Source organism: Carcharhinus amblyrhynchos, chromosome 24 (genome assembly GCF_965287045.1).
Source record: "Carcharhinus amblyrhynchos chromosome 24, sCarAmb.v2.hapA, whole genome shotgun sequence".
In the NCBI taxonomy this organism is placed as follows: domain Eukaryota; kingdom Metazoa; phylum Chordata; class Chondrichthyes; order Carcharhiniformes; family Carcharhinidae; genus Carcharhinus; species Carcharhinus amblyrhynchos.
This window is the reverse complement of record NC_137347.1, coordinates 22,685,343-22,757,431: the sequence shown is the minus strand read 5'-3', so window position 1 is coordinate 22,757,431 and position 72,089 is coordinate 22,685,343. Positions and strand designations below refer to the sequence as shown.

Sequence of the window (72,089 nt, the reverse complement as noted above, 5' to 3'; positions counted from 1 at the left end):
AATAAAATAAAGTGCAATTCTGTATCCTCACGTGGAACGCAGTTTGTCCTTCGTATAGATGTGATGGTAAAGAACTAACTGTCCACCACCACCTTAAGCAGTGACTGGGATTACTGCTTGCTGGCAAGCGCAAATTTCATTCTTGTCTGTTGCTAATAATGACGATGTGGATATGCCGGCGTTGGACTGGGGTAAACACAGTAAAAAGTCTGACAACACCAGGTTTAAGTCCAGGTTGGACTTAAACCTGGTGTTGTCAGACTTTTTACTCTATTAATAATGACCTAACCCTGACCTCCATGTCATTCAGCCGCTACTTAATCCGGGTTCAGGTCTCGTAGAATAAAATGACTTTCAAGAAAAAAATACATTGCTTATATTTACACGTATCTGTAGATTCCAGTCCCTTTCACTTGTTGAATTTTACTTTGAGGATTTCATACGCTGAGTGCCACCATGTGGCATGTCATTATATTACACATGGTGAAACTGATGGAGCAGTAAGAAGTTTCACAACACCAGGTTAAAATCCAACAGGTTTATTTGGTAGCAAACGCCACTAGCTTTCGGAGCGCTGTTACCTGACGAAGGAGCAGCCAGCGCTCCGAAAGCTAGTGGCATTTGCTACCAAACAAACTTGTTGGACTTTAACCTGGTGTTGTGAGACTTCTTACTGTGTTTACCCCAGTCCAACGCCAGCATCTCCACATCATGACTACTGATGGAGCAACCAGGAATGAATTGACGGAATGGTATTCAGGCAATTGTGCTGTTCAATGCCAATATGCACAGCAAACAGGAATAGTATTTCTATACTGCCTTCCATTACCTCAGGACTCGCCAAAGCACCTTATCATGAATTTTTGAAGGGCAGTCACCACTGCACAAACACAGTGGCCAAGTTGTACTCAGCAAATTCTCACAAACATCTATGCAATAATGACCAGGTAATCTGTCTTAATGATGTTTCCTCTGGGTGCCCCGTTTTTCTCCCACAGTCCAAAGATATGCAGGTTAAGTTGATTGGCCGTGCTAAATTGCCTTTTAGTGTCCTGGGTGCTAACCTTCAATCTCCCCGTGTCTGCATGGGTTTCCTCCGGGTGCTCCGGTTTTCTCCCACAGTCTAAAGATGTGCGGGTTTGGTGGATTGGCCCTTAGTGTTGGGAGTCTAGCTCGGGTAAATGAATGGCGTTATGGGGATAAGAGCCGGGTGGGGATTGTTGTTACTGCAGGCTCAGCAGGCTGAAAGGCCTCCTTCTGCACTGTGGGGATTCTATGATCAACAGAACGCCACAAACAGCAATGTCAGTTCAAGGGTAGATATTGTCCAGAACACCAGGAAAGTCTGCTCGGCTCTACTTTGAATACTGTGTCACAGGAGTTTTTAACCTTCCCCCAGAGAAGGAACACAGGCCCCAACTTAGCAGCTCATTCAAAATACAGAACCTTTGACAGTGCAGACTCCCTCAGTACCCCACTGTAACATGGGGCTGGATTTTGTCCGCAAACCTCCGGAGAGAAACATGAGCCCATCGCCTTCTGACTCAGAAACAAGGGTGCTACCAACACAGCCAAGGCTGGCACTGTCTGCAGTGTTTGTTTTTTTTTTCAAGTCAGAGATGAGGAAGAATTTCTTCTTTCAAAGGGTAGAGAACTGTAGAATTCTTTGCTGCTGAGAGACGTAGAGGCTGGGTTATTAAGTATGTTCTAGGCTGAGATGGACTGATTCTTAATCGACAAGGGAATCATAGAAAAACTACAGCACAAACAGGCCCTTCGGCCCACAAGTTGCGCTGATCTTATCTCAAGAATCAAGCGTTATGAGGACAAGGCAGGAAAGTGGAGTTGAGGATTATCACATCAGATCGGTCATGATCTCATTGCATGATAGCAGACTCGATGGGCCCAATGGCCTATTTCTCCTACATCTTATGGTTTTCTGCACAATTTACATGCATTGATATTTTCACTAATGCATTTTTTGCGAACTTCACTATTCGTTTTGAAGAGTAGTGTCGACTTTAAAACTTTGTTGTGGTGCAAGGAAGTATTTATGAAAATTCACTGGGTTCTCCAATGGGCTACAGTGAGTTATGGCACCATCTGGTGTTATACTGAGACAAAGGCCCCAGGTTCAATTTCAGGGAAGCCAGTGAATTTATTCACCTCATGCAGCGGCTGTAATGCCTCTCCCCCCTCTCCCGTACCATATCCCTCAGAAAAATTCCCAGCACTTCAAGAACAATAAATGATGTTTACACATCGTCACTGTTATTCCAAAAGGAAACACGGCAGCCATTTTAAGATGCCACATCAAAGCAGTGAGAATCACTTGATCTTGCTTGATGTTTGATTGGAGAATGCCACAACCAGGTTCTTCCCAGCTTTTTGAATAGTGAAGTCTTTACCCTCTACCCAAACAATTATTAAACAACGTTTGTGTTTAATATCTCATTCCAAGGAAAATTCCACTAACAGTGCTGCATTCCTTCCTTGTTGTGCCGAAGTGCCGTTGGTGTTCAAGTCCTGAAAAGCTGCTTGAACCTAGAACTTTCTAACACAAATGCAAGAATGCAACTAACTTAGTCAAACTGCAGCACGAGTTACAGTGGTTAGCACCGCTGCCTCACAGCTCCAGGGACCTGGTTCAATTCCCGGCTTGGGGCACTGTCTGTGCGGAGTTTGCACGTTCTCCCTGTGTCAGAGTGGGTTTCCTTTGGACGCTCCAGTTTCTTCCCACAGTTCAAAGATGTGCATGTTAGGGAGGGCCCTGTTAAATTGCTCCTTAGTCACAGGCGCTGTGAGGTGTTGTGGTTAGTTTTGCTGCATCATAACTCCAGGAATCCAATTGTGGCTTGAACTGTCTGTATGGAGTTCATCCTGTGTTCTTCCTGTGTCTTCATGAGTTTCCTCTGGATGCTCCGGTTTCCTCCCATACTCCCAAGATGTGCAGGGTCCTGTGGTTTTTAATGATCCTTTGGGATTGCTGAGTGGAGCCTGATTGATAGTTTATGTCATGTGGCGAGGGAGAGATATGCTTCACAGAAAATTCCAGTTTTTAGTTTCGCTTTTCAGTGGTGGCTTGAAGTGGAGAAAAGCAACAGTGCTCTTTCCCTCTCTCTGGGTTAGAGATTTAGTTTTGGTTCAGTTGCTATTAGCAGCTGATAGAGGAAGACAATGCCCCGCTCTCTCTCCAGAGACTTGCTGGAAGTTCCAAGACTGGAAAGCCTTAGAGATTTGTTCCAACATTCAAAGGGCAAAGTCACAGCAGGTGAAAATAAGCATCATGTGAGTATACTTGCTTCTTGTGCCACGTCTAGAGAAGGGTGTCTGTGGGATGGTGTTTGACTTGGAACAATATAGATAGCTAGCTGTTAAGGTTTACGCTATGTTATGTTTGAATATTGTAATTGGTAAAAGTTGTGCTATTTCCTATTATTATATTTTAACTGTGTTCTTAAATAAACTTTGGTTGATATAAGCTTCCTAGTGGGTCACTTGAATCAAGCTTGGAATGAAATACTTCATGCTCACCTGTGCCAAATTCAAAGGTAAAAACTTAGGGTCTAGGCTATCTTCATAAAACACCTTGGTGTTTCTGGCCTGAATCTTAACACTTCTTTCGAACTGTTAGACAGGAATTCTTTCAAGCTCACACAGTCTGCACTACGTGCACTATTAAAGCCATGTCAACTGCTCGTGATAAGTACAAACTTCAAAATGTCTAGGTCCCTTTTAGTTTCTTGTTTCCATACATTCACTCAAAAATCATGTTCACTAAGGAAATTGGTGAGAAAGGCTATACCTTTCTTGTGGCGTGAAGACCACCAATATCTCTTTGAAGAGCTGAAACAGTCATTATCAGAAACGTCAACATGAAAATTTTACCTTCCCAGTGAGATAATAACCCTAAAGATAAAAGTTCTCAGAAAGGTCTGACAGCATGCATATTATAAAAATGCCAACCAATTGCACTCAGGTCAAAATCTTATCGTAATGCAATCTAAATTCTCCAACAATGAGCAGATAGCATTAGCTACAGAGCTCGGAATCATGCATTTTCATTCCAATCTATTTGGCAAAAGATTTGTGATAGAGACCAGCCTCTGGTAAAACAACTGCACCACCAAGATTGCAACATCTCTTGATTAAAGATTCATGATTACAACTGTGAGATCAGGTACAAGCCAGGCACCTTGACGATGGGAGGTAACGTTTTGAGTCTAGATGACCCTTCATCAGAGCTGAGATTTTGAAGCACTTTCTGATTTTGTTTCAGATTCCAGCATCCTTCCAGCACCTGTATGGCTTCTTGGGTTAAGGTAGTTAAGAAGGCACATGACATCCTTGCCTTCATTGGCCAGGTATTGAGTTTAAAAATCGGCAAGTCATGTTGTAGCTTTATAGAACCTTAGTTAGGCCGCACTTGGAATATAGTGTTCAATTCTGGTCGACACACTGCCAGAAGGATATGGAGGCTTTGGAGACGGTACAGAAAAGATTTACCAGGATGTTGCCTGCTATGGAGGACATTAGTAATGAGGAGAGGTTGGATAAACTTGGTTTGTTCTCACTGGAACAACAAAGATTGAGGAGTGACCTGATAGAAGTCTACAAGATTGAGAGGGGCATGGACATGTCTGATAGTCAGAAGTTTTTTCCCACAGTGAAAGAGTCAATTACTAGGGGACACAGGTTTAAGATACAAGAGGTAAGGTTTAAAAAAAGATGTATGAGGCAAGTATTTTGAACTGGGATCTTGGGTTCATGTCACATTATGTGTAACCACCACTATTTGGCCTGGGCTTGCAAAGTCCTACTAACTGTCCTGGCTTGAGACAATTCACACCTCTTTAGTCTGTGACTATCCCTCCTTCCTCTCACGTTGTCTGTACCTGTAGAGACTTGATTACCTGTAAAGACTCACATTCCAACTATTAACTTGCAATTGAGTCTTTGCCTATATATGCCCTATTTGTGAACCCAACACTCCACTCACCTGATGAAGGAGCAGTGCTCTGAAAGCTTGTGATACCAAATAAACCTTTTGGACTTTAACTTGATATTGTGAGACTCCTTACAGGATGAGACTGACATCACCCTGGGAGTAGGTTTGAAAGGCGGGTAGGTCCTCAATCAAAATCCTTGTGATGTGATATTTTCAATAACTTCATCATTTGTACGTGGGCATAGATTGGATGCAAGGACTCATAACACAGACAGTCTATTGGTTGGGTATTAACAATGACATTGAAGTCATTGAAGTACCAGGCATATCAAGAGCAAATGTTATGTCAGCATAAAGAACTAATGAAGTCCCAACCTATCCTTCACACAAAATTGCAGCTGACATCTTTCATGTCCATGGCATTGACTTCATACTATTGTTAACTACTTTACCAAGTACCTCATTATTCAACAATTACACAATACATCACACACAACTGTTACACGTACTTTAAATGCTATTTTCAATCTATTTGGTGTGCTCATTATGGATAACTTATTGTTAAGTCATTTCAGGATGTGCGTGAGAAGTGGAATATCGACTACTTCATCTTCTCATTACCCCAGATCTAAAAGCCTCACGAAACAATTGATTTTCAAGGTGAAATTCCTACTTTTCAAATGTAAGCAGATGAAGATGATGTTACATCTGGGAGTGTCACCTTTAAATACAGCTGTACCATTACCAGCACAGCATGATGTTGACAGACCAGTGCATAGCAACTTACCTACTCCTACCCATTCTATTCTCACAGAAACTAGACAGCAACATTTAAAAAATGCAAGAGAAGATGACCAACTTCCACAATACAAATGCAGGCACAGAATTGCTAAGTTTAGAGTTGGGACAATAAGTTTACATCCAGGATGTTACAGACATTATATGGCAACCAGTCAAAGTGACAAGGATTTGTTCGAAACTAAGGTCATGTGAAGTCATTATGCCTCATTATGGCACGGCATAACTGAAGATAATTCACACCCATTCCACCTCCGCAACCAGCAGCAGTCCTATGGCATTGAGGGCAAGATCCCAAATGCAATCAGGAACAACATACAAGAATAGCAATCCTACAGATCATTGTGTACACTTAAAGAAACTTCCTGACAGAAGTACCATTACAATATCTGGGCATCCATTTCTGCATGTAAAAACTCATAGATTCATCAGTTCTAAATGCTTATTTAATGATAACTAAAAATATATACATATATTGTAAATAGTTACACTCCTCTCTCTTCCAAAGGAGCATATCTTTAAAAAGAAAGGGGAATGTCGTAATATGTCTTCAATAGGTAACAGAATGCCATTCCTGGAAGGGAAGTGTGGCATGAGATCCAGTCTCAGTTTGACTTTGGCACATGAACAGAGAACACAGCACAGTTCTGTTGTTAATGTCTCAAGCTTCTAACTTATATAGGTATGTTCTCACCTGTCTAGTCTCAATAAATGAATCCATGTGTTTACTTTGAGTGATTGGTTTCTTTATATCATTGTAAAAATTCAACACTATTAGTGATAATTTAAGTGAAAGATTGAAGGGAGTTTTAACACATCGCAGTCTTGCTACATGCTCTTCAGCAGATTTACTGGGCATGGTGGCACGGTGGTTAGCACTGCTGCCTCTCAGAGCCAGGGACCCAGATTCAATTCCCGGCTTTGGTCATTGTGTGGAGTCTACACGTTCTACCCGTGTCTACATGGGTTTCCTCCGGGTGTTCCGGTTTCCTCCCACAATTCGAAAGACGTGCTGGTTAGGTATATTGGCCATGTTAAATTCTCCCCCAGTGTACCTGAACAGGTGCTGGAGTGTGGTGACTAGGGGATTGTCACAGTAACTTCATTGCATTGTTAATGTAAGCCTGTGACACTAGTAAATAAACTTAAACTTAACCATATTAGAATGTGTTATCTCACAAAAAGCTGGCAGGACCTGTTGCACTGTTAGAAAGACTGCCCTCTGCTGGCTGACCAGTCAATAACATTGACAACAGCCATGAAGCTTGGAGTTCAAATTGATCAGCACAGGGCAGCTAATCGCAGGGCAGAGATTAAACTGGGTGGAGTGGCTTTGAAGTTGACATGTCTGGTTCTGGCAGGGAGCTGTGCTGGTTGAATTTAATCAGGAGAACTCAGAACCTCAGTTGACACAAATACAATCCATGTGAAATACTGTGTAGCTATTGCATCGATCACTTTTGTGGAGTGCTTTTGAAAAACTGAATCCATGCAGTGTATTTATTCCCACTACTGGAATTTACACTCAGTTAGGTTGCAACAACCTATCAATGTATTAAAAAATGCTTGCATTTGCCAATCAATAGCACTTACAACTGAGAAACTGCTCGCACAGATCAGTGTCACACTGACATCCAGAGACACAAACGTTTCATTATTTCATGGTGTCCTTGTCACGAGCAAGAAATTAAAGATTTCTTGCAAACCCATCTGTGTAAAACCGAGAGAACAAGCCAAAAAGAGTCAATATGCTACAAATAAGCCAATTCAAAATCCAGTGTAATTTCCAGTCATTGAATCCCTACATTGCAGAAGGACACCATTCAGCCCATCAGGTCTGCACCGACCCTCCAACAAAGCTTCTTACCCGGGCCCTGGTCCAGAAACTCCATGTATTTACCTCCCAATTCCCCCTAACCTACACATCTTGGAACACTAAGGACTGATTTAGCATGGCCAATCTACCTAACCTGCACATCTCTGGAGTGTGGGAGGAAACCGGAGCACCTAGAGGTGCTCCAGTTCTTGGAGCACCCAGAATTGAACTTGGATCTCTGTCGCCATGAGGCCGCAGTGCAGACTGCGTTGTTAACCCCTTTGCCAACCAGCTTTCTGTCTTTCTGGTCTACTTTACTAATGATGATTTTTTTTTAATTCCACTAGCAGTAAATGCGTATTTTTTTATCGTTTTAGTTTTAATTTTAAACAGCAAATGGTAGTTTTAAGGAGACAGTTAAGTCTGGCAGGTAGAAAGAGTATCAGTGGGAAAACATTTCTATGATATTGATCATAATTTAGTTAAAATTTAATGTGGCCCGGGGGAAAAAAAGATAAATAGGAGGAAAGGTACTAAATTGGTGGATGGCCAATTTTGCTTCTCTAAGTGATTCAGCAAAGATGAACTGGAAACAGCTGTTCAAAGGTTTCAGAGCAACATGGGGTAAGCAAGAAGGAGAATCAAGGAGTTCAGCATAAACATCTTCCCACAAAGAGTGAGACATCCAAATCTACAGCCCCCTTGATGACAAGGTCCATAGGGAGCAAGATAAGGCAAAGCAGGAAGCTTGTATAAGACACTGAGGGTGAAATTTCCCATCCTTGTTCACAGTTGGGATTTTCCAGTGCTGCTGAAAGTGATTGGAATTTTGACCGGAACGCCAAATTTTCCTTTCTCGCTCACAACGGGTTCCGCCACAAACGAGACCGGACAATCCCCAGCCCATGGGTTTAATAGTGCAGAAAGCCTCGATGGGTGTGAAAAATGTTGGGGTAAAGATCCTGAAAAGTAACTGGACCGGTCAATGGACAAAAGGCATGGTTTCCTTTGTTAGCTGAAGCACAGAATTCAAACGCAGGGAAGTTATGTTAGAACTGTATACAACACTATTTAGACCACAACATGAGTTCTGGTCACCACATTTCAGGAAAAGTATGAATGCAGTGGGGTAAATGCAAAGGAAATTGTTAAGAACGTTGCTAGGACGGGAAGATTTTAGCTGTAGGAAAAGATTAGATAGACTGGGGTGGTTTTTCTTGGAATGAAGGAAGCTGAGGGATGGCTTAATTGACGTCTATTAAATTATGAAGGGATCAGATAGAGTAAATAGGAATGAACTATTTATCTTAGGAGAGGAGTCAAAAACCAAATGGCATAAATTTAATGGCATAATTTGTGGAAAGATGAGAGGGGAGATAACAGAACATTTTTTCACCCAAAAGGTGGTAGGGATCTGGTACTCACTGCCTGAAGGGGTGATAGACCAGTTAGCTTAACATCTGTCATAGGGATAACATTAGACACTATTACTAAATACACTATGGTAGGGCACTATTGGGAAGATTTAAGGTAGTCAGGTAGAGTCAACACGGTTTTGTGAAAGGGATGTCATGTTTAACCATTTTAGAGTTCTTTGAAGAAGTAACATGAGTTGTAGTAAAGGGTAACAGGTGGGTATACTGTACTTTCATGTTCAGAAAGCATCTGATCAGGTGCCACATCAAAGATTATAACAGAACATAAAAGTTCATGGCTTATGTGGTAACACATTGGCATGGATAGAAGATTGTTAGTGAACAGAAAATAGTGTAAACACAAAGTGGTCTTTTTCTGGTTGGTAAGATGCAATGAGTGGTGTGCCTCAGGGAATGATGCTGGGGCCTTAACTTCTTATAACTTAGAGAAATGACTTGGATGAACAGACCAAAGGTATGTTTGCAAAATTTGCTGATGACCCAAAAATAGGTAGGAAAGGTTGAAAAAAGGACAGAAGGAAGCCAACAAAGGTATGTACATTAGTTAAAAGATCTGGCAAATTGATAGAATGTAGGAAAATGTGAAATTCTCCATTTTGGCAGGAAGAACGAGAGAAAACCATATTATCTAAATAGTGAGAGACTGCAGAGCTCTGAGATGCAACGGTTGTCCTAGTGCATGAATCACAAAAGGTTAGTGTGCCAGTACAGCTAATAGGAAAACCAATAGTATGTTTTTGGTTGTTGTGAAGGGAATTTAATATAAAATTAAGGAGGTTATGTTTCAATTATACAGGGCATCGGTGAGACCACATCTGGAATACTGTGTATAATATTGGTCTCTTTTTTTTTGGAAGGATGTAAATGTATTGGAAGCAGTACCCAGAGCAGATCTGCATAATTGGATAGTGGTCACAAGTCAATTAGACATTTAATGATTGATGGCCGTTCCTGTTTATAAATATCCAGGGTTGGCCTGCTGTTGTCTCTATGGAGATGTGAGTGTAGTCAATTGCTCCCCAAATCCTAGGGAAATCTTCCATTGTAGCAAAGCCTCTGTCTCATTCAAGTTAATTGTGGCTGTCCATGGAAAATGCAACATACTGACCCGTCCTTCAGAACATTGCATCTGTAAAAACCTTAATGTAGACAGGTAAGATGGGTAAGACAGTCCAAAAAAGGGGAAAACCCAAGAAAAGCAGGATATGGTGAAATATGCTGCACAGTACAAAATGGTGGGCCTGGATGACGAAGAGTAGAATATATCCATAAGGGAATGGCTCGTGCAGCTTAGGGAATTCAATCACATGACCATGAAAGCGAACAGTCAGCAGTGACCTAGGAGAAGGACCCTCTTTATAGATCCGGACAACCACACAGTGTGATCACAAGGCATAGCTTAGAACAAATGGGGAACAGGTAGACAGGCCTTAAAATTAACACAAAAACAGAAGGTCTGAGAAAATTACAGGTGACAGAACAAACCTCAGAGAGAGACTGAGAGGCCCAGGAGTGACAAGATATGAAACTACCACCTAAGTTTGACCTAAGCTTGCAATACGGAGAAAAGGGGAAGAGTGACTCTTGATTGGTTATATGCAACATCACTTCAGAATAAACCATTGTGACGTGAAAATGTACAAATATATTGCTTTGAGCTGTAAATGGCAGCGTGTATCTGAACTTGATTTGGAAGGCCTCTCCCATCTGCATGGAGTGAAAGCTTGAATAAATTCACTTGTTGTGCCCCACTGCAGTCTGAAGGCTCACTCTTTAGTATACTCTCCAATATAATGGTATGCAGCAGACTGTGTAATACCCCTGAGGTATACACAGGAGGTTCCTGCCTGAAAAGATTTAATGGCAAAGAAATTCTCTGGCATGGTGACCTTAATAACTACTGGCATTGGGTGACCACCCTCACAGTTGGAAGCTATCTCCCCTGTCAACATCTCAGAGAGAACAGTTACTGTGGCTCAAAAGCCTGAGTCTCCTCTGGCACTGTGTCTCAGACATTTGAAGGTAACCCATTCTCTGTCAAGATACTCAGTACAAGACCTCACTCTGCATCTCCATGATTGCAGCTTCCTGCCTTCTGCAGCTACTTGATTTCAGAGCAGGGCTGCCATATTCCTGCATCTCCAGTGCATCCTATCCCTGACCATCAGGTCTTCTCCCTCTCAATCTCCTCCTCACTGGAAGACATGTCTCCCTCAGAGACCACTATTCCCACCTTCTTAAAACCAAGCAACCTGAGATGTAATGAGGTGCCAACTGCACTATTTTGCAGGCTCCTTCCAGCCTTAAAGCAGTGAAGGTGACCCCCGAAATCATACCTACCAAAACTGAGTGATAACAACACCCGCAGCAGCCGGAACTACTGAGGTTAAACAAAGAATTTAAATTGCCCTTACAATCATAGAGTGCAAAAAAATCCAGTTTGCTACATAGCGTGCTTCACACACTCTGACCATTTTATTCCTATTTTGGGTATATCAAATAACCAATTAAATGCGATCAAATAAACTGGGGAGAGAAATTAAAGGGGCAATGCCTTAAAGGGATACTGCCTGGCACAAAAAAGTAAACCACAGTGAAACTTAAAACTGACCATTTTATTGCCCCCAGCACATATTATTGCAATCAGTTACACCCGTAATAACATTAATTACCAAATTTTAAGCAATTAGAACATGGTGGGCAGACTATCAATATCTAGAGCTGCCTGCCTAGTCCAGTATTGTGTTCCAGCATTATAATTTTGGGAACGAGATCCAATGACATTGTACCTAATAAGACATCAGCATGGGCACAGTATAGGCCCATTTTCACCATTTAATATTTGGCCAAAAATGAATTTACTTTGTTTGTAGGCAGTAGACTACTAAAGACATTGAAGCAGCTGGCAAATGTCACAGAACTTACGTTTGTGACTTATTTCATTGAAAAGATGTGACAAATGAAGTGGCACAGTGGTTAGCACTGGATAGGCAACGGCACCTCCTCCATGATCATCCTCAACACAAGTGCCCCATAAGGCTGTGTCCTCAGCCCCCTACTATACTCCTTATACACTTGTGACTGTGTGGCCAAATTCCCCTAAATTTAATTTTCAAGTTTGCTGATGACACCACCGTGGTGGGTCAGATCTCAAACAATGACACAACAGAGTACAGGAATGGTGAACTGGTGCAACAACAATAATCTCTCCTTCAATGTCAACAAAATGAAAGAAATTGTCATTGACTTCAGGAAGCGTAGAGGAGAACATCCCCCTGTCTATATCAATGGGGATGAAGTAGAAAGGGTCGACAGCTTCATATCTTCAGGTGGTCAAATCACCAACAACCTGTCCTGATACCCCCATTGCCAATACTATATTTCAGAAAACCCACCAACACCTCTACTTTCTCAGAAGATTAAGAAAATTTGGCATGTCACCTACGACTGTCATCAACTTTTACTGATGCACCAAAGAAAACATTCTTTCTGGTTGTATCACAGCTTGGTATCGTTTCTTCTCTGTCCAAGACCACAAGAAACTACAAAAGGTCATTAATACTTCTTGCTACTTCTGTCTACACTTCTTGCTGCCTTGAAAAGCAGTCAGGATAATTAAGGACCCCAGGCACCCCGGACACACTCCCTTCCGCCTTCTTCCTTCAGGAAAAAGATACAAAAGCCTGAGATCACATACCAACCGACTCAAGAACAGTTTCTTCCCTGCTGCCAACAGACTTTTGAATGGACATACCTCGCATTAAGTTGATCTTTCCGTACACCCCAAGTATAACTGTAACACTACATCCTGCATTCTTTCATGTCATTCTCTATGAACAGTATGCTTTGTCTGTATAGCATGCAAGCAACAACATTTTTCACCATATGCTAATACACGTGACAATAATAAATCAAATCACAGTGCCAGAGACCTGGGTTCAATTCCTAGCTTGGGTCACACTGTGCAGAGTTTGCACGTTCTCCATCTGTGTGGGTTTCCTCTGGGGGCTCTGGTTTCCTCCCAGTCTGAAAGACATACTGGTTAGGTGCATTGACCATGCTAAGATTCTCCCTCAGTGTACCCGGATAGGCGTTGGAGTGTGGCGACTAAGGGATTTTCACAATAACTTCATTGTAGTGTTAATTGTTTACTGTCACAAGTAAACTTACTTGTGACAATAAATAAATAAATTTATGCCATTTGCAAATCATGTTAGGAATATGTAAACCAATTTTCCTTGTGTTTATACCTTATCTTTCTTGCTGCCACTTATTGACTTTTATTTTGGCCAAGTCCATTTTCACACCAACTCTGGAAAGAAAATTCCAAAATCGCTGTCCCTTAGTCACCACAGATTTTGAGAACGGAACACTTCCTGGCGGGTGGATTTTCTTGTTTCTTCAGATAGTTTTATCTCCTGTAGGCGTTGTTAATTTTCTGATTAATTTTGCATGCAACCAAGATTAATAATATTGAAGAAAAACATCTGGTAATTGCCAACAATTTGCTTACATCAATATTTTGCTTATCGGGATTGCACAAAAGGTGAATTAATTCCGGTGTTTCAAATAATTTATGGTCTCGGTTAACGTGGCAAAAGTCTCATCTCAATTTAACAGATGGTCAAAAGGCTATAAAATGCGGACATAAATGCGAAATGGTCCCTCGTAATGACAATATGCTGGCTTCGTCCCAACAACTCTCTCAGCGGAAACAAGCAGCTGCTTTTAGAAACTGTGCCAAAGGTAGACAAAGGTTCCGAGACTTACAGGTCAGTGATAAACAGTTTGAAACCTTCAGCGGTTCAACCACTTGAACCGGAGCTGCCCACTTCCCACCCCGGATTTCGGAGCACCTCAGTGTGAATGAATCACAGGGCAAGTGATTCAGATTCCAAATCACACCTCGCCAATTAGCCACTGGATTAAGAATGATGTTCAGCTGATAGTAAATCACACGTGTGAAACTCTTAACGAGATGGTACCAGTCATACCTCAGCTTGTGTGTGTCCGTATTATAGAAAGAAAGGCAAGAGTATCTGGCATCGATATCATTGCATCTGAGAGTGCAAAATATTCTTCTTTCTCTCACCTTTACAATTTTCAGATGGGACTATAATTCATTGGAGCACCAGGCATTCATTGGAGCACCAGGCATCCCCGTTTCAGATGTGCCTATGTTCTGTTCCAATAAAAGAAAATGTTTCCTGACCTTTCTGTTTACACATTGGGCTCTTTGCTTCATCTGACAAAATCCTCAAAGCCAAAACCTGTGTTCAGGTAGCTCAAGAACTTAGAAATCAGGAGTGGGAACTCTGATTTTCTCCCCGCTCCCAAGTATAGAACACCAAAGCCATAATGGCTCCAATGATCATAGAATCCCTACAGTGCAGAAGGGTGTCATTCGACCCATTGAGCCTAGACTGACAACAATCCCATTCCCCCAACCCCACGTATTTACCATGTTAGTCCTCCTGACACTAAGGGGCAATTGCCATTTACAGGCCTGTGCACATTTTGAATCAGAGAACAATGCATGTGCGTTGAGATGGTGTGTCATGGGTATATTTGGCTTGTCTATTGCCCCTGGATTAGATTTCCTTTACATCAGCATAGAATCTTAGAATCCCTACAGTGCAGAAGAGGCTATTCTGCCCATTGAGTCTGCACTGACTTACCCAAGTCCCTCTCCCCCATCCTATTCCTGTAACCCCACATGTTTACCATAGTTAATCCCCCTAACCTACACCTTGGGACTATAAGAGGCAATTTAGCATGGCCAATCCACCTAACCTGAACATCTTTGTGGCAGAGGAGGAAACCGAATCACCCGGAGGAAACCTACGCAGACATGGGGAGAATGTGCAAACTCCACACACAGTCACCTGAGGCCAGAATTGAACTTGGGCCCTTAGAGCTGTGAGGCAGCAGTGCTGCCCTAATTGAATGAGAAAATTCATCACATTCTGGGGAGCAAATCCTGAGCTGTGTGGTTCTCTGTACCATACACCATCACGGAGTCCTCCTATTCCTACCTCTGTAATGTCACCCAACACTGCCCTGCTTCATCCATATCTTTGTTACCTTTAGACTTAATTATTCCAATGCATTTATGGGTGATCTACCACATTGTAGCCTCCATAAATCTGAGGTAATCCAAAACACTACTGCCACGTCCTAAGTCTCATTCACCCAGCATCTCTATGCTCACCGACATACATTGGCTCCCAATTAAGCGCAACTGATTGTTAAAATTTTCATCCTAATTTTCAAATTGTGCCCCCCATCCCTATCTTGCAGCCCTACAATCCTCCAAGGTATCTGTGCTCCACTAAATCTGGTCTCTTCGAAATTCCCAGTTAGAACTGTTCCAGCATTAAACCGAAGCTTTGGAATCTCTCCTTTAAACATTTCTGCCTTTTGTAATCTTCTTCCTCCTTTAAGACACTCTTTAAAACCTACCTCTTTGACCAAGATTTTGGTCATCTATCCCACTACATCCTTATGTGATTCAGTGTCAATGATTCTTGTGAAGTACGTTGAAATATGTTATTGAGCTAAAAGTGTTAATAAGAACTTAACATGAGAATCAGAAATAGGCTATCTGGCCCCTCGAGCCAGCTCCGCCCATTCAATAACATCACGGCTGATCTTTTTGTGGACTCAGCTCCACTTAGCCGCCTGCTCACCATAATCCTTAATTTCTTTACTGTTCAAAAATGTATCTACCCTTGTCTTAAAAACATTCAACAGGGTACCTTCAACTGCTTCACTGGGCAGGGAATTCCAGATTCACAACCCTTTGGGTGAGGAAGTTCCCTCTCAACTCAGTCCAAATCCTGCTCCCCCTTGTTTTGAGGCTATACTCCCCCCGCCCCCCAAGTTCTGTTTCAGCCACCAGTGAAAACAACTTCCCTGCTTCTATCTTATCTATTCCCTTCACCATTTTATATGTTTCTATAACATCCCCCTCATTCTTCTAAATTTCAATGAGTATAGCCCCAGTCTACTCAATCTCTCCTCATAAGCCAACTCTCTCAACTCTGGAATCAACCTAGTGAATCTCCTCTTTACCCCCTCCAGTGACAGTATATCCTTTCTCAAGTAGAGACTAAAACTGTACACGGTACTCAAGTGTGGCCTCACCAGCACCTTATACAACTGCAACATAACCTCTCTGTTTTTAAACTCCAACCCCCTAGCAATGAAGGACAAAATTCCATTTGCCCTTTTAATTACCTGCTGCACCTGCAAACCAACTTTTTGTGATTCATGCACAAGGACACCCAGGTCCCTCTGCACAGCAACACGTAATTTTTTACTCATTTAAATAAGCCGAGTTTGCTGTTATTCCTGCCAAATACAAGTTTCTGTCATTCTTATGATGTAATTAACAACTAAGCACAGCCAGCACTTTTGTTTTTTGACTAGAAAAAATGGTGACAGAAGGCTTTTTTAGTAAATAACAGAGGGCAAAAATAGTTTTAGACCTTACTGCTCTTATCATTTGTGGTGTAAAGCAAGTTGATGTCAAAATGACAAAAAGAATGATTTGTCCTTGCAAATTAGAAATTCATTAAGCAAGGCTGAGCTGCTGAAGGATATTGTTGCAAAGATGCAACAAAAATGTGCATCCCATATGGATGGTTTTAGCCCATTGGTATTATCTCTTCGTAAAATGGAAAAATGCCATGTACCGATACAGTTTTTCCTCAATTAATTTTTTAGAAGTTTAATTTCAATGTCTAAAAGATGTATTCAACCTGTTTTTTCTTTACAATACCTCAGTTTATTTTCGCTTCACTTCTATTACTTATGTACATTTTTCTGCAATGATTATGACGCCACAACTTGACTGCACTCTAGAACTTGGGGAGAACCGAAAACAAACCTTATGGTCATAAATAAACTAGTTCTGAAAGTAAACTTGTATTATCATAGATTAGAATCATAGAATTCCTACAAAGCAGGAAGATATAATTCGGCCCATCGGATCTGCACCAACAACAACCCTACCCAGGCCCTAGCCCGGTAACCGCACGTATTTATCCAGCTAATACCTCTAATCTATACATCCTGAGACGTTAAGGGGCAATTTAGCATGGCCAATGCTCCCAACTCACACATCTTTGAATTATGAGAGGAGACTGGAGCCCCAGGAGGAAACCCATGCGGACACGGGGAGAACATGCAAACATTCCACACAGACAGTGACCCAAGCTGGGAATCAAACCTGGGTCCTTGGCTCTGTGAGGCAACAGTGCTAACCACTATGCCACCCACAGGACACTTCTATTTATTCACATTTAGATTAATATTGGGATACATGTTCTTTGTACCTCAACAAATACGAATGCAGGACAGAATGCAGTGACAGACCCAACACCCCATAATATACATATTTCAGGAGGAGAAAATTGCTTTCATTTGCTATGTTTATGTCATGCTGTAGATCTAGCAACATTTTTATTTGAACCCAAACACAATGAAATCTTTCTATCATGCCATTCAAATCTAAATTCTTTTAATTAACCTAGAATGGATCTTCAAGTATTTGCTTCTATAAAAACATTTTCAGAGACTTCATGGTCGCTATTGAATTGAGGTGAGTTAGCGGGCTGGAGGTTTCACTATTCCAAATGAAACGATAATCAATAGTGAAAATTGGAACTTTGATATTGGGACTTACTGGAGCATTGGACAAGATCAATTCTATGTATAGATTGCTGTAATGCTACATTGCCTTTCCAGCTGGCTAAGTACCTCTGATGGTTGCGGCATTATCTAGCATCCAATTTTCTGCCGAATTTTAAAAAAAAGACAATTTAAACAGAGCTTTTAAACTCCCAATCGTGTCATTAGGAAAGATGTTTCTGCAAGCAAAGATGCACACCATTCCATACAACACCCAAATTTGAACTGCAACTGCAGTATGCTTTGGAAGCAAAATGCCTGTAATTGATTACTTGCCTTATGGGGAGCAGTAGAGAGAGAAACAAGGATAGAAAGAAAGCAGGGAATAAATAAACATTCAAAAAAAATGCTTCTTGAACAAAAGAAAGCATTATGAATAGAGGAAACATCGTTCAGTGGCAATGTACAGAGCACAGTTTCAAAAGTAAAAGTTTAAGAAATTAATCCAGATAATATATTGCAAACATGAGGTATAGAAAAATCTCAGGCACAGCAGCCTTGCAGTGAAAATTGGGGTGCACATTCTGCCTAAGTTGTGCATCGTTCATAGCTATTAGTTCTGTCCACAGACTGCATTCTTCTGGGGCAGAAACTTGGTAAGGAGAAAATATAAGTATTTGGTTTCTTGAGTAAGAAACATCACAGTTTGTATGAGGTTGTTCAAAATAAAATGAAGTTGGGCTGGTCAACGGTTAATTTTGTTCTGCATCTTCTTCAGTTACAAGGGTAGGAGAGTTGGCATCTCCTCATGAAAGAAGTCAATATGAGTCCAAGGTCTTTCAAGAAATGTTATGAAGCTCCAGAAAAAGACACAACGAGCATTATGTCCATAGTGAAACAGATTCAAGCTGTTCCCGAGTAAGAGAGTAACAATAATGAATGGAGCCAACTCAACAGTGGCTCCAGTTTGGACATCATTGTTAACCACAAACTTATTTAGCAACAACTTTCAACTGAATAAGAGAGATGCAATTTAATGGTCTAATAATCTACAATCAATACATTGTGACTTCAGTACTGGAATGAATTTCATTTTCTTGTTGACTGCCACAATTTTACTTGCTTTTATAATCCCATATAATCTCTCATCTCACAAATCCCTTAAGTAAATTTACATTTTCAATTCACTGTGAATCTAGGAAAGAGAATCATTATCTCAACAAAATCAAAGAATGAAAAATAGACATTAGGGCAAGTGGTTTGCCGCACCCAAGGAACTGTAATTCAGTAAGGACCCTCAGCTTCAATATGTCAAGAAACAGAGGTAGTTTTAAGTAATCTATATCTATGGGTATTAGAAACAAAGCATAGCTTTAAGTAAGTTTAATTTTGTGTTTCTGTACAAGAAAGATTAACATTTTAGTTGGCTGCATGTTAAACAAAGGTGTCTGCATGTCTGTGTGTGTTGGTCAGTTTGAAACTGTGCCTGCTTTGTAATTAAAAGGTTTACAATTCAAAAGAAAACCAGGTTTAAAGGAAGACCAGATTGTTGCTTAGAAATCGGGGCCACCCAAACGTAGAAACAACTTTTGACGGTAGTTTTCAGCTGGACCCAGAAGAAGCTGGACAGGTCCAGGGAGCCTCAAAAAGCAGACATTCCAGATGAATCAAAGTCCAAAGACCAAGGTGTTGGAGGAAAACATACATCTTAGGAAGTTAAGTTAAAAAACAAGTCAAAGGTAGAAGAAATGTTGAGTTAGAGACCGCTACAAGAACCAGATTTAAAATGAGAAGCTAGATATCTGAGGTAAATCAGAAGTTTGCTGACATCTTAGTATAGCCTGTGAAACAGTAGTGCTCTGTTGGCGGGGCTGAGTCTCTCTGAGATAGCATGGAAGCTTGAATGCATGTGGGAATAACATACAATTAATGCATAATAGAATTATCACTGGATTAATGCTGTCAAGTAATACCTAAATGAGAGACTGAAAATCCTGGAGGTGAATCCTTGGTGAAAGCATCTGAGAGCATGTGTTGTTTGGGAGAAGATTCTAAGGCATGTTTTTTTTTTACAAGAGTGGAGTTTGGAAACACATGTGGAAGTCAATACCAGTGAGACCAGTTGGTGCAAGCATGATAAGCATTTGTGGAATTTGATGAGAAATCTACAGAAATTATATCGGATGGCACGTACCACTTAGTTTCAGAATATGGTGCGTTTGGCCATATTTTGACTTTGGACCCAAATACAATTTAACAGTATAGGTATCAGAAGATACAATTGGTACAATTAGAGTACTGAATTTAATCATATTTGGTTTTAACAAGATTTGGAATTCTGCACTTTTTAAAAGTCATCTCTACATTTCTGAATTCCAGAGTTATGATCACATCAGTTTTGCCCTTAGTCCTTTGTATCTCTGACGGCTACTAAAGATTCTATTTCATTAAAACTAATGAGGTTTGAATCCATTACATAAAACCACCTTCAAAAACAATATGCATAATTATTTGTTTCCTTTAGATTTAACTGTTGTACACCCACTTGATCAAAACTATTGACTACATTTGAGAAATTAGTAAATTCATCTTCAGAAATGAACGGCTACAGCATTTCTCAGGGTCTAAATTGTACCTTGGGGCTATGCAGAGATGATGATATGGACAACAGGAATTTATTCAGTGCTTTAAAACATCTGCTCTCAAACTTCAAGCAGCTTCTCAAGCCTGTTTACTTGTTTCTGAATCCACATCCAGACTTAACTAATCCAGGAGAGTGAACATCAATAATGGACTCATAATCAAACATAATTGAACACTACATAAAGCACATTTTAATGCACACTAAGATGTTGAGGATCATTTGGAGGTTGTGTGCTCAGAGGCAGCAATGGTGACTGTTGAACAGAGACTCTGGCCAGGGTGAGATATTTTTAAGCCAGTTAGTCAATAGGACCGATTTTACCTGCCCTGATTTATCATTCTTTCAATTCCCTGATTAGCTAACCAGAGTACTGAACTGAACAGCCAATCAGGAACTTCCTAGGAAGCACCTGTAACATGATGTGGAGTTGCCAACGTTGGACTGGGGTAGGGACAGTAAGCAGTCTCAACACCAGGTTAAAGTCCAACAAGTTTATTTGGTAGCACAAGCTTTTGGAGCGCTGCCCCTTCATCAGGTGAAGAGGCAGCACTCCAAAAGCTCATGTTATCAAATAAACCTGTTGGACTTTAACCTGGTGTTGAGAGACTATTTACTGCATTTGTAACAGAGGAGGGATGTTGAACATACTCTGCCAAACGGTGGGAGTTCTGGAACGGGTGCTGAGGCTCCATTTGTACAAATGCATGATTCATAGCTCCAAGGCTCCATAGGAAAGTTCAAAACTGTTGTGAACAAAGTTAATTGCTCAACAACTCCCCTTCAAGCCCTGCTGTAACTTTGGAGCACATCAATTTTCAAATGTTAAAATGGGGCTACAGTGGCACTTCATAGCCTTCTGCATTCAACAGTTCTGAAGTTTTAAACCATAATCTCTGTCCCCACTTGTTTCCTTTTCTACTCATAATCATGTTTTGCTTAGCTGTTTAGCATTCTGCCATTCACTAACTTTGTGCACATCTTTTGTTTCTATTTTTGCCCCATGATTGCTTTTTTTTGGATTTGCCCCACCAACTCTAAATCTCCCATTTTAATTCGATCACAAATGGCTATCCATTTAGTTCCTTTTTCCACTTTTCCCCATTTCACTGACTTAAAACTGTTTCTAACTATACCCTGTTGCAAGTAAATGTCAATTAAAGTGTTAGTTAGCTATTTCTCTTTCCTCACAGCATTTCCAGTTTTTATTACAAGTATTGGAGCTTCATCATTGATTCATAGCTGGAAATGATGGAAGATAAAATGCTCATCAGAATTGAAATTTAGTTTAATCTGCAACACAATTATGTGAACACATTAAAAAAAACTTTTATTCATTTGAAACACTAACGGGAAACCAACATTTTCTTAGTATGGGGCTGGATTATATACATCTTCTAGAAACTAGTAATCACAAATGATTTTCAAATACGTTATTAATTCATTTTAATATGAAAGCATTTCCTTGTTTGAAACTTAATGCTGGCTGGAGATGCACTTTCCTATGTTTCTATTCTCTTCTAGAATTTAACATTAAAGGCAACGGCAAAAGACAAGACCAACATCTGTTCCTGTCGCCCTACTATTCTTAACTGTACACACGAACAATTTCAGACCATTAAGGCTGCTTCAGGCAAGCAAACTTTCTTTCAAGGTAGTTACAATCAAGAAAGCAAAAGCTTTATATGATTTACATGACCCCTAGGATGACCCAAAACACTTCACAACCAATTAAGTATTTTTGAAGTGCTTTCACTGTTGTAGTGTATGAAACACTGCAGCCAATTTGTACAGAACACGGTCCCACAAACAAGAATGAGAATAACAATGAGAGAATTCTGTTTTATTGGTGCTGGCTAGAGGCTAAATAATTGGCCAAGACATTGGGGAGGAAGAGCTTTCTGCAGTGCTTTTTAGGACTTAACCAGAGAGTGGATGGGACCCCAGTTTAACATCTTATTAAAAGGCAATATCTACAAATAAAAATGCAGCATTCCCTCAACACTGTACTGGCGTGTCAGTCTAGATTGTGTGCTCATGTTTGTGGAGCACACAGAGACAAAACTGCTCACAGTTATTAAATTAGTTTAACATAAATCTACGATATCTGGAAATACTTGCCATTAGAAGGAGTACAAAGTATGTTCACCAGACTGATTCCTGGGACAGCAAGTTTGTCCTATGAGTTGACTGATCCTATATTCCCAAGTTTAGAAGAGAGTTGATTTCACAGAAGCATACAAAATTCTTACAAAGCTTGATAGGGCAGAAATGAAGACAGATGTTTCCCCTGGCTGGGGTGGGGGAGGGGGAGGTGCAGGGGGTGCAAAGAGTGCTTGAACAGGGAGAGAGAGTATCAGAACTAGATGGGGGTCATACAGGAATGAAGTGGCGAGGTGGAATTTGAGGGTGGTGAATCTTTGCAATTGCTAGTGGGCGGTGCAGGATCTCATTGAGTAAATTCAAAACAGGCATTGATAGATTTCCAGATATTCAAGGATATGGAGCTTGTGCAGGGAAAACGGCATTGGAGATTGAAAATCAGCCACGATCTAGTTGAACCAGGCTGATTCTGGGGATGGCGGGACTGATGTATATTGAGAGATTGACTCGGTTAGAACTTTTGCGCTAGAATTCAGGTGAATGAGGTGGAATCTCAGAGACGTCTAAAATTCTAACAGGACTAGACAGGGTAGATGCAGGAAGGCTGTTCCCAATGGTGGGGTGTCCAGAACCAGGGGTCACAGTCTGAGGATAAAGGGTAGGCCATTTTGGACTGAGGAGACATTTCTTCACCCAAAGAGCAGGGAGCCTGTGGAATTCATTACCACAGGAAGTAGTTGATGCCAAAACATTGAATGTACAGCACTTGAGGTCAATGGGTTCAAAGGTTATGAAGAGAAAGCAGGATTAGGATACTGAGTTGGACGATCAGTTAAAGAGCCAAATGGCCTCCTCCTGTTCCTTTCTTCTATTCATCTATGAAGAGTGAGGGTGGCTCAAGGGACTGAATGGCTTCTTAATCCTCTTTCCTACGTGAGATGTTGAGAAGCCACAATTATTCCTTCCTCAATAAATTTTAGTTATCGTGCTCCAATGATGTAAATAATTTCAATATTTGTTTTCATCATGAAGAAATATGTTTCATGGGCTAAATTAGAGTAGCTTTAGTAACATGGCAAGTCTAAGGAAACCGTGGCTTCACAAGAACAAAAAGCAGAGATAATCTGGTATTCTAAATTATGAAAGGTTCTGATAAACCAGAAATAACATTCCTGCCAGTTAGTGAAATATAAAAACAAGGTGGTAGGAAATATTTTACCAGAACTACCAACACATATACAAGCAGTGAGCACCCCAACAGAAATAGACAATGATAGACGAATAGTGATAAACCCGTTCTGAAGGTGGCTCATTGACCCAAAATATTAACTTGTTTCTCTCCAAAGATGCTGCCTGATCCAAGTATTCCCACAGTTTTATTTCAGATTTCCTGCACCTGCAGTATTTTGCTCTCGCACTGAAGCAGAATAATGGTTTCAAAAGCAGAACAGATAAATAGTGAAAAAAAGTAAAATCTGATGAAGGTATTGCAAAACGCACAGCCCTAGAGAGAAATGCACAGCTCTGCGTGGTGAAACTGATTCCATAGGGGAAAAAAAATCACTTTTCAATGATAAAGGAAGCCTTTGATGATTTTAAAATTGTTCTGTAGGATGTTTGTTCATATCACTTGCATTAGGGCTTTATCAATCAGGAAGCAGAAAGACTAGAGAAGGGCTAAGGGGATTCTTTTTCACTGAGAAGGTGCTGGGGCATGGAATTCATTGCCTGAGAGGGTGGTAGAGGCAAAAACATTCATTGCATTAAAAAAAAACATTTGGATATGCACTGGAGTTGCCATAACCTCAAAGTAATGGACCAAGAACTGAAAAACAATATTAGGCCAGGTAGCTTATTTCCAGCACGATGAGGTGCCTCCTTGCATGTTATAATTTTGTTTTCTCTACACAATAGTTGTCATGCACTCTTAGGCAATCATTTAAGACTTCAGTTGGATTTTGGATGGACAGTCCAATTATCCTGCACTGAGATGAAGTGGTCTATATTCAATTGCCAAGAAGTGGCACGGGTGACGCAAAGCAATACCACAAAATGCTGGTCTTGGGTATTACTTCAGATCAGCTAATAATCTGTAAGCAAAATACTGTCACCCAAAAGACTTTGGGTAACCCCTAACCCCAGATTCGTGTCATAAAATCGGCCAGCAGCCAGCAACACTCAGACATGAATTAGATGATATCATCACCTTGTTCGTTAAGCGACAAATCTGATGATAAAGGCATTAAACAGTACATTTAAGCAACGATACATACACTGATGTGTTTTTCTTGCAAATTTAGCAACGGCTAAATGACTCAACGCATCTTTAATATGTCAAGTTAGTGTGACAAATTCAATTTAAAAGTAAGAAAAACTTGTATTATTCATACACTCCCTACTGTAGGTTTTGCGAGTGAATCCAGTAGGAGATTAAACAGTTACAATTGAGGCTTTTTGAATCAGTTCAGCGTTAAATTATTTCAAGTTGGAAACAAAACTGACAATATGAAACTGTCAAACAATTTTGATTATTCAAAAAAAAAGAAATTTCTAGAAGTGACTGGGTTCAGAATTGACCCATTTTGTCAAGACTACTACATTTTTCATTTACAATTTCATTATTTATATTTGCACCAACAAAAGCACATATCCAATCAATTTATTTTATCCTGTTTTTAAAGAGGAGGCCAGGCGATTATAGTACAAGTCACACAGTTTCTCCCCAAAATAATCTGCATCTTTATAGGCTTCACAGCTCTTCTGCCAAGACTGTGGTATATGATCTTTTCCATAATAAGCGCCAGCAATGGCTCCTGCCATGGTGGCAATTGTATCAGTGTCGCCACCAAGCGAAATGCTGTAGATTATTGTCCTTTCAAGTCCATTGTACTTTCCTGGAATTTCTGGATCAGGATCCATGCATCTCAGGAAGGAATAAATAGCAGTTGGCACAGATTCAAAAGCTGCAATTCCATTCCCTAAAGCAAACAGAAATCATGCAAACCTTATAAGCTCAGTGGACAGAAATGACATCTTGTATAAACATTGTACAGGATATACCCAATTAGATATTTTTTAGTTATTTATGGAAGTTCATTTTGAAGATGCCAGTAGAATTACAAAGATCTTTATGCCACAATTTAAATATTAAAATGGCATTTTTTGTCAAAACATTAACCTTGAGAGCATAACCCCGGAGAAGAAAAATGAATGTCCTAGCACATATTAAAAGGTGAAAAAAGGTGCAAGGCAAAAAGAATGGAAGTTTTGCATAAAAGGGGAGATACTGTAAGCAATAATCTTACAAAGTGAGGCAAAATATTTAGTGCATGACTTGTACATAAATGAATATTCTTGGCTGATACAATACTTTGATGTCCAGCAATATATTTGCTGCTTGTCCTAATGATCATAAACCAATTCAATTACAATTAGCTTAGAGCAACTGTTGTTGTGAGGAATATTGTTAATCTCAAATAATTGTTTCCAGAATGAGGATTAATGGTGAACCAAAATGTCACTGATTTAAAAAAAAAATGAATGCAAAGATTTATTTTATTTGTTCAAGGCATGTGGGTATCACTGACAAGGCCAGCATTTATTGCCTTTTCCAAATGCCCTTGAAGGTGGTGGTATTCAACTGCCTTAAGCCGCAGCAGTTCATTTGGTGTAGGTACACCCCAGTGCTGTTAGGTAGAGTTCTAGGATTTTGGCTCAGAAACCATAAAGGAACAGCAATAAACTAGCAAGCTAGATCAGTGTGTGACTTGCAAGTGGTGGCATGGTCTGTGCACCTGCTCCCTTTGTTATTCTAGTCAGTACAGGTTATGGGTTTGATAGGTGATATCAAAGAAGCCTTAGTGAGCTTCTGCAAATGGTACATATGGCAATCATAATGCAGAAGTGGAGGAGTGCTAGTTAATTGTTCTAGATTGTGTCGAGCTTGAGTGTTATTGGAGCACCATTCATTAAGGCAAGTATCAATATGCCATGACACATCTAACTTATGCCTTGTAGGTGGTTAACGGGCTTTAGGAGTCAGGAGGCGAGCTGCTGACTGCAGAAGATGCAGCTTCTGACTTGTTCTTGTAGCCACAGTATTGACGTAGCTGATCCAGATAGGTTTTAAGTCAATGGTAACCTCCAGGATGTTAGTAGTGGGGATCCAACACAGTGCCAATGCCATTGAATATCAAAGGAAGGTAATTAAATTATGATGAAGGAAGGAAGATGATCCTTGCTTGGCACTTATGTGCCAGGAAAGTTGATCGCTACTTATCAGCCCAAGCCTGAATAATGCCCAGATCCTGATACATGCAAGCCTACACCACTTCATTATTTGCAGAGTTGTAAACTGAACACACTACATTCATCATCCACCAATCCAACTTCTAATCATATGATGTAAAGAAGGTCATTGATGAAGCAGATGAAAAACATTGGGCCAAGGACACTATCTTTAGAAACTCAGGATTGACACTGCCTCAGAGTCAGAAGTTTGAGATCATCCAATTTCAATCATGGTTTTAATTGGTGACTGACTGGTCTTGGGATATGACTCTTGCTTATACAGTTTCATTGAGAGAACGTGTCACACTCTGCATTCAGGTCCCAGGTTAGCATTGTTACACCAGAGAAAAATTTGAAAGGCTACATGGAAAGGGGTGTGGAGTGATACTAGTTGCTTTGCTTTTGCAGAGAACCAGCAGTGAATGGGTCAAATGGCTTTCTTTTATGACACAGCTAATCTATGAATCCTGCAGCAACGAAATGGGGCAGAGATGAATACCCTTCAATATGCACAATCATTCTGCCTGTGTTAAATATGACTCCAACCAAAAGAGTTTTGCTTCAGTGCTCCTTGATGCCACACTATCAAATGCTGCCTTGATGTCAAGGGCCGTCACTCTTAACTTGCCTTTGCAATTCAACTCTTTTGTCCATATTTGGACCAAGGCTGCAATGAGACCTCGAGCCAAGTTAATACAGTATTATAAAGTTAGACCTCAACAAATAGGTGAAAGAGTCAAATGGTGCATTAAAACATTGCTTTCAAATGCTGAAAAGAGATCAGCAGGAAACAGCTGCTATCTTGAACTCGAACAACTAATTACTTTCCTTCCAGCTGGAACAGTTCTCTTTCCTCTCCCTTAATTCTGCTAGAGTTAATACATATTAAAAAAATAAATAAAACCAGGACTTAGTGTAGAACAGTTTCTAGGAAATAGAAGCAATTTTTACCTAATTCATTAACCACCTCTTCCTTTGAAACATCCGTTCGAGTTAAAAATGCTTTCATTTTCTTCAGTCTATTGCAGTAGGGAAACTCCTGAAAGCTGAAAAAGGAAGAAAATTAATAATTAGAAAATATTGAGGAATCCATGTAGGAGAGAGTCAAGTTGCTCAGACTGGAATGTTTCCAGCTTGACTTATTCGGCATTGCATATATCAACTTCTTTGTGCCCTTCTCAAATATTTAGATTCATTGCACAAGATGCCTTGATCAAAGGTGACAAATGTTTAAATACACCAAAATCAGCCTATTATATAGGGATTTCTTTAAAATGTCAGAATAAAAATGATCACTATGCCACGTTTCACAAAACCACACCTAGTTTGGCACTTCATTGTTACAACTTCATGCTTTAAAATTCCAGCAAGGTGAAATCAGTGATTGGTTGTGAAACTCCCTACTGTTAATGTCATGAGAGGGTGCTCCCTGCTGTTGAACAATACTTGCTGTTCAATAATTTAGTAGAACACGTTTTTAATGTTCAAATAAAGCAAGAAAGATGCATTACAAATTACAAAAACAAGGGGTCAGGAGGAGTGTGATAGCAGTCGTACAGATATCACCCTAACACTTTGGATAACATGACATACAGTTGAACAGAGCTGCTTTAAGCAAAGTCATGCTTTATATACCTATCTAAAAAAGATTATTTCAGCTAAGGGTGTGACCAAAAGTCAACAAACATTCAAATTTGAAATGATCTTTATTGGGTACATTTCATACACACAATTTTATATATTCTGTTCCCTCAAGATAAAAGATGACAGGAATGAACTTTTTTTTAGGTTAATACCCAACAGCAAGGTCATCCAAGTCTTCTTAATGTGTACCTACCAGATACTGTGTGAAGCTACTCTGCAGAGGTTACAACACATCTTTATTAGCCATTGTATTAACATGGCGTTTCTATTTCCTGCACTAGTTGTCCTTATTGATTCTTATTGCGAAATTGCCACTAAATTAACAGTAGGTTTCGCTTCCAATAGGGACCACTTGTTAATTCAATTAGTTGCATGCAATACATTTTGGCTAAAATAATTTGACATCAACAAAGTCCACTTGAGCCAGTACTTGCCCAACAAGTGTTACTGCCTTCAGGAGGAGGGGAAACAAAATGGAAAAACAATCTTAATGGATAAGAAATTTGAGAGCATCCAACTGTCTTGTAATATAACCCAACCTCAAGCTTTCTGGTGATATGTTTTAAGTGGACAGCATTTGTTCTCTATTGTACTGGCTCTTCAGAAAACATTTTGCAGGAGGGGAGAGATTAGAATGCAAAACAAATTGCTCATCATGTTATAATCCATTTTTAGAATCTTGCTCCATAAACCTCACTCCTACTCCATCCCCAAATGCAACCATGTCCAAAGATGTGCCGGTTAGGTACACTAGCCATGCTAAATTGTCTCTTAGTGTCCCAGGATGCACAGGTCCGAGAGATTAGTGGGGTAAATATATATGGGCTGATAAGGATGGGGCCTGGGTGGGATTGTTGTAGGTGCAAACTCAATGGTCATAATGACTTCCTTTTGCACTGTAGGGATTCTATGATTTACCAAATGTTCAACAGTGATAATAAAAGTAAGCAAAACTCAGTTGTTTATTTAAAGGCAATTTTAGAAGCACGCTGTGGAAAATTAAATAAAATGAATTTTTTTTTAGCAAGCCACATCTCCAAGGTTCATTCAGTACCTAACCTTTGGAATCTTTGAAAACAGTACATCCTATTCCAAACATTTGATTTTCCCAAGGCTGACTCCTTGCAATTCACAGTTTTAGTAATTTTGTTTATTTTAAGTCTTATCTCAAGAATTTCTGAAACCTTTTAACAGTTCAAGATAAATTTCAACAGATCAAGATTCAAAACAAACATAGATTCAGCACAGGGATGAATTTTTTCACCTCTTCCGTGCTACATAACCATATCAAATTAAGATGAAGAGCTGGAGACTGTTGCTGATGTCACTCTGCATTCCAAAAGTGAGTGCCCTCCTTTGCAGATGTAACTAGTATTGAGTATTCAAGGACAGCTAACCATCAAACTACTTAAACCAATTCATTTTCCACCTCTCAAAACGTGAATTATATCACAAATTAAGGGATGCTGACCACAGTACATACAAAATGATCTTTTCACTGCAACATTTGTGCACAGGAATCATCAATACATACTGTGATTTTGGTTGATGGCATGGATGGCTAAGAGTAGAGTGAATCATCAGTACGTCGCATGTACTGCCCAAGGACTAGGTCAAAAAATCCAGATTTGGATCATCTTACAAAGGCTACTTGGGACTTTTTGGTTTAATTTTGCAAAAGTTTCATGCAACGGAGGTCATTACAGCAATGCTGGGGGTGGAAGGAAAATGAGTCTACCAGTCCTTCATTTCCCAGCAACACTCAAACTAAAATAGAATGTCTGCTCATATGATGGAATATTATGTTTTGAATATTATTTGGAAGTCATGAACAGATTTTGAATTTTGAAATAATTCAGAAAAATGAAACTCAACATTTATTTTTCATGGTGTTCATTTGCCCAGAATTTCTGATCTTGAGGGATGTCAGACCACGGAGGTACCTCATGACATGCACTGGCTCCTACCTTCCCACTTGAAGATGCACAGGAAGTTTTGAATTTTTGATGGGCAATTTCCTGCACTGAACTTAATACTGTCTTAAATCAGAGGCATTGGATAGTTCTGACTGCCTTAGCAGAATGGTTATCCAGAAAATGTTAGAAAAATTAAGACCACTTCAAACTCCTGGGCAGTTAACCTGCTGAACCCCATATCCCCACTGGACCCCCTAACTAGCAAGGAAATTTGATATGTCAGCTATGACTCTCACCAACTTTTACAAATGCACCATTGAAAGCATTCTTTTTGGTTGTATCTCAGCTTGGTATGGCTCCTGTTTTGCCCAAGACAGCAAGGAACTACAAAAGGTCATAAATGTAGCCCAATCCGTCACGCAAATCAGGTTCCCATCCATCGATGCTGTCTACAATTCCCACTGCCTCAGCAAAGCAGCCAGCATAATGAAGGGTCCCAGGCACCCTGGACATTCTTTCTTCCACTTTCTTTCATCAGGAAAAAGATACAGAAGTCTGAGGTCACGTGCCAACCAACTCAAGCAAGTTTCTTCCCTGCTGCTGTCAGACTTTTGAATGGACTTACCTTGCATGAAGTTGATCTTTCTCTACACCCTAGCTATGACTGTAACACTACATTCTGCACTCTCTTGTTTTCTCTATGAATGGTATGCTTTCTCTGTATCGTGTGCGAGAAACAATACTTTTTAATGTATGTTAATACATGTGACAATAATAAAAAAAATCAAATCTCACTATCTGCCCTGACTGACCCTTTGACAACCTTCTCCCCCACCTTGCCCCAAATGCTGTCTACCCACCCAAACATTCTCTATACCCCTATCCATCCTACCCTCCTCCCTGATACTTGAATTTGACAATAAATGCAAAGAACAGGAGTGGCCAAATTTAAATATATATTTCTGAGACTTGCTGTATTCAAAGGCTTCTCTTTATCCACTGACTCTATGCCACTCCCAACACCACACTGACTGCAAGTTGAATATAATGGACAAGTTTACACTCAGTTTGCCAGGACAATATCATATAGGAAGAATTTTTAAAAAAGTTCTAACCCACTTAAAATCTAACAACTTCATTAATTTGAAGTGACCTAGAAACATTAGCATTTCACTAGATCGTCCAAATTGCATGATTCTGTGACACAAAAAACAGTCTTGTTTGTCTTTAGCTACTTTCATTCCTGACAACTATTGCAGTAGCACTTAGACTCTTTTAAAATCCAATTTTTCAGCCTTTGTTTTATATTCAAAATGTGAGTCCCAGGATGCATGTGCATCATATCAGTGATAATGGTACAACACACATTGTATGCAATGTGTTTGCTGATGTCTGGAAAACTGCTCTCCTTCAGTTCCTAGCAGAAATTGTCCATGGTTGCAAAAGCTTCAGACTTTTGCAGCTTCACAGATAGATAACAATAATCCTTGGATTACACATTTTGTGCTAAATCAGCAAAATAATCCGGTCAAGTTCACTGTGGCCTTAAGAAAACTCAGCAGTCAGATGCACTGCAGGCAAGTTTTAATCTAGCGGATTCAGTGAAAACAAGCACTCTTGTTCTGCAGCAGACACCAACTTAAGAGAAGTGATCTCAAAACATGTTTAGTGGAAAAGTTACATACTTTTAGAATCATAGAAACCCTACAGTACAGAAAGAAGCCATTCGGCCCATCGAGTCTGCACCGTCCACAATCCCACCCAGGTCCTACCCCATATCCCTACATATTTACCCACGAATCCCTCTAACCTACGCATCTCAGGACACTAAGGGGCAATTTTAGCATGGTCAATCAACCTAACCCGCACATCTTTGGACTGTGGGAGGAAACTGGAGCACCCAGAGAAAACCCACGCAGACACAAGGGGAAACGTGCAAACTCCACATAGACAGTGACCCAAGCCAGGAATTGAACCCAGGTCTCTGGAACTGTGAAGCAGCAGCACTAACCACTGTGCTACCGTGTCGCCCTATGTTTTCCAACATAACACAAATCTTCTTTGCATTAGTGAGCAGCAGTTCAGTTAGTTTTAAGTCAAGTGGAGAAAATGAATTGAGACGTAAAGACGATTAACTGAGATAACATTTTGTCTCATCAAACTACTAAAGTGATCAAAACATTTTGCATTAAAAATGTGCCTCATCTCCTCCTCAATCACCGCAAGAAATAGCACTACCTATATCAACTGTCAACTAATTCAAGTTATTGAAAAAGGAAGTTCAATAATTGAAGTTGAATTTGCTGCAGCATCAGGGTTAGAAGGTGGTCTAAACACCATCAGGCACAAGCCACAGGCATAACAGACTATCCACTTCAGAAAATAAACCAATTATTAAAGATTGCAAATTTAAATTTTATTAGCAATCAAACTGATGTTGAACTTTTTTTACATATATACTTATTTTCACATTAATGTAGTGGTTGCATATATTTAGAATATAGCATTTACATGGTGACTAATTATGCCTTTTGTACAGTAGTTTTAACATGTTTTCTGGACTAAGGTAGTTTGGGTCCACTGAACAATCCCTTTTATTATACGAGCATTTATGGTTGGTCACTTTGACACAAATGGAAATGAATGGTGGTGCACTTTTCATTATAATAATTAAATTTTTCCCTCCACAGGAATATTTCATGTTGGTAAAGGAGCTTTTCATTAGGTTTCCAAAAAGGAAACTGAGTGGCATGGTGGCACAATGGTTAGCACTGCTGCCTCACAGCACCAGGGACCCGGGTTCAATTCCTAGCTTGGGTCACATTCTCCCCACGTCTGTGTGGATTGCCTCCGGTTTCTTCCCACAGTCTAAAGATGTGCAGGTTAGGTGGACTGGCCATGCTAAATTGTCCTTTAGTGTCAGGGGGCTAGCTAGGATAAATGCACTGGGTTATGGGAATAGGGCCTGGGTGGAATTGTGGTCAGTGCAGACTCAATGGGCCAAATTGCCTCCTTCTGCACCATAGTATTCTATCAATCTATGAAGGGTACCTAGCACTTCAAACCTCAATGATTTCCTAGTTTTATATACATTATACGGCCTGACGAGTATATATCCCACAAGTGTTTGATCCACCTGTGTGGTGGAAAGAACAGCGTTCTGGCAAAGTGGAGACACTTACTCTTGCCACAAGTAATTAAGTGTTGGTTTGTCTTTGCAACTCATATCTTCCAGATTTAGAGCTAGAAATCACATGAATGGAGTACTTGGCGACCTGGATCGCATACGCTTAAAATATTATGTCAGCACAATTGTCTTTAATTAAGTACTCCAACTGGAATTTCCTCCTAAATTAAAAAGATAAATTCATTGTGTTTACACAAAGATCAGTGTGGAAAATGCACAAGTTGCACCTGGACATCAGCATGAATGTTGCGTGCCATAAGATACGCATGCATTCCAGAGCCTGAATTTTACATAGCAAACAAAGGGAGCAAAACTGGATTTTTAAAAGACATATCTGCAGGTACTACTGTGAGAACTATCAGAGATGAGAATGGCTGAAGTCAAAAAAGTCCAAAAATGTTTTTGTGACAAGGAATCATGCAATTATTGCACTTCTTCTATTATCTGTAGTGAAATGCACATGTTGCGAGAACTCTCCAAATTGGTGAAATGATGAGACTTCAAGTGGGTAGATACATTAGTCTTCCCTTTGTCCTACTTCCTTTACCGTCAAGATTGCAACCAATTCATTTGTATCAAATCACCAAAGTGAACTCAGCATTTCAGCATTCAATGTAGTTAGTGCACAAAATACAGGATTAAGTCCACACTAACAACAGAATATAATCTTGCCAGATTCTGTACTTGTCAAATGAAGCAAAACATGTACAACAGTGCTTCATAAACTACTTTCCAATGTGACCTCATTTTAACACTCGAAAATTAATGTGACCCACACTCCTACAAATACAAAACAGCAGAGTAACATTCAGTATTAAAATTCACATTATAGATCAATATACTAATTCATTTAAATACAAACATTTGTTTTTAAAATACTTTGCAAGAATGGTATCGTATGTACGTAGGTTCCAGCTGAGATCTCCATATTCTGTGCTGACAGAAAGCTCAGTTCATGCATCTCCAGCCACCCCCACCCCCCCCAAACAAACTGTACCATCTCACCTCACCAGATATATAAAAATCCTCTTCCCAATCCCTCCTTACCTCCCACCACTCACCCCAATTCACTCATCAGCAGCCTGGCCTTTCCAACAGCCTTACAGCAACAACAAGCCACCCGGGGGCGGAAACAACCCTTCATGGCGAGGTCATTGTGACTGAAAGGTGGCAATAAATATTGGTGAAAATCCAGAGTATTTTTCACTGAGCAAATGTTGAGCTGTGTGGTATTTATGCTTTTTTCCTCTTCTATGGTCATTGATGTTTGCTGCTGTGATTCAACAAGCAGAGAAGAAAGCGATGGTAGTCAGTAAACGTGTCAGTTCACTACAGCCAGCCTAGATCTGGGTTACACTGCTCCCTTCACTACCCTAACCCTCGCCACGCTTGCTGAAATAGACAGCTCCATTGAGCAGTCAGCAACACACCAGAGCAACATGCGATGGCAGCTGGGTTCCAGGCTCCTCAGAAGAAATTCCTCTGCATCTCCATCTTACATGGGAGACTGATTTTAAAACAGTGCCACTTCGTTCTCGATTCCCCACAGAGGGAAACGTCTCAGCATTTACCTTGCCTCAGAATCTTATAAGTTTCAGTAAGATCACCCGTCATTAGGCCCAACCTGTTCAGCCTTTCCCCAAAGGATCATTCCAAGAATCAACCTAGTGATTTTCTCTGAATTGCCTCCAATACAAGTATGTTCCTCCTTAAGTGAAGTGACCAAAACTGTACACAGTACTCCAGGTGTGGTCACTCTAATCCTCTGTAGCAAAATTTCCCTACTTATGCTCCATCCACCTAACAATAAGGCCAACATTCCCTTGTATTTTTAGTTGCTTGCTGTACCTGCATACTGACTTTGAGATTCATGCAACAGGCACCCAGTTCTCCGTGCACCACAGCATTCTGCAATCTCTCCATTTAAATAACTCTGCTTTTCTACCCTTCCTAACAAAGTGGACAACCTCATTTTCCCACATAATACCTGCCAAACTTTTTCCCGCTTGCTTAACTGAACCGTATCTTTTTGCACACTTTGCGAGCGATTTTACCATTTTAATTCTAAGTGCTGAATCTGAGCGCAATTCGAATCTGAGTGCAATTCAAATCTGACTTGGAAACCTGTTCTCGGGCGCCTCCATATGCACTTCGCCTGAAGAGAAAATCGCGGGTCTGAATCACGCTGTGGGCGAGCCTTATTATGCCTGAAACACTGCTGCTCTAATCGGAGCCTTCAACTGCAGACGAGCAGTGAGATAAAAAAACGGAAAAACGCTCCCTTGTCACATCGTTCCTGGGCCACAAAAAGCAAATAAAGTGGCCCAGAAGCAATGGCCCCCACATACATCATCCCACTCCGACAACATAACTGTCCCCTTTATCTACCCACACTCCCCCCGCTATCCAGACTGCTCTTCCCCTCAAATCGTTTATCCACAGAGTGGCAGTGGTCCCTTCTATCCACCCCTACCAGAGATCCATCTGGCCCTCCACCACCACCACCACACCTCTCTTCCCCGGAAAATGACTGGGCTCCCCCCTCCCACCCCCCAAGATACATCTGACCCGCCGCCTCCTCCCTCCACTCCCGCCCCCCCCAACCAGAGGATAATCTGATGAAGCTGAGCACCCGAAACAGACCTCTGCCGAGCATGTCTGTTTCGCACCAAACGTAGATGGGCAAACACGATGGTAAAGGGGGAAATGCAGGTAAGATTGGACGTCCAGCACATTAAGTCAATTTAAATACCTGCAAATGCATTTAAATTGACGTCATGCCTGTTTCGGGCATGGTTCCAATCACGGCCATTTTCGGGCCTTGGTAAAGTGGGAATCAGCGCAGATGTGGGCGTGAATCACACTAATCACCCCACACCCAGCTTTACCAAGTTTTCATGCCCAAAAACGGGCATGACGCATTGGTAAAATAGGGCCCTTTATCTTCCTGTGGCTACAAATGTCCACCAAGGGAAAGGGGAGATGGTGGCATAGTGGTATTGCCAGTGGACTAGAATCCAGAGATTTAAGGTAATGTTCTTGGGGTCCAGGTTCAAATCCCCCCACAGCAGATGGTGGAATCTGTATTCAATAAGAATATATTAAAAGTTGAATGATGACCCAACAAACCGTTGTCAATTATCACAAAAAATATGATTTTTTAATGTCCTTTAGGGAAAGAAATCTGCTGTCCTTACCTGGTCTGGTTTCCTGACCACAGCAATGTGGCTGTAGCTGTCCTCTGAAATGGTCTAACAAGCCACTCAGTTTCAAGGGCAATTAAGGATGGGCAACAAATACTGGTACTTGTCAGCAATGAAAGAATGAAGAAAAACGTTCTTAGCTAGTTTTTAAACTTAGAAAGATGTACAAGTTAGCAGAATGGGAAAAGCAAGAATTGCTAATCCACAGATGCTAGCCGAAGTGCTGAGTGTTTACCGCACTTCTTTACTGGCAGAGATTTTATGGGCTAGGATTCCCTCCTCCTGGCTTTGGCCAGGTTGGAGGCTGTGGCGCCGAAGTGGAAGGGGAGGTCAGGAAGAAAATCAAAGGGTGGAATTCTATTATTCAATGCTGTGGAAATTTCCTTTCCTTAAACTATGCTCTTTATTCTTCATCAAAATGCCAAGACTTTTTCCTAGTTAGGAATAGATCAAGGATAGAAATGCATTGAATGACAGTTTTGATGACCTCGGTCTCTCGAAATCACATACCAAGAAAGGTTGCAACAGCTTCCTTGTGCATAATCTTCAACAATTCTTAATATCAGACTGAAGTGACAGGTAACGGGCTGAAACAACAGTAAAAGTTCCTCAAACGCACTTTTAACTTCAAAAAAAAACTATGGATAAGTACCAAAATAGACCCAAAAAAAATTGCCTGTGAACTGGTTCCTGGTTGTCATTTAGATTTTGTTCAAATACCTTGATTAAATTTTAGTGGCTGTATTACATTCTCTGAATTTACTTGCATTTTTAGTGATCAGATTTTCTATCCGCTTAAAGACTCAAAGCAAAATGGATTTCAAAACCAACTTTCAAAAAGTCCTTAACAACATACACATTAGAAATTCCAGGTTTGATTTCCAGTCTGCGCAGACCTAAGTAAACTTAGAAGAGGAGAAGTTTCTTCAGCCAGAGAGTGGTGAATCTTTGCCACAGAAGGCTGTGGAAGCCAGGTCATTGAGTGTCTTTAAGGCAGAGATAGATAGGTTCTTGATTAATAAGGGGATCACGGGTTATGGAGAAAAAGGCAGGAGAATGGGGATGAGAAAAATATCAGCCATGATTGAATGGCAGAGCAGACTCGATGGGCCAAGTGGCCTAATTCTGCTCCTATGAATTATGGTCTCAACAGCACAGAAAGAAAGTCAATTAGCCCATAATCTGCACCAGTTACACAAGGTGGGATGCTACAATCGAGATTGAGGGGAAAATCAGTAAGGTCTCGAGAACACGTAGAACACACACATTCCATCTGACTTCCAATAGCTCACCAACATTCATTGTCTAGGCTTACACATGGAAGAATTCATCAGTTGAATGAGGCATTAAGTACGCAATGTTGAATGGGAGGTAAAAAGGTCATCGAAAGCAAAGAGAAAAGCTTCCTAAAAATATCAGAGGTCAGATCTTTAGAAAGATGAAATTTGTCAGTTAACAGAAACCTGATTATACCACTAATAAATTTCTGCCACTTTATTTTACAGCTTTTAGTGACAGAAAATATTAAATCTGTATTTTATCTCAGATCCTAAATACTCAATGCTATTCAACTAGGCTATTCAACTTGACAAGATCTTAAAAATGTCATATTAAGAAATGAAGCAGTTAGCCACAAGAGGCCACCCTAGACCTGTACTCACTCTTTTGCATCTGACAGAGATTTTTCATCATTCTCAACCAACTGCATCTCTTCAATAAGCTGATCCAAGTATTTGTCCCTCTGCAACTCTCCCTGCAAAGCATGATGAACAGCAAGTGCTTGCAGGATAGCACCGTTGTAACCCAGTGAAGAAGCATGTGTCACTTCAGCGTTTTTCTTTGCAAACTGTCCAAAAACAAAACCATCACATCAAAGTCAGCAAAGGGAAATTATTATAACTTCTCATTTAAATGAAGAGAGTCCAAGCTACAGAACTGCATTGTGAATGAAAAGATTGAGCTGATTTTTGCTAACTTGCCACTGGCCAAAATAGTTGTTCACTTTCTTTTGGGCAATTTATTAACTGAAGTTATTTGTTTGCAGTACTTTAACTTGCCACACATCTTTCAAATGATTGAAAATAAATCTTCAATAATTGATATAACCCTTAGATCACCACACAGGTGACTTTTCAAAAAGAGTGCAACCTCACTGTTAGGGATGCCAAAAAATCATTTCTAGTGCTCTAAGCCTGGCACTGGAAAAACATTTCTAAAGTTAGCATCACTGAATTTCTGACAGAAATCAACTCAGTCTTTCACAGTAGTGGAAAGTTATTTTGGGTTAGGGCATATTATTCAAAAGTTAACACCAATTAATTTAACAAATGATATTGAATTGGCTTAGAAAAAGTAGTGCAATTAGTTTTTATTGGAAAAGTGTTAGGTTTAATAATACAAGAATATTATGTAATGAAACAACTTCTGACAACTAAACAACATACTAGGTGGCACAGTGGTTAACACTGCTGCCTCATGGCATCAGGGGCCCAGGTTCGATTCCCAGCTTGGGTCGCTGTCTGTGTGGAGTTTGCACATTCTCCCCATGTCTGCGTGGATTTCTTCCAGGTGCTCCAGTTTCTTCCCACAGTCCAAAGTTGTGCAGGTTACATGGATTGGCCACGATAAATTGTCCCTTAGTGTCAGAGGGACTAGCTAGAGTAAATGCATGGTGTTATGAGGATAGGTCCTGGGTGGGATTGTGGTTGGTGCAGATTCAATGGGTTGAATGGCCTCATTCTGCACTACAGGATTCTAGGGATGCATTAGCGCCCTCGAGTTAAAAGGGCAAAAATAAAAAGTGCCTTAAACTCCTTGGAGTTTCAAAACCACTATATTTTAAAAACCACTAAAACTCAAATTAAAGCAACACAATGTTTAGAAAAGGCCACGTGTTTTTCACCTTCAGGAGACTAGTCAGAATTCATCTGCTTCTTCTCACATTACTGAACATTCAAAATTCTCAAAGTAGTAGGTTTTTATGTAATATGTTGTGACACCACCAGACTGATACTATTACTTTTAAATCTTTTTCTAGGGATATTTCACTGCAATAGTATAGGTAAACCAGTGAAATATTAATATAGTAAACCAGTGGATCTCTCAGGCAGTCATTTACAGCACGTCAGAGGATAGGAGTATTATACCAAGTAATGCACATTATTCAGTTGCTAAAAGTTCTATTACTCAAAGCAGAAGATCTAATTCCTGTAGAGTCCTAAAGTCAATTCATGATCAATTGTTCAAAGGATGAGGTCAATTCAGAGCCTTCCTTGCCAGGGTTGCTTTTTTTTGTAGTTTGGGAGTGCTTAGTTTTCTCATTGTTGTTTTCAAATGCAACATCAAAACGTATGTGTGTGACAAGCTTGAACATGGTACAGCACAGCATTTCAATACTTCTGTACCTGATGGCATTAGGGATGTCCAAAACACTGTCTGCTGGCTATATAACTAATGTGACCATTATCACCCTTTAAAAATTCTGGCTTGCATATTTTTTCTGTTTGAAGATTTTTTTAAGCTATTAACTTTGGACTTATGATACAGATTACAAAAGTTACAATTTCCATAACTGTTTTTAGGTTGGGTAGTTTACAATTTGCACATTGAATCATTTTCAGTTGACTCAAATGCTATAACCCTCTGATTGTTATGAATTTTTGCCACTTGTTGCAGGCTCAGGAAGAAGCAATGCTGCCAATGTATCGGGGCAGGTTCTGTCCTTTTATCTCTACCGTCTACGACAAGACTGATTGATTCTTAGCACAGTTCCTGCACAATGCAGTAACTGCATTTTTAAAAGAAAGAAAAGGACGCCATTCAGACCATCCTGAGGTGAGTACTTAAATGCAAGTCTTTCTTCCTTTGACTTGTTTAGGAACCTCTGCTGGACACTTATCAGCCTACGCTCCATTATTTGGAGTCTACAGATCTGCAGGTAGATTCAGCAGATAAAACATAGGTGGTGACATACTGCCTTTGTTGTTCTGAACGGCTAATGGCTTATTAATCTGCAGCTGACTTGCTTTACACCAAACTGGTTGGCCTTCTTCCAGGATTGGACAGGTAGGTTTTCTGGAGGCTCGTGGGCTGGCTCTATATTTCTGCTTGAAAACTTTCAATTGTCTGTCAATTGTTTGGCAGAGGTGGTATAAGGCCCATTGCTATCAAAAAAAACATTTTAAGTACAGTAACTTATTTGGGGTAAAGCATGAACGTCAATATTTAGGATTAATTTTCTTGGAAAACAAAAGGATTGCTATTCACAACGACTTCTGGTAATATTATATGTGAGAATTTCAAAGCAGAAAGTTTACATTTTATGATCATGTATATGTTTCCAGTTAACCATTTACACTGAAGAAATTACTGTTACTATTCACTTTTCCAGGCAGCAATCAAAAATACTTCACTATAAGTAGGGGGATCCTACAAACTTCCCATACTCTTAAGTGGAGATATATTCTTCTCCCCATTCCCACCTGCCCACTGCAGCAGCACAGCCTTTAACTCACTACTAGCAATGACACATCAAATCCACAATTGATTGGCTCACCTCTATCGCATACCAGAGGTCACAATTCATTACAAATATAAACCAGCTTTTAAATTAAGAGAGCTGCTAGCTTGGAACACAAAAGTCTAAAGTACCCTCCAACACAATTAGAAAATCTGAAAGTGTTTCTCATTTTGAAATTCTAGGGTAAAGTTTACTTAATAGTAATTACCACTTGTGACCTGTTAGCTCCATTATATATTAGTTCTGTGGGCATTACATGAGATAATGCTCCTGGTCCTCAAAGACAGACCACCATCTGACTTACCATGAGCAATGCCCCATATGATCCACTAGCATAGATAAATTCTGGCAAGTGAACAAAAACATAGCAGAAGATTAATTATAAAGGCCAGCCAAAGGAGTTTCATTCCTTTCCTGCTGCTGCCATCCCATCATACATGCTTCTATAATTATCTCAACCCCATTATATATGATAGGCTGATTGACTAGATCAAAAGTTTATCAATAATAAGCCACGTCTAAAGCATAGTGGTCAAGTGAACGCACGGAGCTTCTTTTCCTTAGAGGTTGGGGAAGAGCATCCAGTGATGATAGAGAAATAATAACGTTTGAACGATGAGTTATTCTGCCCAAAAAGAGGGTATACCAGGTGGAAGGAATAGAAAGGAGAAATAAAGCAAATCAATAATAAAATCTGTCTTACTTGAACCAAAGTTAGTTATGCAAGCTCCATCAGTCTGACCTTTTTAACATCCCGAATATCTGGATATGCCAGTGCAATAGGGGCGATCCTCATGGCACCTCCATTTCCGTAGGAGCCCTTTCCCTTAAACTGTTCCCTTGCTGGTTTAAACACATCATTACAGTTTGGGTTTAGAAGTTTCTTAAATACACGAATGACACCACTTCCATACCCTCGATTCGGTTGTTCTTTGTATTCTTCAGCAAACCTAAAGTAATAAAGAAATAGATTTGATGTTCTTCCATGAACTGTAAACAGCATCACATACAGGTTATTAAAATTAAACATGAGAAGATGAAACCAGCTACACAGCAGAAACAAATGCTTTTTTAAAAAAAACTCTCTCATCTGGCACAAGTCTATTGACATTGGCAATGGTACATTTAAAAGTTCAGTCACCAGCGTATGCCACACAAATCATAAATGCTCCCCATAAATTTTGTACTTTGAAAGTATTTATCTTATAGCATTATCTCAAATAGTGGAAATGCCAAAGACAATCCTGTAATCTAATCAGTCAAAAGAAATCAAAGCTTTTCTCAAGTCCGCCCTCAATAACAGAATTGAAAATGGTAAACAGATTCTACTATAAGTTTTTTTGCTAGCTTCATCTTTCATTTAGCCACAATAGGACTCGAGTGGTCAGAAATCCACTTTTGGTTATTGCTCACTCCGAATATGCCCCACCACAGGAGAGAATTGTGGCGCATAATTACAAATTGGTATTTGATCTTCATTCTAACTGTACCAGTAAAAGTTAGATATGCAGCTGATCTAAAGTCACATTCTTGGCTTCTAAGCATCAGAACTAGACCATTTAATCCAAGTCTGTATTTACATTCAATCCGAATTACTGTCATCTTCCTAAATGCCTTTATCTATTTTCCGCTCATCCACCTTTTTAATTTAATTTTGAATATTGATAGGTTCTACCACAACCAACTTTGGAAGTGATTTCCATAACCTTCTAACAGTGTGAAAAAAATTCTCTTGCTCCATCTCCCAAATATCTTACATCTGTGGTCCTTTGTTCTAGGTTCCTCCAGAACTGGAAACATTTTATCCACCCGGTCCCCAACCTTTCATCACTTCAATCTGTCAAGTCACCCTGTAATCTGTATCATGCTAAACATAGGCACCATTTTTTCAGGTTTGTCTTCATAGTTTTATTTCCTCATACCAGGCAGCAAGCTAGCAAATATGCACAATACTACCTAAAGCTTGACATCTTGTGTATAATCTGGAGCCTGATAGTGCACACTGGAGAGAGCTTCAGAATTTGTTAACCTCATCATTTACCTCTTCACTTTTGTGATCTATATCTAGTAATTCATTTTTTCAAAACTAAAAACAACTTTCATAACCCAATTTTGCACTCAAGTTGGCAAAGGGCGACATGGGCACAAAATATCACCAGAGTCAGAAAACGACACAATCTTGCTCTTTTTTTAAAAAACGCCCACTCTCCTATTTTATGATTCTACACAGCTTCCTTGATCTTCAAAAGAATTTGCTACAGTCCTATGTTGGTATCGGTGCAAGCAAATGTTGCAACTACCCACTCTAGGTCTGTATCCAAACCATTAAAATACACAGTTCACAGGAGTGGTACCAGAACGGAACCGTGCGTCTCCAACTACCCTACAAAACTGATTTAACTCTTAACTGTTTTCTCCATTCCAACAAATTTTAATCCTATGTGCTTTCCCACTTAATTCAATGCTCTTAACCCTTCTTTTGTAATCCGCTGGATTGTATCTAATGTATTTTGATTTGATTTTGTCACATATTAGTATACAGTGAAAAGTATTGTTTCTTGTGTGTTACACAGGCAAAGCATACTGTACACTGAGAAGGAAACCAGAGAGTGCAGCATGTAGTGTTACAGCAATAGCTAGGGTGTAGAGAAAGCTCAACTTAATGCGAGGTAGGTCCATTCAAAAGTTTGATGTCAGCAGAGAAGAAGCTGTTCTTGAGTCGGTTGAAACGTGTCCTCAGACTTTTGTATCTTTCACCCGATGGAAGGTGAAAGAGAGAATGTCAAAGGTGCGAGGGGTCCTTAATTATGCTGGCTGCTTTTCTGAGGCAGCAGGAAGTGTAGACAGTGTCAATGGGTGAGAGGATGGTTTGCACGATAGACTGGACTTCATACACAACCCTTTGTAGTTTTGTGCAATCTTGGACAGAGCAGGAGTCATACCAAGCTGTGATACAACCAGAAAGCATGTTTTCTATAGTGCATCTGTAAAAGTTGGTGAGAATCGTAGCGGACATGCCAAATTTCCTTAGTCTTCTGAGAAAGTAGAGGCATTGGTGGGCTTTCTTAACTACAGCGTCATCATGGAGGGACCAGGACAGCTGGTTGGTGATCTGGACACCTAAAAGCTTGAAGCTCTTGACCATTTCTACTCTGGCCCCATTGCTACAGACAGGGCCATGTTCTCCACAACGCTTCCTGAAGTCGACAACCATCCTCTTCAATTTGTTGACATTGAGGAACAGATTATTGTCGTCATACCAATTCACCAAATTTTCTATCTTTTCTGCACTCCATCACATCATTGTTTGAGATCCGATCCATTATGGTGGTGTCATCAACCAACTTGAAAATCAAGGTTGGGGGGTGGGGAAGGAATTTGGCCACACAATCATAGGTGCATAAAGGAGTATATTAAGGTGCTGAGGACACAACCTTGTGAGGCAACAGTGTTGAGGATGATCATAGAGGTGGTGTTTTTGCCTAACCTTACTGATTGGGGTCTGGGGGCTAGGAAGTTTCAGTCGCAGATGGAGGAGCTGAGCCACTAAGTTTGGAGATGAGTTTCATAGGAATAATGGTGTTGAAGGCTGAGTTATAATTGATAAAGAGGAGTCTGACATAGGTGTCTTTGTTATCTCTGTGTTCCGGGGTTGATTGCAGGGCCAGGGAAATGGCATCTGCTGTAGACCTGTCGTGGCAGTAGGCAAACTGTAGTGGATCCAGGAAATCTGGGACGCGAAATTGATTCATGCCATGACTAACCTTTCAAAGCACTTCATAATTATGAATGTCAGAGCCACTGGATGATAGCCATTAAGGCACGCTGCCTGGCTTTTCTTTGGTACAGAGACGATGGTCATTTTCTTGAAGCACACAGGGACCTCAGATTATTGTAAAGAAGGGTTGAAGATGTCTGCAAATACCCCCCACCAGCTGGTCCATGCAGGATCTGAGTGCTCATTCGGGTACCCCATCTGGGCCAGTCGCTTTCCACGAGCTGACCTTCGAAAAGGCTGCTCTGACATCTACAATGGTGATCTCGGATACAGGTGTGTCCAAGGCTTCCAGGGCTGAGGGCATGCTCTCGTTTCGAGCAACAGGTCAGCACATATAGAATGCATTTGCTCAAAACGGGTATAGAATGCACTGAGTTCATCAGGGTAGGGTGTATTGGTGCCAGCAATTTTACATGCAGCTAGAAAAAGATGGTCATCAACAGCCAGCATATATTTCAAAAGGGAAGATCACACTTGGAAAAATCTCATTGAATAATCAACATTACAGATAGGAGAATTTACAATGTCTATTATTTCCTCATTGGGGTTTTTCCAAATGTGACCTTCCCTTTTGAAATCCATATTGGCTGATGCCATCTTTTTCTAGCTGCATGGTAATTTTATCTTTAAACAGAGTCTAAAACGTACCACGTAAATATGTTAAAATTAATCAGCTGGTAACTGGCCATATTTGGGCTCTCTTAAAAATATATACCACATTAGCCATTCCTCAGCCTTCCAGCATATATCCACACTCAAAGCCTCCTCTTTTCATGAATAATGCAAGCACTTATTAAATACTTCTGCCACTTTCTGATCTACCAATTGACAATCCTCTCCCTTTCCTGAATCCCAGCTCAGTACTGGCCATTCCCTTCTTTTTATTGATATATTTGTAAAATACTCTACATTCTTTTAACATTTCCTCAATTCTCTCATTCACTTAGTTTTCTTTATCCTCTATTTTCTGCTTTCAATTTTTGTTTCATTATTTTTGATGCTTATAGATTCATCTCATCAATTAAAATTGGTTTTGAATCTTTATCATATTGTTGTTATTAACGTTACTTTTAATTCTGCACCTCTACAATTTGTTTTGTTTAACATAAATACTCCACTGTTCATCTGCAATGCCAAGTCCCAATCTTGCTTTCCATCTCATTGAACTCTCTCATCTTTTTAACGTACCTCAATATAATTTGGTGTTGTAGTTTCTGAACCAGTTTCCCCTTTCTAAATTAATCTTAAACATCATTGTATCATGGCCATTCTCCAGTTTCTTGTTTAAATACTTACTTAATCATTTTAGTGATAGTGTCAACCTCCCTGTCAAGATGTAATTCATCCTTGAAGAAGAGTTCCTGTTTGCACTGGAATTAGCACCACTGCCCACTTTCTGACACCATACTATCAGCTGACATTATATTGATTTCCATAATTTTTCAATTCTATTCTAGCACATCACTGGGTAAGGGATCTCATCATTACTACCTGTGAAACCTTAATGTAATGATTTCCTCATCTACTGAACTCATTTAGTTGCACTAAATTGATGATTTGCCCAGGGTGCACACAGAAAGCAACAGCTTGAAATCTGTTCTGAAAGCCTAAGCTGCTCTAAGCACTCCTGTTCTAACTTTTCCTACCCTCAAAGATATCCTTTTTCCTTCTTCCCTATCTCGCATGTGTGTGACTATCCTCAAACTAACATTACAAAAACTGCTCTCCTTCCCCATTACACCAGATGGTCTCTGACTTCTCAAATACAGAACTTGAGCAATGGGAGTTGTTAAAACTTCCCATGGGCATGTTTGCCCGAATCAACACCTAGTGCTAAAAACCTCAGCTTGCAGGAATCTTCCTGGACTGACTGCTTTAGGTTTAGTTTGTTCCATTTTAGCTGATAAATCTCATGTCCTTCCACCTTTGCATCTGAAATTCCTATTTTAGAGGTTTTTTTTGTCTACTCACATCTCATTCCATTGCCAACTCACTCTGCGACATACTTGTGACTTGAGCTCAAATTTAACAACAAAACAAAGAAAACAGTCCCATAACATAAAGGAAGCTCCTCCTAATTTTATTTTGGAATACACGGCAAGTTTATTTTGAGCCCTTTAATTTTATTTTGCGTGAACCATACATATACAGTAATTTAAAGGCAATGACTTGTGCACAGCCTATGTGATTGCCTCCTGAATGGTGCATGGCTACACAATTTGTGATGAATGTTGATGACATTGACTCAGTGCTCCTGAACCTCCTGTCACTTGTCATTTTAATTCTCCACGGCTCTCACTTGGATTTTCCTGAACACTGCCTGTTACGCTGTTCCAGTGAAGACCAATGCAAGCTTGAGGAACAGCACTTCAGCATTTGACTTAGCACTGTACAATCTTCTAGATTCAAAATTGAGTTCAACAATTTTAGATCACAATCTGCGCCTCCATCTTGTCTTTCTTTCAAAAAAAAAATTGATATGGTCTTGTTTCTTCTTTATCCCTTTGTGCTGTATTCAGAAAGCTGCTATGTCTCCATTCATTCCTCATCGGGACACACCCTTTCCCAGCCTCTTTGTATCATGAAATTTTTGTCATTTAATCTTCCCTGCTCTCCAACCCATTGCAGACCTCCCCTTTTGTTCTTTTTGGCCACTGCCCCAAAACTTATTACATTTCTATCTTCAGTTCTGATGAAAGATCATTAACCTGAAATATTAATTGTTTCTCTCTACAGATGTTACCCAGCCTTAGTATTTCCAGCATCAATGCTATTTTGCCTTTATATTGGTAATAAGAGTCTATTTATTCCCAATTAAATGCAGTGGAATTGTACTTGCTGGAAACTGGGTTAACCCTGCACAAATTTATTTCTCACGCGACTATTCCAATTTGAAGAGTTTCTTCATCACATCCCTTCCACAAAACCAGGTCCAGAAATGACTGGACTGCACTAAAATAATCCACAGTACCACTAAGTCCCCAATAATTAACAATAACTGATTAATATTGCCTCACTATAATACCTATCCATCAAGTCTCTCCTTTTGTCCAAGTTATTCATACAATCATGGTGATTATGCAAGATGTTATGTTGCAATCAAACACTTCAGAGAGCTACTCTTACCAAAGTACACTTTAAAGCAAGCTTCTCTACTGACCCCTCAGTGATTTGATAAGCAGAAGGTAGTATGAATAACTTAATTAAAGGTCACTCAGATGACTTAAGGGAATAACTTACATTCAGCCCAAGAGTCAATCTGCCAGGCTAGGGTAAAGTCAATGATCACGGCAGCCAATGAGGTTCAACCAAAGCGTGGCCTGATTACATTTTTCAAAGCCAAGTTGGCCTTTGGGCTAAGATAAAGCTTCAGATCAAGCCTAAGATGGGGTGCAATGCCTCATCTTGGATCTTGTTTGCCTCTCTCATGGGACTATGAATTGGATTCGGGGACGGGGGGGTGGCGCTAGAATAATCGGCATTTTTGGCTGAGAACAACAAACATAGTAATGCTAAATCTAATGGCTGATAAATAAACCACAAGCTCTGACTTGAAAGATTGAAAATGAGAACCTTGCTGATGGGGGAACGGTGATGGTTAAGTGGAACATTTGCCTGCGCGCGTGCGGGGGGCGGGGGGGGGGGGGGGGAATGGCAGTGGGAATGACTGACTAAGTGGACACATAAGTCTTGAAGATAGAGACAAGATGGTTTGATGCACAGAATGCAGAAGTTTGGTAGCTGAAGAGTGTTTTGAAAAATCAGTTCAGACTTGGTTATTCAGCATGACCTCAGGACATCCCAACACACTTGGGAGAGTTTTGCCCATAGGTGTTTGATGAGAGAAGTGGAACTGAAGGTGGACTGAATAATGCGTGGCAGCAATTACAAATAAGTGAGCTGTGTTTCCTCGTAAATGCTCAGACCTTGGTAGGGGGAATTTTATGTGCAAAATGAATTTAATTGAAGACAGGAGGGCTGCAAGGTAAGAGATGAGGTGTGCAGAATCTGTGAAGATTGAAATTGTAGAATGGAAAAATGTTTAATTGCAGAGGCTGAGGGAAGAGAGAAAAAAAAATTCTATATTTCTTAAGGAAGTCAATTTAAATCTTGCTGAGGGGATATTCAGAGATGTAGAGGAACAGAACAATGCATTAATCATTTGAGAGTTTTACTGCATCTAGTTAAAAATAAAAATCAAGTTTTAAAAATTATTACACACCTCATTAAAATTCTAAATAATGTTTAAAAGATTTCTACCAAACAGAGCAGAAACAGAATGCTATTCAACAAATACTTTTAGCTTTGTCCTACACTCCTCAGAATGACCTGTATATGTCAGTTATTACGTTATCCTTGCTAGTGTGATATAAATCACCAATTGTCTCCCGTGCAACATGCTCCATGTACAGTACTTAATCATTGCCAATAATAGAACAGCAAAACCTAGTTCTAAGGAGTATAAAAAGTAGGCTATAGTCAGGACTTTTTTAAAAAAACAAAGAGAAATTTACATGGTTTCTCTATGAAGGATCCAAAAGAAATGCATATGCACAGACTCAACGTCCAATTATGATTTTATCTGCAGATGGGTTTTTATTCCAAATGTAAAATCAGGTATAGGAGCAATTTATTGGATCCAACTACCAGTTTTCTTCTAGAAAAAATACCGTGGAGAAATAAAGTATTTAAACTTCACTTACTTAAATCTTTCACTGGCCAACACTGTTAATGCTTGTTTTGCATTATTTTAAAATCTAAAAGCTGAGGCAGGAAGAGGTTAGAAAGAGAATACAGAAGGATATAACCAGGGTCCGTTACTTCTCCTGAATCAAAGTTACATGTTCAAGTCCCATTCCAGAAATTGGAGCATAAAACCTGCACTCTAGTGCATTAAATACCGAGGGAATGCCACACTGTCACAGTTGCCATATTTCAAGTAAGACATTAAACCAAGGCTTGCAATCTATATGCAATACTTTGGTTGGGGAGGTGGGATATTATCTTGATATCATGGCCTATATTTATCTCAGAGTCACAGTACTTAAAAGAAATCTTGTATTTACTTAATTGCTGTTGTGGGAACTTGCTCTGTATAAATCAGCTGCAGTGTTTAAATCAGTGATTACACTTCATTAGCTGTGAAGCAATTTGGCACACAGACTGCAAAAGACACGAAATCTAAGTACTTCCTCGTATACTAAGAGACACAGTGCCTATCATACCTACCTAGTCTGTGGTTACCATTTTTAATTTATTCTTTCAAGGAATGTGGGCTGCACAGATAAGCCCACGATTTGTTGCCCATCCCTATTGCCTTTACAAAGAGTTGCTTGCTCAGCCATTTCAGAGAACAGGTAGGGGTCAACCATATTGCTGTGGATATGGAGTCAAATGTAGGCCAGACCCGGCAAGAATAACAGATTTCCTTCCCTAAAACATCATTAGTGAATCAGACTGTCATAAAAATCAATCGACAATTGTTTATGGTTAATATTACTGAGACAAGCTTTTAATTCCAGATTTTCTTAATTGAACTTGCGTTCCGTAAGCTGCCATGATGGGGTTCGAACCCATGTCCCAGACCATTTACCTGGGCTTCTGGGTCACCAGGTCCAGTGACATTACCACTTTGCCTGCCTGTCCCAAGTTTACTAAAAATGGCAACTTTCGATCAACACTTTCAAATAACTGAATGCTGCTCTACAGAGTAGCAAAAATGAGTTTTCATTTTCAATCCTCCAAATACTAAATTCTCACTGTCATTCTTCCCCATCTCTTATGTTGCTCCGTGTCCTTTTTTTCCTCTACCCCACCACTCTGCTCCCTCTTCCACTTCAGGAAGTGGAAATACTTCAGGAAGAGCAAACAAACTGAAACAGCCAGTCCAGACCCTCTTGTTGCAGTTATCTGTGTACACTTTCAAAGCCAGTTCAGTGATCTTGATGCAGGTCACCTATTTTTATCCAGCAGCACAAGCCAAGAATGAGACCAGAAGAATACTTCCCAGAGGGAGTTTCACCCCCCAAAAAGTGCATAGTACCTTCAATCCAGTAGTGCAAGATAAAAATATTAACTAAATATCTGTCTTTGAGTGTGATAAATGAAGGAAGGAGCTGGTCACAGCACTAACTTTGCAACATCAAAACATATAGAACTATAAATGTTTGTACAGCATGGAAACAGTTATTACAAAAACATGCAATATAAGAAAGACAAAAAGTACTTTCCTCAGAAACAAGATGTTTTCCATTACATTTCAGATAACAATATAAATTTCAAAGATCACAACATCACTGCAATTTTAACAGACTGAATAGGCAACACATCCTACAAAACACTGATGGGGTATTAGCTAAAAGTTTAGCATATTTACAATGACTTTTGAGTTAAGTCAGGACATCATGCCACAGGACTATTTAACAAGATCCCTGCAGTACAGTATTTTATCCCTCCAGATGCAGTAACGTGTTACCTTTTAGCCATATCCACTTCGTCAAAGTCTTCTTTGGTTATCAGTGACTGTGCCACACACCTTGTCATTGCAGTATCATCTGAATACACTAAAGAACCTGAAAAATAAATTCAATGTCTAAAGGAACTTGCTGTGAGAAACTAAGAGAGACAGAAAACACATGAATATAATACTAGCGCAAATAAAACCCTAGCCTCAAGAGTACAGTGCCAGTTAGTGCAAGGCCACAACTCAAAATGTCTATCACATCCATATAAATAGCAACTGGGACTCGAGGCATTCTTACAAGCTGACAATGCAAGAGGCCACCCCATTATTTAGTTCATTGTAATGTTAAGGAAGCAGAATGGTCAATAACCCAAAATGACAACTCTGCTTCTTTCTTCACGCAGTTGCTGTCTGACCTAAGTGTTTCTAGCATTCTATTTTAAACCCTTCCAACTCACCTGCTCAATACAGATAACAGGCCTACATGTTGATGGCAAAGCATATAAAAGGTGGAAAAATAACAACGCTAAACTTATAGAATCATAGAGGTTTACGGCATGAAAATAGGCCCAACTTGTCCATGCCGCCTTTTTTTCAAACCCTGAAGCCAGTCCCAATTGCCCACATTTGGCCCATATCCCTCTATACCCATCTTACCCATGTAACTGTCTAAATGCTTGTTAAAATACAAAACTACATCCACCTCTACTACTATCGCTGGCAGCTTGTTCCAGACACTCACCACTGAAAAAAATTGCCCCCTAGATAGTTTTGTATCTCTCCCCTCTCACCTTTAATCTATGTCCTCTAGTTTTAGACCCCCCTATCTTTGGGAAAAGATAGTGACTTTCTAACTAAAAAATGCCCCTCATTATTTTATAGATCTCTATAAAGATCACTCTTCAGCCTTTTATGCTCCAGAGAAAAAAGTCTCAGTTTATCCAGCCTCTCCTTACAACTCAAACCAACAAATCCCTGTAGCATCCTAGTAAATCTTTTCTGCACTCTTTCCAGTTCAATAATATACTTTCTATAATAGGGTGACCTCCTTGATCCCAAGAATCAACTTCTTGGTTCTTGGGATCAAGGAGCTAAGCACATGGGATCAGCCTCTTGTAGCCCCAGTATTAATGCAGTTACTGGTCAATGGTGAACGCCAGGATGTTGATGGTGGTGGATTCAATGGCGGTCATGCTACTGAACATCAAGGAGAGGGGTGGTCAGATTCTCTTGTTAGAGATGGCTATTGCCTGGCACAAGTATTACACGCAACTTATCAGCCCAAGACTGAGTACTGTCCAAGCCTTATTGCACTTGGGCATGGATTGCATCATATGATGAAATGCAAACAGAACTAAGCACTGCACAAACAACAAATATCTCCATTTCTGACTTTTATGATGGAAGACAGATTTTAAAGCAGCAGAAAATGGTTGGGTCTAGGTCGCTGACCAAAAGAACTCCTGCAGCAATATCCTAAAAATGAGATAATTTGTCTCCAAAAAACAAAAACCAGCCGCATTTGTGCTGGCATGACTCCAACCTGTGGCAAATTTTCCCTTTGATCCCAACACTTCAATTTTACTTGACCTCACACTTGATCAAACGTTGCCTTTTTGTCAAGGGCAATCACCCTCACTTTACCTCTGCAATTCAGTTCTTCTGCCTATATTTGGAGCAATGCTGTAACAAGGTCCGGAACCAAGTGGTCCTAATAGATCACAAAACAGGAAAAGGCATTTGAGAGAAGGGTAACTACCATGTTACAGCAATGTCGAAAACATCTATAATTTTTTTGACAATTGAGTAGGCTGATGGGATGGCAATTGGCTTTCTGCTACTTTTAGTGGCTCAGACAGACCTCCGCAATTTTCCACCAACAGATCCTGTAGCTGCACTAGAACCGTTTTGCTCAAGACATTACAGCCAATATAGTGTCAAGGCATATAGCCATTGTTACATCCAGTGCACTCAACCATTTCTTTACACCATGTGCTGTAACTGGAATTGCCTGATGAGGGGCACTTGTAATTGTGGAACGTCAGAAAGAGACTAAGATGAATCACCCATCTGGCATTTTTGGCTGAAGATGGTTGAACCTTTCAACTTTGCACTCATGTACTTGGCTCCACCATCATTGAGTCTGGAAAGTTGACAGAGCTTCCTCCTTTAGCCAGTTGGTGGTGGGCAATTAAATACACAACACCAATGTTCTCTCAGCTGTATGGTTGCACGACAGAAAGTTTTCACACAAGCCATACAGAAGTCAGGCAATTTACGTTACCGTGCATAGGTGACCTTGCAGCAATGAACCTGCCAATCACCTACAAAAAACAGCACCGTATCTTTCAGTTAGGAACTTTGCAATGTTCTGGACTTAGCACCAAGTTCATATCATAACCTCTGCCCCTAAATTTTCAAACAGCATCTCTTGGGCAATTCTGCTATTCCCATTTACACTTCCCACACCCAATGATTGTTTCTTTCCTTATCATTTTACCATCTTCATTTGTCATGCACCATCATTACTTTTCTCACTGCCTTCCAAAGTCCTTACTTTTGTTATTTTTCCCTTTCAAGCCCGTTTGTTTAAACCCTGTTTCAAATATAACCTTTTCCAGTTCTGATGAAAAGTCATCAACCTGAAACTTTATCAGATTCTCTCTCCACAGATGCTGGCCTAAGTATTCCCAACAATTTTTGTTTTTACTTCAGATTTCCAGCATCTGCAGTGTTTTGCCTTTGTATTGGCTATTACCAATACCAAACTTCATGACATCTTTCACATAGGGAATGACCACTTGAAAATATTACACTATTTGCTTCTGTCACATCTGTAACATGGGTAGGCCATTAAAAAAACAGTTAAAGCTACCCCTACAAGGAGATTACAAGATGGTGTGCGCCTACATAAAATCTACATTCTTCCTAGCAACAAGTCAAAAGAATATTACTTCACATTTGTTAAACTTAAGGCCTTTTCCAAATCATAAAACTATACCATTTCTTTGGTTTGATCTATTGTAAGAAGTCTGACAACACCAGGTCAGACTTCTTACTGTGTTTACCCCAGTCCAATGCCAGCATCTCCACATCATTGATCTATTATCACATGTATGAGTGTACCATGAAAAGTATTGTTTCTTGCACACTATTCAGACAAAGCATACTGTACGTGGGAAAAGAAAGGGTGCAGAATGTAGTGAAATAGACAAAGCAGAGAAATAGAAAAACAAGGATTTCCTCAAAAGGTTACAGCCAGGTGGCATTCTAGAAATTCTGTCAATTGGTGTTTAATTTTGGACTGTTCAGTCCAAAACTAAACACCAATCATATAAATTAAACTTCACACAAAATCCTATTCCACATGATTCTTGTGATACCTGCAAACCTTTATCAAGTGATCTGACAGCCAATAAGAATAGTACTGAAAAGGCAGGAATAAAACAGTGCTTTTCTACAGGTTTTAGCATCAGGTGTGGAGGCAGAAATGTTTGTGTGCTCAGAAGATTTCAAACATCAGTGCAACTAGAAAAGTACCCAGCCGTACACACACACACGGGAGTTGTTCCAGGCAAAGCCGAGGAGAGGTTTAGCCAGTTTGCACTGCCGGAAAACATGCACCTCCTCAGTGCTGTTGCAGGCACTGTCACTATCCAAACCCGGCGGGTGGGGAGGGGGGGGGGATCATTACCTTCCTCCTGCCTCTGCTCCTCCAGGGCTCGCACAGCTTCAATCACATCCTGCACTCTAACCAGCTCCTTCCCCTCGAACTCGCCGCCAATGCAGTCCCCCATTAGCGCCCCGGTCATGGCACCGCAGAACCGGGACAGACTGGGCGGAGTCAACACCTTACTCACCGCCGACATCTTGGCTCGAGGAGGAGGAGGGGGGGAGAGGGGAGGGAGGAGCGCTGATTGACGGTGGAACTGCCCAATCACAAACCGATCCGGTGATGTCACCGCGAGCTCGGGTCCAATCGACGGAAGAGGCTGGGGGCGGTCGGTCGGGAGGTTAGCCAATTGGAGCCGCGGGAAGGGTGAGGGGCGTGGCTAATGCGGCGACGTGGGCTCGCGGGGCGGAGCTGGAATGTTGAATCGGTTTGAATGTTGAGTCGGTTAAATTAGCGCCATCTGTATCAGAGTTTTCTGGGTTTCGGAGTGCACTGTCCGCATTAATGTTTAATTTCACCAGGCAATGTCTTTTTGCTGATTCACTGGGTCAAATTCGGTGTAATTTGGTAGTGACTATGATGCTGGGAGTGGCTTGGCAACTAAGCACAGTAATTAAGCACAACACGAAGCTATAATCCAATAGCTTTATTTGGTAGCACGAGCTTTCGTAGCACTGCTCCTTCATCTGGTGAGTGCCTGATGAAGGGACAATTAAGGGTTTATTATTTTTTGCAATTAGAATCATAGAACCCCTACAGTGTAGAAGGAGGCTTGGGTCACTGTCTGAATTTTGCACGTTCTTGTGTCTGTGTGGGGTTCCTCCAGGTGCTCCAGTTTCCCCCCCTTGGTCCAAAGATGTGCAAGTTAGGTTGATTGGTCATGCTTAAAATTGCCCTTTAGTGTTCTGAGATGCGTAGGCTAGAGGGATTAGTGGGTAAAAGATGTAGGCGTATGGGGGTAGGGTCTGGGTGGGATTGTGGTCAGTGCCGACTCAATGGGCTGAATGGCCTCTTTCTGTACTGTAGGTTTTCTATGATTCTATGAGGTCATTCGGCCCATTGAGTCTGCACCGACCACAATCCCACCCAGGCCCTACCCTCATAATCCCACATACTCACCCTTGCTAATCCCCCTGTCATTAAGGATGCAATTTAGCATGGCCAATCAACCTAACCCGCACATCTTTCAGACATTGGGAGGAAACCAGAGCTTTTATTCGCACACCATATTTGACGTAATGAAATGTTCCAAAGCATTTCACAGAAACACTTTAAATCAAAGTATGACACCGAGCTGCATAAGGAAACACTGGGTCAGTTAACTAGAAGATCAGTTTAAGAAGTCTCTAAAGAAGGAAAGTGGAGTAGGGAGGTGTATGAGAGGAATTCCAAATCTTGGGCCGAGGCAACTAAACATCCAGCCGTGGATGATGGAACAAGACAGAATTGAAAGCTCTTTACCTGAATGCATACAATATTCATAACAGGATGGATGAGATGATAGCACAAATTGAAATAAATGGGTATGATATCACTTTTACAGAGACATAGTTGCAAGGTCACCAAGGCTGTGAACGGAACATTCAAGTGCATTTGATATTTTGAATGGATAGAAAGAAAGGAAAAGAGGTTGGGGAACTTTAAAAGGATGAGCTCAGTAAAGTCGTGAGGAATCATTTTGGGATGTTTTCTTAAAACCAAACAGAGACCAGGCTATTTTAGACCTGTTAATGTATAAAGACAGCATTAATTAATGATTTCATAGTGAAGGATTCTCAAGAGAAGAGTGATCATAACATGTAAGAATTTCACATTCAGTTGACTGAAATTAGAGTCTTAAGTGGAGACAATTAAAAGGGTAATAAGATATAAAAAAAAGACAAAAAATGTTGGAAAGACACAACAAACCTGGCAGCATCTATGGAGAGAAAACATTTCAAGTCTGTATGACTCTTCAGAATTCACTGATGGAATTGGAAAAAGATTAAAAGGTAAGATGGTAGACAAGCACTGGCAGACATTTAAGAAGGTATTTTTCTAACTTTCAACAAAGACATATTTCATTGAGATAAAAATCCTCAACAAGACCGATGAGACATCCATGGCTAACTAAAGAAGTTAAAGGTGGTACCAGATTGAAAAAAGCATACAATGCTTTGAAAATTAGGGCGGACCAGAAAATTGACAATTATTTAAGAAATCAACAAAGGATGCCTAAAACAAAATCAAGAGGGAAAAATAAAATATGAGAGTGAACAAGCAAGAAATATTAAAACAGTGTAAGCGCTTCTACAAGTATATAAAAAGGAAGAGTAACTACTGTAAACATTGGTTCCTTAGAGATGAGACTGGGGAATTAATAATGGGAAACAAAGAAATGACAGAGGTATTGAACAAATATTTTGTATCTGACTTGATCAAGATTCTGTCTATGTCTGCCTTAAAAATATTCAAAACTCCTATTTCCATCAACTTTTGAGGAAAAGAATTCCAAAGACTCATGATCCCCTGAGAGAAAAGAAATCTCATATCTATCGTAAATGGGGAACCCCATTCAGTTTTTAAACACTGAACCGTAGTTCTAGATTCTCCCACAAGAAGAAATAACCTCTCCACATCCACTTCATCAAGATTCTTCAGGCTCCTATATGTTTCAATCATTTCTTATTTGAGAAAAATTACTAGGATAATTAATGCAACTTACAAGTCCCTTGAACTTGATGGCCTGCATCCTAGAGTACTAAAAGAAGGGACCGCAAAGATACAGGACGTACTGTTAATAATCTTCCCAGATTTCCTCAATACTGAATCGCAAAATGTTAGTTTGCAAGTACAGCAAGTAATTAGGAATGTTGGTCTGGCAAGAGGAATCTAGTATGAAAGTAGGGAAGTCTTACTACAACTGTACAGGACAGAACTGTATGTACTGTATGAGATCATACATGGAATACTGCCTACAGTATTGGTCTCCTTATTTAAGGAGGGATATGTTTGCATTGGAAGTAGATCAGAGAAAGTTCATTAGTTACTCCCGTGATGAAGAGGTTGATTTATGAACAAAGGCTGAGCAAGCTGGGCTATGCTTATTGGAGTTTTGAATAAGAGATGATCTTATTGAACATTGTCACTCATTGGAGAATCTAGGACATGGGGGCATAATTTCAGAATAATGGATCTCCCAGAAGGTAATTTCTTCTCTCTGAGAGTTGTTAATCTTTAGAATTTTCTATCCCAGAGAGCAGTGGAGACTGGGTCCTTCCATATATATTCAAAGCTGAGTTAGATAGTTTCATCTATAAGGGAATCATGGTTATGGAGAGGCATGCAGGAAGTGCTGGAGCAGGCTAGACGGGCTAAATGGCTTCTGCCTGTTTCTATTTGTTATCATCTTATTGTAGTTATTGTTTCAATAAAATGTATTTTTGTTGAGATCTTCGTAATTATTAATTGAAATGTTTGGCATTGCTTATCTACTTCCATAACTTTTAATCTGTTTACCCAATAAGCTTATTCTTAAGCTATAACAAAAGCCTTATGGTAAAAATAAACTCACCTGTAATTGTTTCCAAGCCCATTGCTGGACTGGCCCACGGCATCATACTTGCTTAAATACAGACAAAGGGGAAAAATATGCCCACCTGGAATCTTACGTATCCAATATGTTAAATCATTACTGGTTTAAGGAAATATCCCCTACCTCACAAGCTCTGCCCCTTGTCTTTTACAGTTGCCCAATTAATCCTCGTTCTAGGAGATGAAAATAGCAATATGTCGGGCAGATTAATGTTGTCATATAATTTGTATCAAAAGTTGCCCTACCACAGGAGTTGTACTAAAGTAGAAATTTCTAAGCTATTAGTAGCCATGTGTAAGTGATTTATTGTGTGATGAACATAAAAGCACAAAGAAGCTATCAATATAAGTATAAATCTTATCCTATTTTATGCTCCATCTGTTCATGCTGTGATTGAAACAGATAACTGCCACATAGTTCACTTACAAGATGTTTGCACAGTACAGTGTTTCAATGCTTAACAGCATTATATTTGTAACAGCTTGGTGATGGGGCTTGGATAGTTTTTGTTCGCAAGTTGTCCTATTGCACCACGTTAGCAATGCACAGTCACAAGAACTGAGAGGAACTACAATCTCATAAATAAAATCTTGCAAGCGTGGAGTAGTTGTGGAGTCCATCATAATAATTTTCAATAATTTGTGATACAGAATAATTCAAAAAAGTGTTCAAAGTAGAATGGATTGGCATATTGTCCTCTTTCCTCTGGAACCCAATATTCTTTGCAGCGCAGAATCACAGGATGAAGATATTTGTGGGCTCAAAGAGTATAAAGGGGATCGGGTGGAAAAATGGACTGAGGTCAAAGATCAGCTATGACCTTGTTAACTGACAGAGCAGGTTGGAGGAACCAGATGGCTTGCTCCTATTTATTACGGTCTCTTGTGACATGAGGACAACTATTCTGCATCTCAGTTCCATGTGCATATAGGCTCAGAGCACTAAATCAGCAGCATCAGCTTTATGACCAAAATTTTACATTGGAAAAGCAACTCTTATGATACAAAGGGCGGGACATTCCAGTCATACTCGCCCCAAAACTGGGAAATCCCACCGGAGGTCAATGGACCTTTGCATGATCTCCCGCCACCTCCCCCCTGCCCACCCCCCCCCCCCCCCCCCCCCCCACACCCCCTTACAGTTCCCATGGTGGATGGGATGGGAAAATTGCTCCCAAAGTGTTTCCTTGAAGTTGGAATTAAAGCACATTGCTAAAAGAGAGCAGACAAGATTGATTCACGTTATGTGCTACTTAATATCTCTGGTGCACAAAGTGAAAGAGTAGTTTCCTTCGCAAACAAGAATATTACATGCAAGACAGAGGATGCCCTAAGAAGTCAAGGACAAAATCTATTTGGTTAGAATTAAGAAACAGTAGAGGTGCCATATCATTATCAGATGAATTTGAAAGACCACCAACTGATGTGAAATATATGGAGGAGTAAAGTTCCTGGGAAATCACAGACAGGACCAATATCTGTAGAGTAGAGATAATATGGGACTTCAATTGTCTTAATACATGGTGGAATATTAACAATGTAAAGGACAGAAGAGGAGTGGGTTTCTGAAGTGTGTTCAGGGGAATTTTCTTGATCGGTATATTTTACCTCATGAAGAAGGATGCATTGCTGGATCTGGTTCTGGGAAGTGAGATTGGTCAAGTAGATCAGATGCCAGTAGGGGAACATTTAGAAAACAGCAATCATACTATAACAAGGTTTAAATTAGCTACTGGAAGGGACAAGGAAATCCTAGATTCATTGAAGGAGAGCCAATTTCCGGGGGTTGGGAACGGTCCTGTATAAATTGAAATCAAAGTGACAGATAAAGTTTTGCCAAACAATGGATGACTTGGAAAGAGAACATGTTTCAGTTACAATTGATGTACAATCTCAGGAGGATAAAGGCAAGGCAACCAGAGCACCATGGGGGATGATGAGAGATAGGGTGTAAGATGAAGGAGTGAAAGTTTGTGTTTCACAGATGTCAGGTAGATAACAAAGTGAAAGTGGTGAACATAGGAGGTTCAAAGGAAAAGCGAGAAAGTGGTAGAAAATTCCAAAGTTCAGAAGGGGAAGTGTCTCCCTGTATCAGAGATGAAGAAAGTGGTAGCTAACAAGAAATACAAAGGAATAATGTTTGCATATAATTAATAAAAAGGTGGTAAGAGGAGGACTTGGACCCAGTATGGACTAAAAGAGCGCGAAAGCGGAGGACATGGCTGAGGCATTGAATGAATACTTTGCATCTACTTTTACGGCTTTGGCAGCATCTTCTTCTTTGATAATGAAAGAAGGGCTAAAAATTGACAAAGTAACTAAAGTTGACAAGTTGGCAGGACCGGATGGGGTGTATCCAAGGATACCAAGGCAAGTAAAGGTGGAAATTGCGGAGATACTGAACATAATCTTCCAATCCTCTTTAAATGTGAGGGTGGTGCTGGAGCACTGGAGAATTGCAAAGTTACATCTTTGATCAAATGAGTGTGTACGGATAAACCCAATAACCACAGGTCAGTCAGTTTAACTTTGATGGTTGGGAAATCTTTTAGAAATGATAATCTATGATAAAATCAATGGTCACTTGGATAATAAGAAAAGTCAACATGAATTAGTTAAAGGCAAATCTTGTTTAACTAACATGATTGAGTTTTTGGTGAGGTAATAGAGAAGATTGATGAAACTAATATATTTGATATGGTGTATATGGACTTCAAAAAGACATTGATAAAGTGTCACATAATAGGCAGAGAAGTTGAAGCCTGCAAGATAAAATGGACATTTGTAGCATGAATATAAGGCTAATTGACAGGAAACAGAGCAGTGGTGATCAGTTGGTTTTCAGATCTGAGCGAGGTTTCCCACAAGTTATTCCCACTGTTTTTATTGATGTGAAGAACTTCAGTATATTACACACCAGCACAAAATTTGCAGATTGCATGAACTTGAAACTATTGTGAAGTGTAGGGATGATAGTGATAGACCTCAAGAAGAATATAATGACATTTTTATTCACACAATGAATACTTACAGTGTGGACTACGTTGCCTGATTCAGCCATACTCTTCACAAGGGAATTAGATAAAATGAATTGAAGAGATTTGGGGGAACATTCGGAAAGTGGAAAAAGAGCCAGCACAGACTCATTTGGCCAAGTGGCCTCCTTCATGCCGTAAAATTCTATGTTTTTATGAAGAAGAATTTTCTATGCTAGGCTGGCTGGTGGAATGGGTAGACATGTGACAGATAAAATTTAATGCAGGTAAGTGTGAAGTGATACATTTCAGTATGAAGTTCGAAGAGAGACGATACAAAATAAAGGGTACAATTTTCAAAGGAGTGCAGAAACAGGAGACGTGAAGATATATATGCCAAAATCATTGAGGATGACAGGGTAAGTTGAAAAAATGGTTAAAGACAAATGGGATTCTGGGCTTTATAAAATGGGCTTAGATTACAAAAGCAAAGAAGTTATTATTAACCTAATTAAAACACAGTTTCAGCCTCAACTATAATATTGTCTTCAATTCTGTGCACTTTAGGAAGGATGTGAAGGCACTTTTCTCAGAGAAGAGGTTGAGAAGGGATTTGATTTAGGTGTAAAGTCATGAGGAGTCGACAGAGCATGTAGAAAGGAACTGTTCCCATTTGGTGGAAAGGTTGAGAACCAGCGGACAAAGATTTAAGGTGTTTGGCCAAAGAACCAAAAGTGACATGAGGGAAAACGTTTTTACATAGCATATACGATCTGGAATTCAGTGGAGGTAAATTCAGTTATGGCTTTGAGAAAGGAATTGGGTCAGCATTTGTAGGGTAAATTTACAAGAAGAATACAGGAAAGGGTGGGAGTAGGACTAGCTAAATTCCTCTTGTAGAGAGTGGGCATGGGCTCAATGGGCCAAATAGCCTCCTGTATCATTCTGTGAAATGACACCCTTCTTAAACTGCCAAAGTTTTTTTTATGATTGCCTCATTTCACAGTTAGCAAGCTGTACTAACATTATAAAAATGCAGCCATGACGAATACTACAAAAGGCCACTAGACTTTGGCTTATCCAATTCCTTTCCAAAACAATGCTATCTATTTCTGCAAACAGAGCATGTAAATACAGTTTCCAAAAGAAATTATACACAGTTGATTCACTTTTTCCAAGAAGTATTCCTTCCTATCAGCTGCTTTATATACAACCATTTCCTGAATAGGGAGAAATTGTTTCCAATGACTGAAGGGTTGATAATAAGAGGTCATAAATGTAATGAGATTGACAAAAGGATGACAGCTGACATAACAAAATGTCTTTTCTAGACATGAATAGTTAGGCCATGAATTGCACTATTTGATCATAATCTTCACAAGGGCATTAAGATTTTTAAAAATGGAGTGATTTAGCGGAACTGTCAGAAAGCGGAACTACTATACTATGTTTTGAAAAAGCCAGCACAGACCTAATGTGCTGTTGAATTCGATGATTATATGAAGAAGATTGCCTTGGTTGCTATTTATCACACAACGTTTCTGAAGAATAAGGACAAAAAGAAAAAGAAAGACATGTATTTGTATATTTCACAGTCACTTTGTGACATCTCAAAACACTTTACAGCCAATGAAGTACTTTTTTTAAGTGTGGTCACTGTTGTAAAAAAATTACAGCAGCTAATTTACGCTCAGTAAACTCCCATAAATATGATAATGACCAGATAATCTGTGCTTTGTAATGTTGATTGAGAGATAAAAATGGGCCTGGCCCCAAGGAATAACTTCCTATTCTTCTTCAAAATACTCGTGTGGAATCTTTTATATCCACCTGGTCAAGCAGATGGGGGCCTCCATTTAACGTCTCATTGGAAAGTTGGCACTTCCAGTGCAATGTGACCTAGGTCCTGCAATGGACTGTTAGCTTTGATTTGTGTACTCAAGTCCTTGAATAGGACTTGAACCGGTAATCTTATGATCCAGAGGCGAGTGTGCTACCACCAATGGTGAAAGATATGGTTTGGCATCCCTTAGGCTTCTTATTTCATGATACATGATATACAGATGAAACCTTTCCATTGCATTCATGAGGAAATTCTAACAACATGGTGGACTACGCCATGCCATAGACACTTTAGTTTTGTATAAACCTAACCAAAAGCCAGCTTGACAGCTGTGCAACATGTATGTTGTTTTGCCAGCAAGGACTCAAACATTGCCAACTATGACCTTACATTTTCTAAATTGCTACAGAGTAAATAGTTGCAAATTAAAAAGAGGCAAGTGTGTGCTTTAATTTGTTGATTGCTTTCTGAGTAATGATGAGTCAAATGTTACCAAGTCACAGTTTGACATTCAGGCAAATGATTCATTCCGTTGTTGCATTCACATTACATAAATTCTACCAGGATTCTGACATCAGGCAAACAGTTTACAATGTGATCCAAAGTGTGACTAAAGACGTTAGAAAAAAAGCAGTAAATTCAGCCAAGGTCGCAGCCTTTGAAAGTTCTTCAATAAAGATGTGAAAACATTCAATATGTAATGTGAGCAGGAGGCATGGAGGACAAGGATAAGTTCAGCCTAGTACGTGAGATGTTATACAGATAATATGATGTTGGCAGGGATAGACCTGGATACTTCAGTTAATGTGCATGCTTGTGGTGAGTCTTATGACCTTGCATTATAATGTGAGGTAGGTCCATTGCAATAAATACAAATCACTTCCAGTGATGAAAGCATGGCAATCTTATGCTCTGTGCTTTATATGCTCTGTCTGAGGCCAGAACTCTCCATTCACCTGACGAAGAGGGTAACCCCTCGAAAGCTTGTGAGAATATTATCAAATAAATAGGTTGGACTAAAACCTGGTGTTGTCAGACTTTTTACAATCTTGGATTGTCAGGGGGTCAGAGACCGATTATAGAATACAGACATCTCATAAAGGGCTGCAGTTAGTCCTTAAAAAAGTCTTGTAACAATCAAGGAAAAATGACTTAAAGTAAGAAGAAGGGAGGACTGCCCCATTTCATAAACCATAGAATCCCTACAGTGCAAGAGAAAGCCATTTGGCTTATCGAACTTGTGCTGCCCATAATCCCACCCGGGCCCTAACCCATAACCCAGTGTATTTACCCTAGCTAGTCTCCTGACACTAAGGGACAATTTAGAATGGCCAATCCACCTAACGTGCACATTTTTGGAGTGCGGGAGGAAACCGGAGCACCCAGAGGAAACCCATGCAGACATGCGGAGAACATGCAAACCACACAGACAATGATCCAAGCTGGGAATCGAACCCAGGCTCCTTGCTGCCTCACAGTGCCAATGTTAACCACTGTGCCGCCCGATTTAATGACAGTTTTAGAGACCATGCACAGAAAGATTGCTGATAGCTATTCTTGAGGGAAATTCTGGAGCTGAAATTTCCTTCTTCCATTCTAATGTAAGAGTTACTATTTAGCTAAGAAGCTAGCTCAGCTCCATGGAAAGCCAATTAGTGGCTATTTAGGGGCTTCAATCCGCAGGTTGTCCACTCAGCCATTGGTGGTTTTCCCAGTTTGAAATTGCTGTGGGCAGCCATCTGGTGGGTTCCCCATTGACTGACTCTTGAGCTAGTTTAAGGCGTGGGGGCCGTAGTTTCTTGTAAAATCCAACCCTGGTTCAGTTAAGCTTCTGGAAAATAGTGACCACTCCCCTCCTCCCCCAATATTGGTGCTTGAAGATTCAGTGATGGTAATTCCATTAAGCAGGAAATCAAAGGGTGAAGGTTTGGTTCTTTTTTGTTGGAAGTGCTCACTGTCTGACACTTTTATGTTGGGAATGTTTCTTGCTACTTAAGAGCCCAAGTCTGAATGTTGTCCTGCTGCATGCAGGCACAAATCTCTTCAATGTCTGAGGAATATGAATATATTCATATATGAATAAATGAGTGAGATGCAAAGCAATTACAATTATTTACAATGGTAATTATGATTGGGTGTCAGAAGTAGTTTAACGCCAATATACAGGAAACATCTTACAACTTGGAGGTGAAAGGAGTTGGGTGAACAGAAGCTTCTGATTATATAACATTAAAGAACATAGACAATTATTTGTGGTAGAAACACTTAAGGAAGTTGCAGAAGATTGTCAGCAAATGATGGAACAGATATGAAACAGTGGCAGGATTACGAGGAGTTTACAAATATGGATGGGTGTTAAAAATTATAATTATATTTTGTAGTCTACAAAAGCTGTATTATTCAGAGTATCTAATAAAATATTGTTTTAAAAAATTGAGGAAAGAATCAATAAATGTTCAAATGGTTCTTTCCTCATTGGTATTAGCACAATAACTTTGTTGATTTAGGATAGAATCGTGGAATCCCTACAGTGCAGAAAGAGGCCATTCAGTCCATTCAGTCTACACTGGCAACAACCCCATTCAAGCCCTATCCCCGTAACCCCCTTGCTAACCTCCCTGACACGCTGGCAATTGAGAATGGCCAATCCACTTAACCTGCACAACTTTGGACTGTGGGAGGGATCCAGAGCACCCAGAGGAAACCAGCACAGACATGAGAATGTGCAAACTCCACACAGCCAGTCACCTGAGGCCAGAATCAAACCCAGATCCCTGGCACTGTGAGACAGCAGTGCTAACTACTGTGCCACCGTGCACAATTATTTACCTGAAAAAAACATTTCCCCCTTTGACCTCTTTAAAATATTTTGTGCCATGGCTATCCACTAGCTAAGGGGACAGAGAGACCTCCTCAGCATCAGCTGCTGCAGGTATTGCTTGGTAATTGGGTAGAGGTCGGTGGCATCAACACCTAGAGTGAATTCACCCAGTTTGGGATCACAATTGCAAATGTGCATCCACCCTGAGGCAAATGACAGGTAAACTTCCCGATTTAATCACACGATTGCAGTCATAGGATCTATAGTCCATTTATAACCTGTTTATTTTAGCACGTTTATATTATCTGACAAAGTAATCGATATAAACACTGGAATCTAAATATCAGCATGTGCCTCTGTATGCAGAATATATTAGACTGGTTCATAAGCCAGGTGACTAATGCTAAAACTAAGACGTATTCACCCTCCATAAATAGAGAAAATCTTACTAATCACTGGGAATTATTAGATCAGAATAGTTAGGAGTGCAGCATATTATCTGAAACTCCCTGTCTCCAGAGATACTGTTCTGTAGGGCTGATTGATCTTAGGATCCTACAGAGGCTGTTAAATTAATTCTAAAATGCCGCAGGCAACTGCCATCTGTTAAGTGATTATTCACACGTATATATATTATCAGTTTTATTTTCGCTTGTTTGAATTGACACTCTACCGGGCATTGTAAATAGCACTCAGCCCTGCAAAATTAACTTTTTCTTCCCAATATCTCTGATTTATTCAATAAAAGACAGTTACAACAGGAATCAAATTAATCATGTTCCCAGGAAAGGACGTTTTTATGGTGCTTACATCTCACTGCATTTTACACCAACATGGAAGTCATTTATAGAGTCAGTTCTTGCTGTAACTTTTAACCTTGAAAACAATAAATACTTTTTACAATGCAGATCCATGATAGAAAGGAGCTGGAATCCAGATAAAACAAGCAACTAAGTGCAGTCATATATTAAAAAAGGCTACAAAATCTGAAAATATGAACCAAAAATAGAAGGTTCTAAAAATATACAACACCCCAGCACCTGGAAACAGAAAAAAATTACTATAGTTACTGTTGTTTTGAATGTGAAATCATTAGAACACACCACCACATATGAAGTAGGGTTGCAAAGATCTAGCAAAGATTAATTTCTTCCAACATAGGCTGGGTTTTTTCAACAGTGTGTCATTCCTGAAGCCATGACCTGATTGAAGTGCTCAAGATTATGAGGGACATGGACAGGGTGGATGGGGAGCAGCAGTTCCCCTTAGTTGAAGGGTCAGTTACGAGGGGACACAAGCTAAAAATGAGGGCTGGGAGGTTTAGGGGGGTTTTGAGGAAAAACATTTTTACCCAGAGAGTGGTGATGGTGTGCAAAGCGCTGCCTGGGAGGGTGATGGAGATGGGACACCTCGCATTCTTTAAAAGGTGCCTGGATGAGTACTTGGCACGCCATAAAACGTAAGCGGGATTGAGTGGGCAGGTCAGGGCCTTTCATGTGTTGGTGCAGACTCAATGGGTTGAAGGGCCTCTTCTGCACGGTAGTATTCTGTGATTCTGTGAAATGAGCACTATTTCTTCTTACTCCCTTTTTGCCTTTTCCCATGTGATTATGACTAAAATTTTAAGTGCCAGCAGCATACATTCAATTTAATTGCAGCAGAAGTCTTCCATTGGTGAAACCCACCATCAACTGACAATGCTGCATTAGCAGGCAACCTTTTAAAGAACCTCCTAATCGAAGAGGGAGGCTCTGCCTCACAGCCACAAATTTCCTTCAACTACACTTCCATTAGCACAAGAGATGAGAATGCAAAGTTTAAGAAGTTTATTAATTGGTGTCACAAGTAGGCTTACATTAACACTGCAATGAAATTACTGGGAAAATCCCCTAGTCATCACACTCCAGTGCCTGTTCAGATACACTGAGGGAGAATTTAGCATGGCCGATGCATCTAAATAGCACATCTTTTGGACTATGGGAGGAAACCGGAGCACCTGGAAGAAAGCCATGCAGACACAGGGAGAATGTGCAGAGTCTACACAGACAGTGGCCCAAGGCAGGAATTGAAACTGGGTCCCTGGCGCTGTGAGGTAGCAGTGCTAGCCACTGTGCCTGCATGTCACAAAGGTGGTATGGATGTTTTTCAAAGTTAGATTAGACTTTCTTACCTTTACTGGCTTTTCTCTGCCCTTCTCCCAGCCCCAACCCATCAGGATCCCAGGGCCTTCCCATTTCACTACCCCATGCCTCCAACTCTACTCTCCTCTGTTCTTCCATGTTCCCAACTCGCGCCACAGCCCTTCACCACTCACTCATCCTCGCTGATCCTAAGCCTCTATGCAAGAGTCCATTTTCCTGCTCCCCTCCCTCAGAGTTGAACAAGGCAAAAGGCTAACCACACTCTGAACTGCACAAAGCCAACAGGTGCCACCCTTTAACAATAGTGAAACAGGTGCCATGAGATTCTTGTCCGTCACTGACTTTGTCCCAAGGGTAGAACTTTACTGAAAACTGTTTCAGGTAAATGAGTATTCTTGGCAAACAAATGTTTTACAAATATGAATTCATCGCAGGCCAGCGTTATTTTCGACACACTACTAATTTTATCACTGCAACTCAGCCCACCATCGGAAAATTTAAATTTTGCATCCCACTTCATTAAGTCATGTTTCCCACTCATGTGTGCTCCATAAAATTCCCCTCACAGTGTGAAAGAAGGATCCTTAATAAATCAAGTTACAGAGTGTTTCACAGCTTCGTAAATGACCAGCAGTACACAATGATAGGACCAGAATTTGATGAGTACTCATTAGTACACATAAACTTTGTATTGCAGTTCGATATGGGTTCAGCCTGAAATCTTGAATTTAGTATGGACTTCACGGAGGTATTTAAAGTTTATGAAATGGATGACCTTGGGCTTACTTTATCTGCTTGTTCAGGAACATTTGAGAAAAAACACTTTATTACTAGCTTTCAGTGATCTTGTGATACCTGCCATTCTCTGACCCATAGACGGGGCTTTTTGCTCTGCCATTGGTCCGCTTCAGCAGCCTACTATGAGATATAGCAGAGTGTGCTTGGATGGCTCATTTTCTTGTTTTGTTCAGTTTTTCCTTGGTTTCTTTTGAGGATAAAGCCTTAGCTCCATTAGCCAACTCCTTCCAACGATCCGGCTTGAAGTCAGAGCAAAGGAAATTTACGGTCACAAGCCTTATATATTGGTGGCAGGAAATAGTTGTCCTCAACCCAGTGGTCTTATTAAAGAACTGGAAGTTAGTACAGTCTGTTAGAACAGTGTTTCTCATACTGGATTCCACAGATCCTTGAATTTTCCCTTAAATAATCAAGCAGCACACGAATGAGTGGCAGGCACCTGGAGGCAGGTCTTGTGTGGAGTGGGAGATGGGAAGCCGGAGGTAGGAGGTCCACAGTGGCAGCTGCCATATCATGTGCAGCACAGAGTGAACTGGCTATCCCACCTGGAAAAAGAGCATGCATGGAGAAGTGCTGAGAGTGGCAGCAAGTCACCAGCTAAGTCCACAGTTGCTACTGGTGGTATTCAGTGCCAAGTGAGTTGAAACTTATTCAAAAGAGGAGATTTCAAACAAAAAGGGGCTAAAATACAAATTCTGCCACTGTTATGAGTGTGGGGAGGTGATGGCCTTGCTGTATTATTGCCAGACTATTAATCCAGAAAGTCAGCGAATGTTCCAGGGATTCAGGTTTATCCTGCCATGGTTGATGGTGAAATTTGAATTCAATAAAAAAAATCTTGAATTAAAAGTCTAATGATGACTGTGAAACCATTGTTGGGAAAACCCACCTGGTCCACTAATGTCCTTTAGGGAAGGAAATCTGCCATCCTTACCCAGTCTGGCCTACGTGTGATTCCAAGGCCACAGTGATGTGATTTAATTTAACTGCCCTCAGTTTCAAGAGCAACTAGGGATGGGCAATGAATGCTGGCCAGCCAGCAACACCCATGTCCAACAAATAAATTCATAGCTTATTATTCTAAATTGAGTGGTGAGGTGATGGGGGATGGGGGTAGTCTGTGATTACTATTCAATTTGAAAAGTGGCTTGACAAACACATAAGTCTGAGAATCACTGCATTCATGCAGTCCTTTTTATCAAAGACACAAAGAAAGAAAATGAACAAAAATTTGAAATGATGTTCTGAAATGTCTCTTCCCGAGTAATTTGTAGTTCAGCAAGTTCCCAGAAACGAAAGCCAATCTGTCAAAGTCAACCTGAGGTTAATCAGCAATAAATCAGCCTAATGGTTTAATTTGCATATGAAGGTCAGCAACTGTCAGCTTTGCGATTACAGCAAAGTACCAGTGTGTGAAGGAAGATACTCAATTAAAGATTAGATAAAGTTCAGTATCATCCTGTGACCTGCATGTTGTTGTCATTATTCTTTTCCAATTTGAATATAAATGGTAGATAGAATCATAGATCAAAGAATCCCGACAGTGCAGAAGGAGGCCATTCAGCCCATGGAGCCTGCACCGGCCACAATCCCACCCTAGACCTATCCCTGTAACCTTATGTATTCACCCTGCTAATCCACCTGACACAAAGGGGCAACTTAGCATGACCAATCAATCGAATGCACACATCTTTGACTGTGGGAGGAAACCGGAGCACCCGCAGGAAACCCACACAGACACGGGGAGAATGCGTAAACTCCACACAAACAATCACCCAAGGCTGAAATTGAACCCGGATCCCTGTCACTGAGGCAGCAGTGCTAACCACTATGCCACATAATGAAATATGATGTTGATTTAATAAGCTTTTTCTACTCATGATAAACACCACAAACTTACCTTTAAATGGTGTCTTGAATAAAGGAACTGAATGCATACGGTGAAAGTTATACGTTATCTCAATTGTATTAAAGCACTTTGGAGTGTAACTTGATCTATGTAGACAGCTTTTAAATACTCCTGCACCATTTGTAAGGACTATTTTGAAATGTCTGTAATGTTTCTTTAACTGTATTGAAGCTCCTCATGATGCAATAGTGTATATAGAGAACCTAAATATTAATATGCTTCGTGTGATAGTCATTTTGGAATGTTTGTTATCCTCTGTCGGATATTTTATGAATAAAATGTATTTTTGCAACAAAAAGAAACATTCTAAAGTGCTCTGCATAAGGAACCAAAAAGAGGGGATACTGGCAAAAGTTGACCAAAAGATTGTGTTTTCGGGAGGGTCTTAAAAGAGGAAAGATTGTGCAATATAATTCCAAGAATGAATTCCAGAGCTTAGAACATAGTTAGCTGACAGCCACCAGTGATGGAGGAAAAGGAGTGGTGGATTTACAATAGGCCAGAATTGGAGGTATTCAAGTTAATAGATGTTTGTAGAGTTGTGTTGTGGGATAAATTGAGATGGCTGATACTGTGTCTAACTACCAAACTCACAAGGCAGATATTTCTGTATAAAGACGTAACATTTATTTAATGAAAACACAACAAGCAGCTGCTCAGAGATCACCAAAAGGGTTAAGTAGCTCTGGAATAGAGCAACAGAGCTTCTTCAATGAATTTTATGTTTATAATCATAAACAGATCAATTATAGTTTTTCTTATCAATTATTCCTTACATTAGTTTAAAATTAATTACATACATCAATATATACATACATCAGTAACAATCTCTGACATTCACCTCAGCCAATTGCATTTCTACCATCCAATATAATGATATCTTATTCATCCACTTAATCTGGACGCTAACTCCTATCTTGGCTAAAATCACTTCCTGGTCGCCAGGTTACCCTAGACACTTGCTGCAAGAGTCAAAGTGG

General features: G+C 40.1%; 1 protein-coding gene across 1 annotated transcript; it reads right to left on the bottom strand.

The window, feature by feature from the left end:
* Positions 1-21,539: 21,539 nt before the first annotated feature.
* On the bottom strand, positions 21,540-55,256 carry adprs (ADP-ribosylserine hydrolase). The gene is made up of 6 exons (XM_080211429.1): positions 55,071-55,256; positions 51,389-51,485; positions 41,878-42,085; positions 38,278-38,462; positions 27,618-27,712; positions 21,540-25,354 (listed from the first exon to the last, which is right to left on the bottom strand). Exons 1-6 carry the CDS (start codon positions 55,243-55,245, stop codon positions 25,041-25,043), a joined length of 1,074 nt encoding a protein of 357 aa, XP_080067555.1. The 5' UTR covers positions 55,246-55,256; the 3' UTR covers positions 21,540-25,040.
* Positions 55,257-72,089: the final 16,833 nt, after the last annotated feature.

Excerpts from the sequence above, each read along its gene's own strand:
- adprs (XM_080211429.1), bottom strand. The coding sequence starts at position 55,245 with ATGTCGGCGGTGAGTAAGGTGTTGACTCCGCCCAGTCTGTCCCGGTTC. Across the intron at positions 51,486-55,070 it reads GGAGCAGAGGCAGGAGGAAG|GTTCTTTAGTGTATTCAGAT; the intron begins GTAATGATCCCC and ends TTTATTTTTCAG. Across the intron at positions 42,086-51,388 it reads GAAGTGGATATGGCTAAAAG|GTTTGCTGAAGAATACAAAG; the intron begins GTAACACGTTAC and ends TTATTACTTTAG.